At 40.9% G+C, this 55305-nt stretch overlaps 2 protein-coding genes across 5 annotated transcripts; both read right to left on the bottom strand.

The window, feature by feature from the left end:
• Positions 1-7890: 7890 nt before the first annotated feature.
• ppm1ka (protein phosphatase, Mg2+/Mn2+ dependent 1Ka) lies at positions 7891-22919 on the bottom strand. 4 transcript variants are annotated; one of them, XM_080896509.1, is made up of 10 exons: positions 20892-22919; positions 20187-20414; positions 18596-18773; positions 17950-18126; positions 17292-17464; positions 17064-17164; positions 10975-11140; positions 9882-10026; positions 8734-8868; positions 7891-8589 (listed from the first exon to the last, which is right to left on the bottom strand). In XM_080896509.1, the coding sequence occupies exons 3-10, from the start codon at positions 18704-18706 to the stop codon at positions 8458-8460; spliced, it is 1140 nt and encodes a 379-aa protein (XP_080752635.1). In that variant the 5' UTR covers positions 18707-18773; positions 20187-20414; positions 20892-22919; the 3' UTR covers positions 7891-8457. The 4 variants fall into 4 exon arrangements, with proteins under 4 accessions (XP_080752635.1, XP_080752632.1, XP_080752634.1 ...); XM_080896506.1 differs by having other exon boundaries at positions 20228-20414; positions 20892-22917; XM_080896508.1 differs by having other exon boundaries at positions 20228-20378; positions 20892-22917.
• Positions 22920-31233: 8314 nt separating this feature from the next.
• LOC308412385 (uncharacterized protein) lies at positions 31234-47993 on the bottom strand. The gene is made up of 5 exons (XM_080906701.1): positions 47785-47993; positions 47317-47692; positions 39204-39404; positions 36632-38576; positions 31234-34329 (listed from the first exon to the last, which is right to left on the bottom strand). The coding sequence occupies exons 4-5, from the start codon at positions 38490-38492 to the stop codon at positions 33041-33043; spliced, it is 3150 nt and encodes a 1049-aa protein (XP_080762827.1). The 5' UTR covers positions 38493-38576; positions 39204-39404; positions 47317-47692; positions 47785-47993; the 3' UTR covers positions 31234-33040.
• Positions 47994-55305: the final 7312 nt, after the last annotated feature.

The following is a 55305-nucleotide window of genomic DNA, read 5'->3' as shown; positions in this document are numbered from 1 at the left end:
CACAAACATAAGCCACTTTCCATTCCGGTACTTTCTTTTAGTACCTGGTAAAACTGGCTAGTGATCACTTGTCCGCAAAACCTGTATAGAAGTCCAAAGGAAAACATCAATGTCTTGGTATCTAAACACTTTCCCAACAAGGATATAAACAGAAACCAGAATTTAATGCATTTATGATCCATTTGATCCCGGCCATTAAAACCACTGTGTGAGAGGTGAAGATCAAGAAATCGTTTATCATTAAACAAAGGTAAATGCTACACAGGTTAAATAAATGATCACATGTAAATCTTACGTTTTGCTGACTCGGACTTATACAACATAACATAAGAAAAGTTCCAGTAGTATTAGTTATATTTATGTGGTATGATGAAGTTGATTGCCTATTTTTCTGATGTCAGGTAAATCTTTCCTACATTTTAAATTACCCACCACTAACAGCTTGAGAGAAGCAGGGATTTGTTCGAGTTGGCATGTAAGGCAGGGTTGAGAAAGGTGTGCTAAAATACGCTGCCGTTCTGGCAGCCAGAAATGCACATGTCACAGTAGTGGGTCTGAAACACAGTGTTTTGTGTTTGTTGATTAATTTATATTCTTTTATTTAGTGTTATTCATGTTATAGTATTTGTATTTCTTGTTTCTTAGTTATTTTTTGTAGTTTCAAGGATTTAGGTTTTGTTTCTATGTCTCCCCGTATTTCACATCTCGGTCTCTCGGTCTCCCGGTCTCGTTGTGTGTGTGATTACTCCCAGATGTGAACACTCCCAGATGTGGGAGTAATCACAGCTGGGAGCCAGCTTTTAAGCCCTTCTTCTTCTTTCACCAGGTTTCACTCTGCGTTTAGGTTGTGTCAGTTTAGTCACCATCTTCCTGTGCTTTTGTTAGTGTTTGATATGCCTATAAATAAAAGGCACGTTTTTAGTTCAAGGTCACTCCCGGTGCTACCAAACATTGATTAAGCAGGGCTGTCGAACTCCAGGCCTCGAGGGCTGGTGTGCTGCAGGTTTTAGATCTCACCCTGGGTCAACACACCTGAATAAAATGACTGGTTCATTACCAGGCCTCTGGAGAACTTCAAGACATGTTGAGGAGGTAATTTGGCCATTTAAATCAGCCGTGTTGGATCAAGGACACATGTAAAACCTGCAGGACCACCGTCCCTCAAGGCCTAGAGTTGGACACCTGTGGATTAGTGTATCTGATAAAGCACAGTAGCTATCTGACATTTTGGCGACGTTACAATCCAAGATATTCAAAGGATGGGCAGAGGGCAAGGGAGAACATATAGTTTTGGCCTCCAGGTCGGTGTGTCCCAGCTCTGATGTTACTTGAAAACTACAGAAAAGCAAAAGCACAGATACTGAGTGAAAGACAGGACACAATAGCACAGGTGAATCAGGTGAATTCGACATTCAAGATTCAAGATTTTCATTTGCTATTTGCGCACAGGACCAACAGTCCATGCACACTGGAAGTCTTGTGCAGAGCTCTCTAGGTCAAGTCACACTTTTTACAAGATAAAGACAAAACAAATAAAAAAGTAAAATGGAAATAAAGTAAAGAATGGAGCAATCATAGTATTTATCCATCCAGCAGGGGGCGCTGGAGCCTATCCCAGCTGTGATAGGGCGAGAGGCGGGGTACACCCTGGACAGGTTGCCAGTCTGTTGCAGGGCTAACACACCGAGACAGACAACCATTCGTGCTCACATTCACTCCTGAATTCACACCTATGGGCAATTTAGATCAATCAATTAACCTATCCCCACCAACTGCATGTCATTGCACTGTGGGAGGAAGCCAGAGTACCCAGGGAGAACATACACACTCCACAGAGAAAGACCCCGACCTGATGGTGGAATTGAACTCTGGACGTGTTTGCTGTGAAGCAACAGTGCTAACTGCCGTGCTGCCCCAATCATAGTATTTACTATATATAAAAACACTGTACAGAGAGGGTTGTAATACACTTCCTAGTATTAAAGTAAGGTGAGGTAGTGCTGTTATTTAAAGTGTTCAGTGTTTTTTGTTTTGCCATCAGTCTGACAGTTGTAGGGAAGAAGCTGTTGAAAAACCTTGTTGTGTGTGTGATGATGCTGTCCGCTCTGGTGTGTCTCAGACTGTATGTACAGTTTTTGTGTCTGAGCAGAGAGTGAGCTGGATGGTGTGAGTCCCTAATAATTCTCTCTGCTCTTTTTGGGCAGCGTTGTGTGTACAAAAAGTCCATGGAAGGAAGTTTTGTTCCTGTGATCCTCTCTGCAGACTTTATGACTCTTTGCAGAGTTTTTCTCTCTGTCTGTGTGGTGTTCCCATATCAGATAGTGATGCCTGCAGTGAGGATGCTCTCTATCAATCCTATCAGGCCTGGGTGAGAGGGCAGTGGTTCATGCCGCCTTCTTGAGCAGCCGAATGATATAAAGCCTTTGCTGGGCTTTTTTCACTGTTGCTGTGGTGTTGAGAGTCCAGCTCAGGTGTGATTTAACCTGCAGTCCCAGGAATGTGTGCCTGTTGGCCCTCTCCACCTCTGTCACTTTGACGATGAGAGGCTGCAGGGAGAGGGGTTTCTTCCTGAAGTCCAGTATTAATTCCTTGGTTTTGTCTGTGTTGAGGATGAGGTCGTTTTCCTCACTATAGTCAAAGGAGCTTGCAAAGAAAAGCGTCTGGAACTTCAGGAACTGAAGAAGCTTCTCGGATGAGAGGTGAAACGTCTTCTAGCAACTTAAAGAAGTCCAGACGCTTTTCTTTGCAAGCTCCTTTGACTACAAAGACCTGGATGACTAAGAACCTTCACAGACATATTTTCCACACTATAGACAAGAACATTGTCTACTAGAGTCCTGTGAGAGGCAGCAGCCCTGTGGAGATCGAGTGCTGACGGTGAGCTCAGCAGACACACATCCTCCCATTCTCACCACCTGTGGTCTGTCTGTCAAAAAGTCCAGTATCCAGTTTCAAGTGGGAGTCAGGATGCTAAGGTCTGTCAGCTTCTCGATCAGCTTACCCGGGCGGATGGTGTTGAAAGCAGAGCTGTAGTCCAGGAAAAGCGTCCTGACATATGTTCTGCTGCTTTCCTGGTGTTGCAGAGTGTGGTGCAGGGCTATTGCTGTTGCATCATCCACTGATCGATTGGGACGGTATGCAAACTGGAGGGGGTTTGTGGTGTCCAGGACCATGTGATTGATGTGTGTGAAAACCATTTTTTCTGGACACTTCATAGCGACTGGTTTCAGTGCCACTGGTCTGAAGTCATTCAGGGCAGAGGTGTCCGGTCTTTTAGGAACTGGTATAATAGGAGTGTAGTAAGATCCAGGTGAAACCAATAAGGATAATTACAGAGCAGAAGTGAGATTGGATGAAAGACACCTACAATTAAACAGAAAGTTACTGACAAATAGAGCTTAGGTGTACATATGCCCACACAGCAACATTACATGGAGGGAGAAAAGGCGAAAACTCTGAAGCTTTTTTTTTTTTTTAACATCAAAGTTGCTGTAAAACAACACTGTTTTACAGCAACTTTTAAATTCTTACTTATTTTACTGTTGAGTGGTACTATGGCTATTACTAAATAGAGATGGACCGATCCGATATTACGTATCGGTATCGGTCCGATACTGACCTAAATTACTGAATCGGATATCGGAGAAAAATAAAAAAATGTAATTACTTTCTACACCAGGATCTTTTTCTACGTAGCTGACGCTGGTAACTGTGCAGGGGCGGATCTAGCAAAGTTTAGCCAGGGGGGCCGATAGGGCATTAACAGGGAAAAGGGGGCACAAAGACATACTTTTCTTTCTTATTCTCATTTAAAATGTCTAGCTTTTAATAAATAATTATCTGACACCCAAAGTTTTAATTTGATGTAAAATGAATAGAAGTCAATTACTGTATATAGTAACTATTAAGTCTAATATACCCTTGTAAGCTATAGTACTTTTTCCTTTGGGAAGGTACCATCTGTGCAGTCTGCAATTCTGTTGAAGAAAGATGTTGAATCTATTTAATATTTCTTGAAAAATAATTGATTTCTGTGCATTTTTTTTCCACACTGCATCAAATTAAGGTTGATTATGTCGATTAAGCATCATGAGGTGGAGCGTGAGGGGTGGTTCCCTATTTTTTATTTATTTATTTTTGTTGTTGCTGGGAGTTGGAACCCTATTAGTTAGGTTGCTTAATATTTATGCTAAGTACTCTTTAAAATACCAGAATAGGGAGGATGGTGTAGGTTTAAGTTTATTAGATTGATCACTATTGCTGAACTATGAAATATTTTTTTTTGCATACAGGTATAACAGAATAGCTTTAGTGTAGTTGTTGTTTTAAACTTGAGTATGAACTTATACAAAATGCAGCAAGATATTTAAAAAACAGTTTTGTTGATTAAAAAACACTATATCGGATTCATATCGGTATCGGCAGATATCCAAATTTACGATATCGGTATCGGTATCGGACATAAAAAAGTGGTATCGTGCCATCTCTATTACTAAACAAACTAGTTGCAACATTAATGTATACATGAATACGTGTATTATGATAATGGATAGAATTTGACTCTAAATAGTCTAAAAAGTACAGAGACTTGTTTTACCTGTTTTACCTAAATAATCATTACAGCATCTGTATAAGAGAGCAGGGCTGCACTTGAGCCTAATACTGATACCCAGTGTTTTCCACACTGGACTTATTTCTGATCACATATTCTGATTTCCTGTGACACTAATAGTAACAACTGCATTATGTTGGAGTAAATTCTCTTTAAAAGTCTAACTTTTAAAGGAAATTTGAACTCTTGTGTGCCTGTCTGTGTAGGTTCTCAGTCACCTAGGTCATGGTAATCCAAGGAGCTTGGAAAGAAAACTGAGTGGACTTCTCAGTTTCTTGAAGACCAGTTGGTCTTAGAGCTGAAGAAGCTTCTCAGATGAGAGGTGAAACATCTTCAAGAAACTTAAAGTCCAGACACTTTTCTTTCTAAGCTGCTTAGTTCTTCTGTGTGTGTTTTTCCTCTGAGTTGCACTACAGCAGCTTCCCCTACTGGACGCAACACGTTACTACACACCTCAATTTTAACATTGTAGGGGAAGTAACAGGGTGGAGGGTTAGGTGAGCTTTAGGATTGAGAGTCCCACAAATTGTAAATAATATGTAGTAGAGACCACCAAGATGAAATACCCAAAATAAATCAATAAGTAATATTTATTTATTTCATAAATCACGTAAAATTCCCCATTAATTCCCAGACAGCTTCAGTCATAAAATCTACAAATATCTAAGCTGTAACTTGCAACCTATCAAACCAAAAAGTGAAAACAAATGTTACTGCATTGCAAATTGCCACAGCCTATTTTAGAAACACTGCAATCAATTCACCTGTTAACCCCATGTTTGCCTACTGGTGGTGGTCAGAGGGCCCGGTGGCGCCAGTGTCCGGCAGTCTCGCCTCTGTCAGTGCGCCCCAGGGCAGCTGTGGCTACAATGTAGCCTGCTATCGCCAGTGTGTGAATGTGTGTGTGAATGACTGAATGTAGTGTAAAGCGCTTTGGGGTCCTTAGGGACTAGAAAAGCGCTATACAAATGCAGGCCATTTGCAGGCCATTTACCAAGTGCTGCAAACAAGTCGGGTCTCAGCACTGTTTAGAATTAGTGCTGTGTCACACTGGTTTACAGAGTACATCTAGGTCTTGATGGACTTGACCATAAAAACTTGTGGCCACAGCAAAAAAAAAAAAAATCCAAAACACACACTAATAATGACCACCTACAATGCTAAAAACCAAACAAATGTCTTACCCCAAATCATACCCACTCAGACCAGAGTGTGCTAATGGTCTCCAGAATTTCCCACAAAGGAAACATGCACCTACTTCCTTTTCAGTCGTCCTTTTCCAATCACATGACAGAAGACAGCAAAGTGCCAGGTGGCTCTTGTTGCGAATATATAGATATTTCCTGCCATAAATATACATAATTGTGCATTACAATTTGTTATCTGTTGGTTCTGAACTCCACATTTGTAAGTCTCTGATTCTAACACGAGTGTCAAATCAAAGTTCAAACCAACCTTTAAACTTTAAAGGTCTGCCAGGTTTCTAAATCTCTAACTGGCCCTCTCACACGAGTATAAACACACACATGCACTCCCTCACAGAGGTGCTAACATTACAACATTTTCTGAAGGTCAGCAAACACGCCGTCCATCACAAGGCTTTCTGGGTCAAGTTCTTGTGTGTGTGTGTGTCACTGTTTTTTGTGGGTATTTAGTGTCACTGACACACATTATACATTAAGATACTCTCTCTGTGTGTGAGTGTGCCGTTGCAATGTCAGTGTCAAGTTGAGGCCATGTGAAGAAATTTAAGGAATCTCAATGGCACCGGAACACCTCATTACCCACAAGGTGGCAGGAGATTCCTGCTGCTATTCTGAGAGGAAAATCCACCCCGGAGAAACTTTCCATGACAGCATTGTGTGTTGGGAAATCACAATGCTACATGAATATAGTCAGAAAGGCCAGCTGTGTGTATTCAGGCTTGTGTTAACAGAAACAAATGCAAACAAGATTAACCAGCACACCATCAGATCATATATGTCACTAACAGACCAAACCTTTGCCCTCTTAATTATTTAATTATTTTTAGCTACTATTTTCCTTATTTTTTAAAGTATTTCTTGTAAATCTCAATTACTTGTAAAGTAGAATTTAAAATCGCAGAATTGTTTACTTATACATATGTAGTTATAGATTATGTTTGCTTGAGAAAATAAAATATGTGCAGAATCAGGAAAGTTGTAAAAATGTTTTGGAAAAAAAACTATCCTAAAAAACTGTGGCAAGAGAGCAGCTAAGTTTCAGTTATTAGCTGCACTGATCCTACATGCATTTGTGTCATCGCGTTTAGATTATTGTAATTCCCTGTTTACCAGCTTGGATAAATCATCTCTTTCTCGCCTCCAAGCTATAAAAAAACGCAGCAGCCAGACTAATAACTCGCTCTAGCAAGCGAGCTCACATCACTCCTATTTTATGTTCTTTACATTGGCTCCTAATAGATTTTAGATTTAGAGAATGCTCGCCGTCTCCGCTCACAGACTCAGAGTTTGTTAGTTGCTCCCAGAACACGTCTGAAGACGAAAGGGGACAGAGCCTTTCAGTCTGTGGCACCAAGGCTGTGGAACAGTCTGCCTCTACAACTACTTTGGTTGACTCTGTGGAATCCTTTAAAAAACAGTTAAAAACGTTACTGTTTAAACAAGCTTTCTGTTGACCAATGCTTTTTACATTTTATATTTTTAATTTACATTTGAACTCTATATTGTGTATACTGTGCATTTTGCTATTTATTGTACTGTTTATTTTAATCTCTGTGCAGCGCTTTGTGACTACCTGTCTATGGTAGCGCTTAACAAATAAACTTTACTTACTTACTTACATGACACTGAAAACAAAATGTACAACAAAAAAAAGCATTTCAATTCATTGTGTATATTATGGTTTCTGTTTGTTTGCATGCATTCAGTTGAATTTGGAATTTTTCTTCCGTTGTTTTTTGTAATAATATACATACAACAGCAGGCAACCATGAAATATGACATTTGACAGTTTTTTTGTGAAGTCCAGCTGTGTGGAAGGCAAAGCAGGACCCATAGACCAAGGAGATTTACTGCTTTAGCTTGTAAACTCAACCCCCCCGAGTCAGACCTCAGTCATTAATAGATGCCCTCATAACACACTTTGAATAACCCCCATTTTCATAATAAAACAAAAATGTATTTAAAAAGGAAAGAAAATGCAAATAAAAATTCAGGGGGGAAAGTATAAAAACAACAAAGTAAAATAAATACAAGACATGAAGTTGTTTTCAAATATCTTTATTTTCCAATTCATTGTAATAAACAATTTAGCCAACAGTCAAATTCAATTATGAGCACTAACCTGTGAACGAAACTGACACAAGTCTGTGTAAGAAAGTGACACTGATAATAAAACAGAAACAAAATGATGTTTCAGTTTAAAATATCAAACTTTCTTCTTCCCTGTGTCAGTGGGTCAAAGGTCAGAGGTGAGAATGTGGAGCTGGGTGAGGATTTGTCTCATCAACACTGAAGTGAGATATGTGACCCAGCTAGAGATATTTTGTATTGGATTTCTCACTTATATTTTAAAACGTCTTTTCCAAACACAAATCAAACTTTTTACAAACATGATGTACATACAAACACTACAGCAAATCTCTGTATGTACAAGATATATATATCTATCATTATACACTGTATAAATACGGACTTTCTTTTGTTAGCGCTAACAAAGGAAAGTTGATGCTAACATAATGTTTTCAAATAAATTTGATAGGGGTTATGGATCATTTTTAGTATAAAAAAGATTTTTGTATCCTTAAAGTCATCTTCAACTTAATTCCAGAGCTTTGTGAAGTTATTGTGTCTTTGTGCCGTCTATGCCCATCTCCCACTTGAAATGAAGTTCCTGCTCATGCTGTACACTGTGGTGGAGCTCTGATGTCTCCCCCAGGCTCCGAATGGGATGATGATGATTGTAGCATTGTCCTCTGAGCCGTACTGCAACGCCTAGAAAAATATGAATCACATTATTTATGTCGGCAGACTTGGTGACTATTTGAATCTGAAAAGCCATATCAATTCAATGAAACACATTTTTACTCATTTTCTTTGTCTAATTTATAAAAAGTGGATGAAATAATAATGAAAAACCTGCTGAGCGATGACATCAGCAGCCTCAGTGGGGTCTTGGCATTGGTTGATGCTGTCACAGATCTCCTGATCACTAAGGAGGAAGTTGATACCGTCTGTGGTCAAAGCCAGGAACGAGTCGTTGGCATGTTGGACCTGCAGGAAAAGACAGGTGAGCTTTCTGACATTTCAGCCGTAGAAAGTACCGTTACACTTGTGTATAAACCATGTGAAATACCGTGTAAAATATGGATGTGACATCACCAGTCCCGTTATGAAGTGTAAACTTGACATGGACATGGCTGTGACTCTAAAGCCAAGGTCACCATAGACTCAGGGCTGTTTTCCCACAGACTTTATGACCTGAAGTTGTGTAGCCATTGGTAGGGCAGGGCAATATGGCCAACAATATTATCATGATATATTATTGAAAATTTGGGATAGCGCTATAACTGACGATATGGTTGACGCGAGACAAAATACTTTACAACTCCACAACTATATTAGTGCAAAAAAAAAAAAAAAACCCCATCAATGTATTTTCACTTAAACAAGCAGCTGTTTTTTTTATGTGCATTAAAGTTATATAAAAATTTAACAGTGCAAATGCAAATTCCTTGCTGACAGTTTAACCAAAAGGCATTTTGGGCTGACATATCCTCAATATAACCACAAAACTTAATAATATCCACAAACTTAAAAGGAGGTTATATTTGGTGTGTATCTGATGGACGAAAGCCAAACCAGTTCCACACCACTGAAGCTGCAGCAATTCTGGTTCGTCCGTTTCATTCAACAATCCGCTTTCGCCCTTCTCATTCTCCGTTGCCGCCATGCTTTTCCGTCATGTGCATATGAAAATGAAGGCACTGCGCATGCATGTTTTACCTATATTTTATCGCAATATTTTATTTTCTTATCATTGGCTAACATTATACCGATATTACCGTGAACTATACGATGTGGCCCAGCCATAGTCATTGGGAAGGATTTGGGTAAAAAGACACTTCCGTGTTAACCTCACTTTTTAGACCTTGAAGCCACATCCATGTTTTTCTTTTTTAATTGTGTGGTATAACTCCTCCAGTGCAAGTAAAAGTATATAATTTTAAATAAATATTAAACTCACTTGAAAGTCAGAGGACTGAGGAAACAGTAGGAAAACTTACGGTGTGTCGTTGGGTATCTGGCTCTGCGATGACACCGCTAGCTTTCAGGTGGAAGTCTCCAATGCTTCGTGTCATGGCCAGCCTCCCGTTAACATTAGCCTGACCCACGCTGTTCCATGTCACGTAACCTCCAAACCTCTGGATCCTGAACAAAAATGCACACCCAGGATTACCGTCTCTATTCTGAAAGTCTGGGCGCTCAAAGACCAGGATCAGCTGTGTGCAACTTTGTAAGGCTGTTGCTCTTTCCTACGTTTTTAGTAATTACTAGTTTCACAGTTAGTTAAACACTGAGTTGCACAAGATTTTTATTTTTACATATTATTTACAGCTACTAGCCACAAGGTGTATAGTAAACATTTACAGTGATAGCTATTTTTGTGGTTCAGCCTGCTTTATTTAAGTTATATGTCAATTGGGAACCATGAAGAACTGACCCAAGTGGCTCCAAAGTAGTAACAGTTGGAACAATTAAGGTCTTTAATAAGTTTATGTTTTTGCATTCTGCAGAATGAGAAACCAGACACCAAAGCGTTAACTAGCTTTGGATTAAGTTCAAGTGAAACAAGACTTGGTCTGCTGTTACATAATTCTAGCAGCTTATAGCTAAAGGTAAATCCAAACGTCCGTCCCTGCACATCTCATTTCGAGTACTGGATGAACCAGATCTAATTTCTGCAGGGATGTCCTGGAGCCCCAACTCTGTGCCAGCTGTAGGCTCTCCAACATGCTGCAGGGTGTATTTATACACAATGATTTGACCAGCTGCTTTTGGGAAACCTGAACCCTTCTGAACTCTTTTATCTGTACAAATCTCTTTGGACTATAAGTGGTTTTGACTGAATCCCCTTCAAATATTCCTGCATCTTATTAAAATCTAATTATAATATTCAACAGGTCAATATTACTTTAATTATTAATTTCTTTTTTGTGTTGATTCATACTATAATTTTAAGGTAGCAAGAACACAGTCATTTGATTGCCGCTAATAGTGCCCATAGTAATTGTAATAGCAGTACTGTACTGGTGGATGTAGAGAAAGTTTCATTAACCAGAGGGGCTAACATTTATTGTGGTAGTGGGGACCATGTACCGGTGTCTCTCGTCCTCGCAGTCAGGTGTGTGGTCTGTGGTGAGCTTGTTGGCTTTTCCATTCCTGCACAACATTGCCCGACTGTCACCAACACTACCGACCACCAGCTCTACGCCGTCACGTAGTAAAGCAACCGTTGCAGTGGTGCCAGCTGTCAGGAAAGAGGCTGGAGAGGACGAGATGCAGAAATTTTTGATTGTTATATTATAAAGTCCAAAATGCTTTACAGAAAGTTCTAAGCTTGAGTTTTTCTTTAAGCACTTTTTGTATTGGTTATTTAGACATATATAGACATTACAATAGCCCTTCAATAACTCCAAACTTTATTCCCTGTACAGTGGGGCAAAAAAGTATTTAGTCAGCCACCGATTGTGCAAGTTCCCCCACCTAAAATGATGACAGAGGTCAGTAATTTGCACCAGAGGTACACTTCAACTGTGAGAGACAGAAAGTGAAAAAAAAAAAAATCCATGAATTCACATGGTAGGATTTGTAAAGAATTTATTCGTAAATCATGGTGGAAAATAATTATTTGGTCAATAACAAAAATACAACTCAATACTTTGTAACATAACCTTTGTTGGCAATAACAGAGGTCAAACGTTTACTATAGGTCTTTACCAGGTTTGCACACACAGTAGCTGGTATTTTGGCCCATTCCTCCATGCAGATCTTCTCGAGAGCAGTGATGTTTTGGGGCTGTCGCCGAGCAACACGGACTTTCAACTCCCGCCACAGATTTTCTATGGGGTTGAGGTCTGGAGACTGGCTAGGCCACTCCAGGACTTTCAAATGCTTCTTACGGAGCCACTCCTGTGTTGCCCGGGCGGTGTGTTTTGGATCATTGTCATGTTGGAAGACCCAGCCTCGTTTCATCTTCAAAGTTCTCACTGATGGAAGGAGGTTTTGGCTCAAAATCTCACGATACATGGCCCCATTCATTCTGTCCTTAACACGGATCAGTCGTCCTGCCCCCTTGGCAGAAAAACAGCCCCATAGCATGATGTTTCCACCCCCATGCTTCACAGTAGGTATGGTGTTCTTGGGATGCAACTCAGTATTCTTCGTCCTCCAAACACGACGAGTTGAGTTTATACCAAAAAGTTCTACTTTGGTTTCATCTGACCACATGACATTCTCCCAATCCTCTGCTGTATCATCCATGTGCTCTCTGGCAAACTTCAGACGGGCCTGGACATGCACTGGCTTCAGCAGCGGAACACGTCTGGCACTGCAGGATTTGATTCCCTACTGTTGTAGTGTGTTACTGATGGTGACCTTTGTTACTTTGGTCCCAGCTCTCTGCAGGCAGTGTTGGGAAGGTTACTTTTAAAATGTATTCCATTACAGAATACAGAATACATGCCCCAAAATGTATTCTGTAACCTATTCCGTTATGTTACTCAATGACAGTAACGTATTCTGAATACTTTGGATTACTTAATATATTGTGGCGAGTTCAGACAAGGAGGAGACGGAGGTATCGTTTGGTCTTGCTTCCCGTGAGCTAGCCAGGGAGCACAGCCGTTTATTACATTTGCAGAAGAACACACTGCCACTAGCTAACTGCTCAGCGCGGCAACCACAACACACATAGGGCGCCCTCTGGCCCCGGAAGGACACACCGTCGCAGCGAGAGGGCGTCACCCGTCACCATGGCAACATACACAAAACATAACTGTACAAGCAGAACCCCGAACAGCCCTGACCCGCTACAATATTATCATGCTTTTTACAACAACGTGAATGTACTATTGCTGTGTGATTTATTACTATTACTGAAGGTCCGCGACTCCGAACTGTAGTAAAGGGACCTCTGACTAATGCTGGGCTCACACTGTGCGATTTTTGGCCCATTTTGAGCCGATTTTTGAGTCGTGCGATCGTTTTGGCGATCGGCCCGATTTTGGCCTTCATCGTGCGTCGTGCATCGTGTAGTATACGTGGGGTAACGAGAAGCGATTGACACCTCACGACCAGCTCCCGATCATCAATCGCTTGGTCGTGAGGGTGTCACCGCAGTTTGCCACACTGCGCACGCGCAAACACAAATGTCAGCGAAAAAGACGGCGTAGCACGGCAGTGCAGCGTGTGATCTGGACACAAGCGATGGAGGCACAACCTGTAGAACCATCCGAGCCCTTTCGATGTGGCCTCACAAAATTATCACGACCACAACAACCGTGAAAATAGTTGGATCGACACTGCTGCTCCATCACAGCTGCCTGACCAATGTTTTTCATTAGCAATTTAGCAAAGTTGATGGTGGTGGTGTGTCTGTGTGAGTGAAAGACAGAGAGGGAGAGCGAGCGACAGAATTTCTGTTATAACCTTCATTTTTATGGACGCACAGTGTGAGCACTCAGGTCGCATCAGAGCATCAGCAGTATAGTGTGAGACCCTGCATCGTGACCTATGAACTTCTAACCCCTGCGAGTCAATCGTACAGTTTGAGCAGGAGCTGAATCGCGCGACTGAAAAAAATCGCACAGTGTAAGCCCAGCATAATACGGCGGGGTCCCTGTCGGCTGGTAGCCGAAAAATAGCTCTACTTTGTTGTGTGGGTCAACTTTTCTTGCGACAGACAGAGAGAGGCGTTGAAAGGCTGCTCCAACGGAACTTGTTGTTTTCGGAGGAAAACACGAACACAGTGTACAGTCGAGTCTTAATAGCTTACTTACAACTGGGCTCGTCAGGCACTCTTCTTGGCTGCAGTGGTTATTATTATATTTACATGCTTCCAGCTCCCGTTTTTGCTCGATGACTGCTCGTACCTTTCCACTCCCCTTTTTCTCCCTCCTAGCGCTCACAGACACATAACGTGTATGGCAGTCCATTCTCCCTGCAGCACGAACTACACTGAACATGATGCTACATTCTTTAGAGCTATGCTTGTAGCATTCTGCCTGTTAGCTTAGCACAACAACAACAACAACAACAACAACAACAACAACAACAACGAAATAACAACGAATCTCTCTCTGCGACACACAGTCGCAGAGAGAGAGAGCGTCGCCCTGTAACCATGGCAACCGTAACGCTGCCGCCTGGAACAAAAGAGCGTAGCTGTCAAACAAAACCCAAACAGTCCTGACCCGCGACAAAATGAAACAGGAAAGTACCCCAGTGTATTCCATTTATTTCAACAAAGTAACTGTATTCTGAATACCACCTTTTTAAACGGTAACTGTAACGGAATACAGTTACTCATATTTTGTATTCTAAATACGTAACGGCGGTACATGTATTCCGTTACTCCCCAACACTGTCTGCAGGTCATTCACCAGGTCCCCCCGTGTGGTTCTGGGATCTTTGCTCACCGTTCTCATGATCATTTTGACCCCACGGGATGAGATCTTGCGTGGAGCCCCAGATCGAGGGAGATTATCAGTGGTCTTGTATGTCTTCCATTTTCTGATGATTGCTCCCACAGTTGATTTTTTCACACCAAGCTGCTTGCCTATTGTAGATTCACTCTTCCCAGTCTGGTGCAGGTCTACAATACTTTTCCTGGTGTCCTTCGAAAGCTCTTTGGTCTTGGCCATGGCGGAGTTTGGAGTCTGACTGTTTGAGGCTGTGGACAGGTGTCTTTTATACAGATGATGAGTTCAAACAGGTGCCATTCATACAGGTAACGAGTGGGGGACAGAAAAGCGTCTTACAGAAGACGTTACAGGTCTGTGAGAGCCAGAGATTTTCCATGTTTGAGGTGACCAAATGCTTATTTTCCACCCTAATTTACGAATAAATTCTTTACAAATCCTACCATGTGGATTCATGGATTTTTTTTTCACATTCTGTCTCTCACAGTTGAAGTGTACCTCTGGTGCAAATTACTGACCTCTGTCATCATTTTAAGTGGGGGAACTTGCACAATCGGTGGCTGACTAAATACTTTTTTGCCCCACTGTATATGTTAGTTTGATGTGATTTTAAACCAACGCATTGCGTTATTATCTACACAAGTGTCAAAACTATAAAGATTAAAATGCTTTTCTATTCATTTAAGATAAAAGTTGTGATCAAAACATTAAAAATTAAAAATACACTTCAAGATTATCTTCTTGTCCACCTCTGGACTGTTTTCAGCTACTGATTACTTGCAATGGCGGACTGTGTCACAGCATCTTACAACTAAATGGAGACAAAACTGGCAAATAAGGTAAGTGGTGAGTGAACATTGTGTTGGGGCTCAAAAAGTGTATTTAGTACACTGTGAGTCAACGCATTCCAGCACACTCTAGCTTTCATATGTTTTACTCTGAATATCATTCCCTAAGTGTTTCCACACAGGCAAAGACTAGCATGACTAGCATGTCAGGGATTTGTAGCGACAATGTGTAAAACTTGAGACATTGTTATTCAATTAAAGCAGCTACCAATGAGAGTAATGGATGCTGCTGATAAACACATGACATATGAGCAGTGTTGGGGAGTAACGGAATACATGTACCGCCGTTACGTATTTAAAATACAAAATATGAGTAACTGTATTCCGTTACAGTTACCGTTTAAAAAGGTGGTATTCAGAATACAGTTACTTTGTTGAAATAAATGGATTACACTGCGGTACTTTCCTGTTTCATATTGTCGCGGGTCAGGACTGTTTGGGTTTTGTTTGACAGCTACGTTCTGTTGTTCCAGGCGGCAGCGTTACGGTTGCCATGGTTACAGGGCGACGCTCTCTCTCTCTCTCTCTGCGACTGTGTGTTTCCTGGGTGAGAGAGTGCCTTTTCGTTATTGTTGTTGTTGTGCTAAGCTAACAGGCAGAATGCTACAAGCATAGCTCTAAAGAATGTAGCATCATGGGCAGTGTAGTCCGTGTTGCAGGGAGAATGGACTGCCATACACGTTATGTGTCTGTGAGCAAGAGGAGGGAGAAAAAGGGGAGTGGAAAGGTACGAGTTGTCATCGAGCAAAAACGGGAGCTGGAAGCATGTAAATATAATAATAACCACTTCAGCCAAGAAGAGTGCCTGACGAGCCCAGTTGTAAGTAAGCTATTAAGACTCGACTGTACACCGTGTTCGTGTTTTCCTCCGAAACAATAAGTTCCGTTGGAGCAGTCTTTCAACGCCTCTCTCTGTCTCTCACAAGAAAAATTGACCCACACAACAAAGTAAAGCTATTTTTCGGCTACGAGCCGACAGGGACCCCGCCGTATTAGTCAGAGGTCCCTTTACTACAGTTCGGAGTCGCGGACCTTCAGTAATAGTAATAAATCACACAGCAACAGTACATTCACGTTGTTGTAAAAAGCATGATAATATATTAAGTAATCCAAAGTATTCAGAATACGTTACTGTCATTGAGTAACGTAACGGAATACGTTACAGAATACATTTTGGGGCATGTATTCTGTAATCTGTAATGGAATACATTTTAAAAGTAACCTTCCCAACACTGCATATGAGAAGATGGCAAAGATATGGTTACCTATGCAACTGGAGCCTGGAAAGTCCACTAGTGACCAACCATCAGTCGCTAAATCTGTTTATATGTGGTTTGGGCTTCACCCTTGGAGGTGCACAAGTTCACAGTACAGAAGCCAGGAAATATAAAAATGAGGGACATGTTCCTGGTCAGAGAAGAAGATGACCTTGAAGGTGGGATCCAAATTTAAACCAGTTATGGGTTTAGGTTTATTTGTTGGCTAAGTCACTTTACAGCTGCACCATGTCACCTCCAGATTTATCCACTATGCTAACTTCAACTTTTCATTGAAAAGTCCATTACTCTCACTGAATAACCATAATGAACTCTTTATTACTATTTACTTTCAGAGCATCACAATTAAAATTCAGTTGTCCAATACTAACCCTTTTTTAAATCACTTTGATTCACTCTTTATCAGCAAAGTCACAGTTCTCTATTTAGTTTTTTGTTTTATGTCTTAGAAACTACAAGACATAGTTGGTGTTAACATATTGTGTAACTTCCTTTAGGTATCTTAAAGATTTCACAAATACAACAAGTCACATTGTGCCTGCTGATAAGACCTGACAAACTCGAAACGTGAATCACTTTTTACCATGTTGGCTTCCAGCACTTTAATCTTTACGGCTTCAGAGAAATGACTTGTGTCTCACCATTGTTGAAGTAGCTGAGATGTGTGTGTAGAGCCTTGTCAGCATCTAAAAAGGCTTTCTTTAAAACTTTCTCCAGATCATCATCCTGTTCCAAAGCATCTCTGCACCAAAAAAATGAGTTTAGGTTTTTTGTTTGTCTGTTTTTGTGAAGTGCAGTCATTAATGACTACACAGCTTGTCCAGTAGTCAGTTGTTTATGTTCTCATATTTAAAGGCAGTATGCTCAACCTGATAAATTTCTCCATGAAGGTGTAGCAGTAGTCTGCAGCATGCGGGCCACCATGGCCGTCGAACACAGCGAAGTACAGTAGGTTGTCATGAATACGGCCGATGCGGAGACGGTCCTCGTTCTGATTCCTAAGACCGAGAACAGACGTACTGCCGACCCGAGACAGACTGACCTGAGAGGTGGAGGAAGACAACCTTTGGTTGATAAACTGAACTGACTGATTAGCCATTTCATTCATGTGTCCCAACCATGGGGGGATATGTAACATGTTAGGTTAAAATCTTTTTGAACCTGTGACCATGCCCTTAAAATAGCCACTGAAAACAGTCATTGTATACTTCAATACTTAACTATTTGTGCATTTCTGAATATATCTATACTTTACTTTAATAGGTACACGGTGCCAGTACCCAACTAAACTCAAGTTCGCCTGCAGAAGTACTTCAGGTCTTCATGGCTTAGATTAAACAAGGTGCTGGAAATATTTCTCAGAGATTTTGGTTCATACTGACATGTTAGCATCAGTTTGAACTTTAGCCTAAAGCCTTTAGCCTGCCATGTGACTGACTGATAGATACTTGCATTTGCAGCTGTACCTGATAAAGTGGCAGGTGAGTGTATTTATTATTCTTTTATCCATCCACTGCTCTTTCCTACCTGTGGGATGGGTCTTCCATATCTGATACTGGAGGGCAGTAGTATTGGTTCTTCTATCCTGTTGTCCCAAATACCAAATGAGTCCCAGGTAACTGGACGGACGCTGATGTCACCGTCCAATCCGACTGATCCACTTCCCTGCCGCACGCCCACCATCCCAAACAATGCCCCGCCCACCTACAGGACGATCATCCAGGACAAGGTTAGACTACTGTTGTAGCTTGTTTGTGTAAAATCTGATCAGGGATTTATTTTTCTTATCATAAGATCGTGAGAATTGTGTTGTTTCAAAGAAGACGTTACATGGTTACTTTACTCACCAGCAACTAATCCATTTTCCAAAATAGTCATAAAATTTATGTCTAATGACAAAAAAATGATCTTTTTGTTAACACTATTGACAAAATATTTAAGCAATCTGTCTTTTCACGTCACACTATGTCTAAAATAAATAAATCACATTCCTGGTGCTTCAAATGAGATTGAAGTGTTAATAGTAAATAGAAAACTCTGGATTTGTAATCATGCAAAAAACAAACAAACCCAATCTGAACAAATAATTAAATTCTGTTCCAATTTTCTGAAAGTAGGATTACATGATTTTATAATTTTGAAACAGAACATCACATGTAAGTCTCAGATTCACCTGTCCAGAGGCCGTGGAGGTTTCTGGTGAGGATCGTATGGAGAGGAAGGTTTGTCTGGAGATTGTGGAGCGACCACAACGCAGCATATTGAACAGCACTGCAGATGACATGACTGATTGCCTTTAACAGCTGTGGAGATTTTACAAAGGAGGAACGACCTCGCCAGGTGATGGACTTCTAAAAAGAAAGAAGAAAAATCATGTTAACAAGGCTGAGACTTGGTGCAGTAAATAAATTCACATTCTTCCATCCTCATGTTTCTAAGTGAACAGTATATGCACAATTTTCTTTCTTAGAAACTTGTGGAATTGTTAATGTTAACCTTCAAACCCAGTGTTACGATCATGCTTGTGGTTTTGTTGAGTTACGATTTGGATTCTTGTAATTTTTTTTTTTGTGATTTGATTTCTTAATTTTTCTTATGGTAACAACTTTTTGTAATTAGAAAAGTTGTGCAGAAAAAAGTATAGCATACTTTTTAAAAATATATATATAACATTACTGGTTTTTCCATCCAGTTGTCCAGATGTTAATAAAACCTATATTCCTATAAGTTTGCAGGATGTGATTCACAACAATGTGACAAGAAGAACATAAATCAGGTATAATCATATCAGATAAATGCACATTATACTTTCTGAGAATCAGTTTTGAGTTTGTTGGGGTAGTTTCTAGGATGAGACCTTATTAGACTGAGAAGTGGTCAGATGTTGGCTCCAGTTGGAGTTTAATCTTTCAATTGTACGTAAATGACATTAACAAGGATTATGTTTCTCATTCTCTCTCTCTACTTTTCCATCCCTCATCATCTCTCTATATATGAGTATGTCCACAAATAGCCTCACGCCTCCTGCTGTGTTTTCTTAGCACATGATCCCCTATCTATTACAAGTATGGCATGGGCATGAGCTCTGAAAGTACAGAGAGTGTTACTTCTTTGGAAAGGAGTTTCCTTCCAAAGAGACACTTTTTTAAAGATAAGTAGCCTATATTAGCTATAATTTAAATAATCGGAGAGACAGGTAGACTACTGAAGTTGCAACCTTTCCCCTATTTACCTTTGACATAATTTACATCTTGCCAGTAGTCAGTATGAACCTGTCAATATCTTTGGATTAAATTTCACTCTGCAGCTCTGGGGCGTGCTTAAGTAAAGCTGCCTTAACTCTGCACTTCAAAACAGTGTGGGCACAAATAAACACATATTGTTGACAAAACACGGCGATGCCTGCTTCACAGATGAGTAAATTCAGAGGTCACATGCACTGACACACATAAAAGTAACAGTTGTAGGTCAGTTATTAGAATTTCGACCTGAATTTATTCAAAACCTAGCATTTTATTTATGAGATGAAAAAATAGCATATAAAAAAATTTAATGAGGAAAATTTAATAGACAAAAATTACAGAAATATAATTTTAAGTTATTCTATATGCTAAAAATATTTTTGCAAATACATCACACGTCTTGACATATCACAGAACATAACCTAAAAGAGTATAGCATGTTTAAATGAATATGACATAACTATGCAGGACTAGCAACTTTAAAAGTAAAGCAAAAACTGAACTGCAGCTGCACAAAACCACCTTCTTCCTGTTTCTTGTACTTCTGTTATTGATCTTCCCACCTTGTGCCGCCTCTGTAGCAGCAGGTGTCCAGAGTCCCAGCAGCTGCCTGGAGCCTTCAGCCGCTCTTGCGCTGTTGCTGTCAAAGCTCAGGGGCTCGGCTGGAGGGTATTTAAACTGAGCCGCACCCATCCAATGAAAACGTGAGATGTCCTGACGTCACAGTTGAATCACATGTGGAGGTTGTGACTATTTTGGGCGCCAAGCCAGTTGAAACACTGTGTGTTAGGCAGGTCTTTGTATGCTTGTTTTTACAAATAGTTAAAAAACAACAACAACAACAACAACAACAACAACAACTACAGCTCCAGTCCTAAAAGTTAGAGCAATTCAAAATGATTTAGAGAACACAAAAAATAAAGCAGGTGTAAAATTAATAACACTAACAACAACAACAACAATATGAGTAACAAGAAGAAGAAGAACCAAACTCTGCAGATGTGTACATGATGGGTTGCTATGAAGGTTCTCATCTATATTAGATATTGTGACATCATCATGTTGCCTAGCATCTATCAATTAACAGCTTAAAATGGTGCATTTGTAACTTTTTTGCATTTACAGTATATGCTGTTGTAATTTGTTGCTAAATAAAGACATTTTTTGGATGGATGTAAGAAATAATATAATAAAACTACAAACACAATCACTTGGAGCCACACATACGTCAGCTTTTCCTCCTTTATTTCCTCTTTTGCTCTGCCTTTTATCCTACTCTGGTGTGAATGTGGCAGATTGTCACCAACTGTGGGACGTCCTCCAGAGGGTTAAGCTCCTGCTGGCTCCTTACTCACACACCTGCTTCTCATTCACTTGTCATTCATCTATGATAAGAAGACAGTCTGTTCACCCAATTGACATTTCATTTTCCTAGTGATAAAGCATGTAAGTGCTACTTTAGCACTGTAGTACTTTGTCTTACTACTTACCCTAATATCTTTTTTTTTTCCTCCTGCTTCAGCTTACCTGTTGGTGTGTCAGTCAGGCCTGTTAATGGGTTTTCGCTGATGTGGCTGTTCTCCCTGGGTTCATGCTTACCTCCTGCAAACCTGCTCACCAACAGAACTTTTAAAGACTTCTCTTTTTGTTGCACAGTTGCAAACCAGGTGAGTAATGGGTTTGACTGGGTTGTGAGTGTGGGTCAAGAAGGGTTTTCTTGTTGCCCTGAAACTGATGCTCTCATTTGTCTTGGACCATTCTGACCTTTTGCACTTTGCGTCAGTAGGAACTCTTGATAGCATTTTGTGGCTTTAAAGGAGAAATAGTGAAAAATTAATATCGCCAACTGCATTAGGAAAAAACCAAAAAGCTGAACTTTGCCATTTCAACGATATATTTATTGTTATATGCTTTTTGCTTTATCAGTTTTTAAAGTGCCCACATGGGATGGCTTTCATGGCCCTATATGGCCTTTTTGTGGGAAAGACCACTGCAAGTTTCCCACAAAAGCCCATACAGGGCCCCAGAGAGCAAAATGACAACTCCAGCTGCTGTTTGGTAATCAACATCTTAAAGACAGTTGAAGAGGGTATGGTGAAATTGACTAGATATGGTAATGTACATTGATCAGGCATAATGCTATGGCAGGTGAACTGAATAATACTGATCTGGGAACACCTGGCACCAGGATGCACTTTGGTCTGCAAATCCTTGAGGCCTACCATCCATGTATGCCTGCAAAATAAGCATTGTTGCAGACCATGTACATCCCTTAATGGAAATGGTATTCCCTGATGGCTCTCATACAGCAGGATAATGCACTCTGCCACATAACGGAAATGGCTCAGGTTAGAGCACAACAAGAAGTTTGAGGTTTTGACTAGGTTTCCAAATTCCCCAGATCTGAATCTATCTGTAGGATGTACTAGACAAGTGAGTCTGATCCATGGAGGCTCCAATTCGCAACTTGCAGGATCAGTTGCTACCACCTTGATACCAGATGCCACAGCACACCTTCAGGGGTCTAGTGGAGTAGGTGAATTGACAGGTGAGGGCGGTTCTGGCAGCAAGGGGATCAACATAATATTTGACAAGTGGTCATGTTTTGTGGCAGTTGTTTCTGGACTCTATTTGTTTAACTGTTAGTATGCAATTTTAACCCTAAAGCTTGAACTCAACCAGTTTCAACTAGCCAGCCAGTCGGGAGTCTCCAGTGCTACTGAGCTCTTGACTGTTTTTGTTTTGTTTTGTTTTGGGGGGTCCCTTGGAAATAAAGCTGGTGGAGATGAGCTTAAATTTACACCTCAGGATGACAACATGAGGCACATCATCTGTGTGTTGCTCTGCAAGTTGCGTTTTTCTGCTTCTTTCAAAAGAGTTCGGATGACTGTGGAAACTTAAATGTCTCTTTTAGACTCTATTTTATATAGTGCTGTCTGTCCACTTTTACCCTGGAAACGCAGTAAGCATCGATGGATCACAATCACATAGTGATCCATCAAAATTGGTTTTACAGTTTCAACTATAAAAACCTGAGATGTTAAATCTTAGTCTCTCTGAGGCTATAGTAGTAGAGTTGTTTTTTGTTTTTAATCTTTTTCTATTTCAGTATGACACAATAGTTGTAATTCTTTGCCATGAATGTATTTTGAATAGAAAAGTCTGCATAATTTATGTCATTTGCTCCTCACATTACAGAAACAAAGATTCTCTATGGAACTTGACTGTATGCTGAAGTGGCAGCCCTCAAGGACTGGAGTTTGAGACCCCAGGCACAGTTTGTCCCTTTTTAATACATAATTTATTATAAATAATTATAAAGAAGGAATCTTATAATCATTTTTAAACTGCAACACTCAAATCTATTATCTAAAACTAATATATTAAGTTATTTTATGTTTGCATGTCCACTGTTTGGTACACTTGTTTCTTACTCAAGCAGATGTTGGGGCCAGTGAGGGAAGGAAGAGACAAAGATAAAGTTAAAGTATGCTTCAACATGACTAAAGGCTAAATGGCTCTATCTAGTGCGGAAAAGAAGCTAGTGTCAAGAGTTTGTTGGCATTAATCTAAATAAAATCCATCTCATCAATTAGACAAATTTTCTTCAGGACACACAGTTCTCATGCCTTTCCTCTTAGAGGTCCTGGCATTTCATATGTACTGGGTCCCATTACTCATGAGCACATGGCAGTATAGCTGTATGGAAGGTGGCAGCGTGCCTAATGCTGATGTTGCAGCTGTGAACCATTTCATCTGGGTTACTGGTTAGCAATGATTTTATTTACTATTGTAGCCCTTCGTAATAAAGCTTGTGATTTATTTGACAACATTCACAAAGTAATTCATAACTTAAAACGGCAGTTCATAATAATACTCAATTTATTTGCAATCCACAGCTTTAAAAATTATGTAGTATGTGAAATGTAATGATTACCTTAAGGATATTTGTCATTAAAGAACAATGAACAATCAAATGGGCTACAATTCATTATGAAACAAATATTTGCTTCCCTTGCAGTTAATGTGAAAGACATGACATGCTGAGGCTCCACTTTCACCTGCAAGCATAATAATCACTTAACCATATGAGCCTACAAAATAATATGCCGTTACAATGTAACAGTGCACCTCTGCAGTGTAATTACAATATAAGAAATGGGGATGGTGTCATTTCATTTTTGAACGTTGTTCAGTGGAAAAACTGTCAGCTTTACTTTAACTCTGTTCTCTTCACACAGACAGACCAGTACAGCATACTTGTCACTAGAGATGCTGCAGTAATCGGACTCATGCTCCACTCGTGAACCCTAACCTCTGGAAACATTCAAATTCCAGCTAATTCACTTTAAATTTTTAAACTTTGGCCTGAACAAGATGCAGTCTTAACATATTTCATCACTGAATGAGACCTGATTAAATAAAATGACCAAATGTTGATGCTAAATGTGATTTCAGACTGCCTTGTCTTTCTCTAAAGCAACACCAATAGAAACCAAAAAGAGATACCTCCAACTTTGACACCAGCTTCTACAAGGGCTCTACAAAGCTATTTAATGTGCTGAGGTTTCTGCAAATTAACACCTTTTGTGTATCCCAGTGGAAGCTCTGAGTCAGAGGGCAGCGTGACACTGAAAGCTGTGACCAAGACTGATCAAGGATTCTACATGTGCCACCACCCAATAGCAGGACGGACTAATGACCTCTGGATTACTGTTAAAAGTACTGAAAAGCACACCGGTGCAATCCCACTGACACGGCAGAATTCACAGCTCAACGTGAAAATGAGTCTTAAAGGGAGTGATGAAAGCATGATGCCATCAAGTCAACTGCTTGCTGATGGGCAGTGGCAACAAATATTGTGTGTGTGTGTGTGAGTGTGTGAGAGACCCTTATGCTGATGCGCCTGCCTTGTAGGAAAGTCAAACTGCACAGTAATTTTTACTCTACTTTATTTCTTATGTCTGGTATTTGCCTCGCAGCAAATCCCCAAAGGAAAACATTTCACTTTCCCAGACAACTTAACCTGGTTTAAACATGTAATAGTGGATATGGTAACATTGCTGTTCTGGCACTTCTCAATATTCAGCTGCCTCCCCAGAGAATCAAAACCTGAGGTCACACCCAGTCCATCTCCAAAACAATGAAGGTACGTACTACAAGAAAAGGCTTTTGTGTTTCTGTTCATGGAGTGGAACTTTAGAACAGTCTGAATATGGAATTAAAGCAATGTCCAAACATAAAACTGTTCAAAAAGAGTTATAAAAATATGATCTTCTTGAACTATAAAGAAAAGGAAAATATTTAAATTAAGTGAATGTCTCTATTTAAAAAACAAACAAAAAATTCATGATGTGATTATATAGTATATCAGAAATCTGTTCACTACTTTTTATTACAAATTATATCAGTAAGGAAGCTGACTAAATATTAACTGATAATTTATGGCAAAGGGGTGGGATTAAATAAGTGTATACTTCTTCCCACTCCCTTTCAACGTGTAAATTAATCCGAATGTTTTTTTTGTATGTAATTTGTATAGTATTTTTTTCTCTCTTATTTTCTTTTCTAAATGTACTTGTATATTGTTTACATGTTGAAATAAATTATCAATCAATCAATCATACATACATATATAGTGTAAATGTACCCGGTAGCATATGTAATGCACAATGCAAAATCATTTTAGATGGATTTTACTTTTCAAAATATTAAATATTTCTTTTACGTCAGCATTTTAAAGGGGCTTTCAAGGCTAAAACTACAACACTTTGAACAATAAGTCAATAGATGAGATAATCAGGAGTACTCCATCAATAAGTAGCTCCAAAGTCAACATTACAGAAGCACTGATGTCCTCTTTACTGAGAAGATGTAGTACTCATTGCAAAATGCACCAGTGGGATCAGTTTGAGCATTTTTTTAAAGGGACCAACACTAAAAATCCCAATAATGCAGAATTTTAAGTGGGGGTGGGGAGCACACACTAAAAAATCCACTTCACAAGTGATTAACATATATTTCACCAGCAGGGGGTAATGAAGCGACAGTGCTCTTCAATACTTCTAAACTGTAAGGGAATTTGAGTTGAGACTGTTTAATCATACACAGGTAAAACTAACATTTTCTTTTCATGCACACAACGAACTAAAGACAATCACATCTCAATGATAACGGAAGACTTCAACTGCAATTCATAAGACATTAACAACCCAAGAGTGTTTCTTGAATGCCATGTCAACAATTTGGTTGTCAGTGCATAATTTGCATGTTTTCTGAGTGTTTTTGGAGCTAACACTAGCCAGCTTGGTAAACCAGTAACCAGTGCAGCCAAATACATTAACCAAATACATTAACATAATGAGTGCCAAGTATGAAACGCATAAAACACAGTTTTATTGACCAAACTGGTCTGTTAGTAAAATTAACTGTATTTTTATTTTTCCAATAAAGAGCAAGCTTATTGGCACTGAAGACATAAAAGCAGTAAAATAAAGAGCTGCATTTAAATAATAGCTTTTGTAAATATATTCTGGTGTTCCTGAACTCTAGGAAATATTCAAACATTTTAGAAATGTCATGACACAACTGTTTGGAAGTTAAACACTAAAGACTTTAATTGTTTATTCATCACATTATGGTCACAGAGACCTGTCTCTAACAATGACCACAAACTTGCTCAGGGTCAGCTTGTTCTATGTAAAGATAGTTACTGTTGGCTGCCAGCTGTCTGGCAATCAAGAGTCAGTGGAAAATAAGGAGGCTGCTAAGGTCACCATAATCTATCAAGTAGATATGTTGCAGCAGGCCATGAATAAATACATAGAAAGACAACAGAGGAAACAATTGGTACTGTGGCTTGCTTAGCTAGCATGTAAACACTTTAGTTGAATGAAGAAAGAAGAAAAGTCTCAAGGTCCAGCTTCACTTCCATTCTGTGGTGACAGGTTGGACATGAACACAGGACACACCACAGATTGTCCCAATCAAATGGATCTTTATCTTACGATAACAAACACCTTTAGATGACTTATATTCTCCACACCATTTCTAGTTGTACAAAACTGTATTTATATACAAATTTATGTGGACACATGGAAAGTAATTTACTAGAAATGTGATCAGAAGTCTGCATGTTTGTTACATCTTTGTAATGATGTTCAAAAAGGCATAATTGGTTTTAGTATTTTTTGTGTTAAGGTTTTAGTATTTCAAGGGTAAATCTGAAACTTTATAATTGCAGACTGCACTATGTGTTTATCACTGTAAAGTGTTTTGGCCCTTGTCGCTGCTTATCCAAAAACCAGCCTGCCAAAGAAACCAGCTCCAACTTTGACACCAGGGTCTACAAGGGTTATAAAAGTTTAGCTTTATGTTCTGAAGTTTTCTGAGATTTGAAAAAGTACACAAACCCTACGTGTATCTAAACCTGCCATCAAAAGCACTGTTACTCTGAAAGCAGTGACCAATTTGTATTATTGTTAAAGGTATTAGAAAACACATAGGAGAGAAAGAAGTAAAACAGCAGTTGAGTTTTATTAACCTTCATGTCTTCACAGCTCCATCTGAAAACAAGAAGAAAGGAAAAAGCCATGGTGCTATAATGGCATCATAAATCAGTCCAGTCGCCAGCTTCTAACCTCTGATTTTCTCTTCATATTCACTGACTTTCCAATAATGTCTCCTGCCACACCAGAGGAGACAAGACTTTAGACCATGTTTATCCCAACTTGGCTGGAGCTTACAAAGCCACACCCCTCCCCCACATTGGACAATCGGACCATCTCTCCCTGTTCCTCACACCTCGGTATTCTCCACTCATCCAATGTGTGAAACCTGCTGTGAGGACAATTAAAGTGTGGCCAGAGGGGACAGACGCAGTTCTCCAGGACAGATCTAAAAACACAGACTGGAATATGTTCACTCACACAGACCTGGATGTTCGTCTCCTCCTGAAGGCCCGCAACACCGCCTTTAGGTCAGGAGATGCACACGCCTACAGCACAGCCAGGGCTAATCTAAAGAAGGGCATCAAAAAAGCCAAACACCATTACAAAAAGAAGGTAGAAGAACACTTCTCCAACTCCAACCCCCGACGCATGTGGCAAGGACTCCAGACCATTACAGACTACAGGACCACCAAAGCCTCCCCCGCATTCTCTGATGTCTCCTTCCTCAACAAGCTCAACAACGCTCGTTTGCTCGTTTTGAACCCCACAATAACAACCAAAGCAGACATGACGCCAGACCACCAAACTCTGACTCTCTCCCCCACCAATGTAGGAGCGGTGCTGAGCAGGATGTTCTGGGGAGCTTGCAGGAGTGCTCACAGACATATTCAATCTGTCCTTGGCCCACGCTGTGGTACCGGCCTGCTTCAAATCCACCTCCATCGTCCCGATACCCAAAAACTCCAACCCATCTTGCCTCAATGACTACCGCCCAGTAGCACTCACCCCCATCATCACTAAGTGCTTAGAGCAGCTGGTCCTAGCATACTTCAAATCCTCCTACAGGGAGGAGGTGGATCGTTTGGCTGAGTGGTGCGACACAAACAACCTGCTGCTTAACACCGAGAAGACCAAGGAGCTCATCGTGGACTACAGGAGGAATGCTGGCCCACATCCACCCATCCACATTAAGGGGACGGCTATGGAGCGTGTGAGCAGCTTCAAGTTCCTGGGAGTCCACATCTCTGAGGATCTCACCTGGACGACCAACTGCTCCAAGCTGGTCAAGAAGGCTCACCAGCGCCTCTTCTTCTTGAGGACTCTGAGGAAGAACCACCTGTCCTCTAGTGATGTTTCGGTCACGAACGAAATGGCTCTTAGAGCCGGACGTGAACGACGCGAGCCGACTCCTTATCGCAAGCTGTGGGTTTTTTTTTCTTTCTCTCTCCCTCTCTCTCGTACTTTTTTTTTCACTTCACTCCGCACGCGAGCCTTGTGTTTTGCGCTGGGAAGAGGGGGGGGGGGGGGTAGTTACACTCGCAGTAGCACAGGAACAGAGCGGGAGGGAGAGACAGAGAAAGAGAGCCAGGGACAACAACGTCACATTATAAAGGTATAGTATAGTAATCATCCACAACTATTTTCAGTTGCATATGATAAAGGATTCAGAAAGTTTATTCATGCAGGTCCATATGACAGAATATATGCATCTTTTTGTTTTCATATTTTAATTTATATTTAATTGTGTTGTGCTTTGCAGTGTTTTGTGTTGTTTCACTTTAAATTTGTTTAAAAGGAAAAAGCTGAAAATTTAAATGGTTAAAAGTTTAAATGTATATGGTTGGTTTTTGTATTATGATTTATTTATTGCATTTTATGTGGAGTGCATAAATAAAAGTATATTTACGGTGGCCCCTACAGACAAAGGACGTACAAACACGTACGAACTCTTAAGCACATAAAAACTCAAAACACGTACAAAACACAACAGAAGTGCTCCAGTGTTGAGCTTTTGTTACCTAGTGGCTACACAAGCCAGCAAGTACCAACGACCGGATTTGGTGTGTGGTAGTAACAGGTAAATGAATTTTTTTTTTTTAAAAATAATTTGAATATATATGAGTGCTTGTGTATAAATACACAAACAAAACACATATGCTTTCAATTGTGTAATTTAACTGATCTAGGTAGCTCTGTTTTAGAGGTTCAGTTAACGCTAGAAAGGTGTTTTGGAATTTGTACGTGCTTTGTCTCTAGGGGCCATATATGTTTATATATAAACATATATAAATAAAACCACTTTTTTTTACATTAGTAATTCCTTTTGTGCATCATTTTATATTATTCTTAATAGTAAATTAATTAAATCAACAAAACAACCTGAAGAGCTGGTTCGGATCCGAAAGAGCCGGCTCTCTAAAAATGGTAAATGGTAAATGGCCTGCATTTGTATAGTGCTTTTCTAGTCCCTAAGGACCCCAAAGCGCTTCACACTACATTCAGTCCTTCACCCATTCACACACACATTCACACACTGGTGATGGCAAGCTACATTGTAGCCACAGCTGCCCTGGGGCGCACTGACAGAGGCGAGGCTGCCGGACACTGGCGCCACCGGGCCCTCTGACCACCACCAGTAGGCAAACACGGGGTTAGTATCTTGCCCAAGGATATTTGGCATGCAGCCAGGAGGCAGCCTGGGATCGAACCACCGACTTTCTGATTAGTGGCTGACCTGCTCTGCCACCTGAGCTACAGCCACCCGAAAAAGAGAATCCCATCACTACTGTCCTCAGACATCCTGGTGAACTTCTATCACTGCACCATCGAGAGCATCCTGACCAACTGTATAACAGTCTGGTACGGGAACTGCTCTGCCTCGGACCAGAAGGCGTGGCAGAGGGTCGTGAAAACTGCCCAGCGCATCGCCGGAGCACCACTTCCTGCCATAAAGGACATCTACAGGAAGCGGTGTCTGAAAAGGGCTGGGAAAATCATCAAAGACCCCAATCACCCATCAGGGTGACTGGGCAGGGCAGGAGGGTGAAGAGTCCATGTGACTCTTCACCCTCCTGCCCACTGGGAGGCGCTACAGGAGCTAAGACGACCAGGTACCGGAACAGCTTCTTCCCCACAGCTGTCAGACTCCTGAACGCTGCCTCCTGACATCTGACCCACGTTGACCCACGTTAACACACACACACACACACACACACACACACACACACACACACACACACAATGGACAACTGTACCCTCAGACACACAATAATAACATGGACTGAACCACCACTCACAACCACTAGCACTTTATATAGCCTCTGTAGAAATTATCCACATATCTCACTTATCTTAACTGCACTACTGTATAGCTCTGTGTAAATAATCATTCTGTAGAATACGATAATTTTTAATTCTACAACTGTTTATAACTTGCATAGTTCCCATTTCTGTATAGCTGTATATCTCATATTTCTGTATAGTTTTTCTTTTTCATATTTATATCCTGTTCATAGCTTGTACTCACTACAGCCTGTACATACTTATAGAATATTCATAGCATACTTCATACCGTGTACATATTACATACCATAATAGACCCATTTCTGTAATATACTCACATATCTATATTATTGCTAATATTTATATTGTAATATATCTATATCATGGCTAAAGCACTTCTGGATGGATGCAAACTTTTGTTGCCCTGTACCTGTGACATACGCAATGACAATAAAGTTGAATTCTATTCTATTCTATAATTATTAATGCTCAGAAGATTAATGAACACCACATTTTTTAATGGTTTGACTAATGTAGTGAGATAATTATATTATTTATAATAATAATTTTTATTCTCAATAATACTAAAAAAATATAAACGAGGTCTTAAGAAACCTGTGAAACAGTGGTGATTTATAATTAATATGAATTTTTTAACCTTTCAGAACCAAAACCTGTTATTTAATATTATTAGTAACTGCTCGATATAATATTTAGAAATAAATCATAAATAGCATAATAGCACGATGTTTATGATATTATGTCTGTATTCCTGAAATTTTTGTAGATTTCTGAGGATACTTTAACAAACCATGTCTGCTCAGTGTTTCCTACGTACCAGCTGAATAAATCATGGTGGAGACACTCTTGTTAAGATGAGGGTGACTTTAATGTTTCTGAATAATTCAAAGAAGCAATCCAGTGCTCTGTCAACAACATTACTCCATCGCAGGAGGAGGAGTTATGAAAGAGGCGGATGGAAATGTAACAGAAGAAAAAAGGGATGAGAAAGATTTGGCTCCCAAAAGGACAACATCCCTGAGATGCCAGAACAGAAAAGGAAAAGAGAATTAACATGAAATACAACAAAATATTATTTTAATAACGGAGACTAAACAAGCACATGCTGTTTCGCCCCCTATCAGTACAGACCAGCTACTGCAATAAAAAAGGACTGTCAAAAGTGCAGCGACCTGGAAAAAGAGGAAGGAAAGGCAAGGAAGAGAAGAAAAGAGAGAAAAAGACAAATAAAAAGAAATGAAATGAAATGAAATGAAAGTAACAAAAGAAAAAGAAAGCAGGAACGTAAAATTATAAATAAAACAAAAAACAAGTAGAAAAGGATCAGAAGGCAAAATGAAAATAAAAAACAGAACAAGAAAGCACAAATACAGAGAAATAAAATAAAATAAAAAGGTAAAATGAGAGGAAAGGAAAGCACATCCAGAAAAGAAAAGAAAAAAGAAAATAACGGCAAAAGAAAGGTAAAGGATGACGTGAAAGCAAAAAAAGAGGACATAACCAAAATTATAACCATAGAAGGCAAATGAGAAAAGAGAAACAAGGGGAAAAGAAAGTGCATGTAATCAGAAAGGAAAGGAAAGGAAAGGAAAGGAAAGGAAAGGAAAGGAAAGGAAAGGGGGAAGCCCGGATTATTTAAAACGGAAAGGAGTAAGGAAAAGATACAACAATCTGCCGGAAACAATTTAGTGGCTCACTCGAGGCAGTCTGGGATCCCGGCTGCCTCGAGTGCTTTGTCAAAAAGAAAGTGGATGAAATATTCAGCAGCAGCAGAGCTGCTGTCCTCTCTGCTCCACATCAATAACCACTGGCTGTTTGAATATGAAACACTGGAAGAAGCACACAAAATGGAGCACCACTGACTCCTGCTCTTACTGCTGTTTAATGAAACTGTAATAAATTTTTAAACCTGTACTGATATTGTTGGAAAAGTAGCAGTGGGAGTGGTAAAAGTCATAGCAAAACGGTAGAAGTACGAGGTGAGAGTGAGCAGCAGTAAGAATTACATGTAGCAATGTTAGTGTACATGCAAGTGATTTTAGTAGCTAATATAATGTTACCTTTCACCTCCAGGAGTTTCCTACTGTTTTTAATCATTATGCTAAGCTGGTCAGCTTTCAGCTTTGTAAATGATGATCGAATGACAGATTCGCGTTTAGTTGAGGTATCCATTAACTGTGCATTTACTCTCCATTTTGGTCTTGCTCCAGGTACAAGATCCCTATTTTTAACACTCACAAAAAGCAAGACCCTTACTTGATATACATTTAATCATTGGGTGCTTCAAGGTTAGCTCCTTGTGTATCTCTGGAGCTCTTCTAGCTCTGATGAAGTTTCAACATTTGTCCTTGGAGAGTGGTCAGAGTAGGACTTCTGTAGAACAATCTAAATACAGTAGCTGTTGTCAAAGTGATTCAGAGGTGCACAAGAAGATGACTGTGATGGGAAGAACAGAAGATCTGATCGGGTTATTCTGAGTGATAGCTGCACAAGGTGTAAGATGACATGAATAGGAAAGTGCAGTAAACACATGTGCTGTGCATACATTGCAGACTTCTCCATTTAAGAGCATTTCTGTTTTAGAGTCATATCTCAGAGGGGTTTGATGTTTCTAGACTGCTCTCAGTCTGCCACAGCGGATGCCTTTCTGCAGCAACTCAGCATCCTTCCTGTCCTCTTCTTCCGCTTCTTCATCTTTAACCCTTTGAGGCTACTGTCAGAGCAGATGGACTTCCTCAGACTCCTGATGTGTTTTTCCTGCTCCTGAATCTTTGACTCCAAGTGGGACTGGATTGCTGTGCCCAGAGATTCCAAGTCCACAGAGGCGCCATACACCTCCCATGTCATCCCTTGCTCATCCCATGCTACGTCCTGTGGCTTTTCTGTCTCCTCCTTATCCCCATTTTCTTCCACCACCTTCTGCACCATCTTTGTCTCCTCCTGCTCCCCATATTTCCACATGCTATCAGTGCTAACATCTCTGTCTTGGTTTTGTCCTAGTTGTTGCCCCGACATGAGAGAAGGGCTTTTCTGAAAGCTGTATGTACGCAAACAGGCAGGCAGGGAGTTTGCCTTGTTTGTCACAGCTGACGGAAGTAATGACTGGCTACGCAACTCAATGTCAATCTTGCAGATATGCTGGACAGGTTTCTGAGTAGCTGGGATACAGCAAAGGGATGGAACTGTTGGCAAAATCAAACTACCTGACTTACAGCTAGGTGAGCCAATGAGAGAGGAGGTGATACCTCCCTGGTAGAAGCTGGGACTGGTGGATGCTGACCGTTCCACAACCTCCACCTCCACTTGGACAGCAACTTCTCTTTGCCCTCCTGCCAATGGATAAAGGCTCTCCCTTGGGTTAGTCATGGTCGCCATATCTCTGACCTTCTTGTGGTTTGCTGTAATGGTGGAAACAGGATAAAAAGAACTACCCTGATCCAGTCTCTGTCTCCCCCTCTCTTGTTTTTTTTTCTCTGTGATTTTTCTCTCCACACTCTCTGTCCTCGATGAAGAGGTGTTGCTACCAGCAATTGTGGCATTTGGCTCTCCCAGGTGGCCAGTTTTACTCAGCAGACCCTCTGGTATTCTCGCAGCACCTCCTGTTGACCGTGCTGCATTGTCAGTCACAGCCCCCTGGGATTCTGATGTTCCTCCTACAGCTGCTGCTTTTCTCTCAGGCACTTTTAAATGCTTTTCTTTGACGTCAGCACCCATTTTTGCTTGTGTCTTAGTGATAGAGTCAAAAGTGAGACCCCGAGTCAGAAAGGTATTATGAGATACACTGCTGGGATTTGTTTCCACAGTTACACACGCTGCAAGTTCATTTATGGTTCCTCCCATTGTAGTCAAGGGAGTGGTGGTTCTGGTTTTGGGGCTGGAAGTAGCCAGTGGGCCTGAAATCGCAGAAACACCTGAAAGTAAGAAATAAATATTAGCTCATATATATGTGAATTGCATAAAAAGCATAAATTATTATTATTATTATTATTATTATTATTATTATGCCCAATTTTTTCTTATATATTTTTCCAATAACCACTTGGATATTTAAAAGTAAATTCATCTCAGTGCTGATTTTGTGACCTTTCAGCATTATTGTTGTAATTGTAGTTTTGGGATGTGACTTAACCCTTTAACCCTTTAAGACCTACCATAGAACCAAGTCCGCCAGAGCTTGTAATATATTTTTACATGCTGTGGAGCCATTTTTTGGAGCATTTCAAGTTGCTATACATCAATAAAACCATTATAGCCCAAATTTTAATAATATGTCTGCATTAAGTCCATAGTAATTACATAAATTGCAAAAAAGTGCAATAAACTACAAAAAAATTGAAAATCGTTTTTGACTTTTTAACATATAGTTCTAGTTAGAGAAATTTAAGAGGCTTATCCCTCAAAACTGTAAATACAAAAAAGTTGCACAAACTAGTTTCCCACCAAAGGAAATTTATTTTAAGTGTCTTCATAGTTTTATTTTTGAGATACACCAATTTTCATATACTGCAGGAAAAACGAAAAAATATATTATAGTGCAAATTTGCAAAATAACAGCATATGCATCAAAATAAAATATTTCCAGCAGTGTAATATGAGTCCTCAGCATCCCAGAAACGACACAGAAAGTCATAAAGTCAAACATAACTTTTAAAAACACAAGTATAGGCTCATAAGGCCACAATGGTAAAAAACTACATTTCCGCAAAATGACGTCACTTCCGGTTTCGGGCAGGTCATGCGGTCATGTGATAGTTCACGCTGATGGACGTAGGAAGTGTTACAAACAGCTGATCGGATCGGCAAAGCGTGTTTCTGGAGTATTATGTTTTTGTTGCTGCAAGTGCTTTTTATGCAGTTTTTGCAAAGCTTTATGTGGAAGGAAACCGTGACCTAGGACAAGCTGATGGCATAAGATGTAAGTACAACTCCTCCGGTTTCATATGCAAAAAAAATTATTGCGCTAGCTTACGTGGTTGCAGTGCTACTGGGATTTAAAAATAGTTACGCAAAACGGAGCGTGTCCGCTTACATCTTATACCATCAGCTTGTCCTAGGTCACGGTTTCCTTCCACATATAGCTTTGCAAAAAACTGCATAAAAAGCGCTTGCAGCAACAAAAACATAATATTCCAGAAACATGCCTTGCTGATCCGATCAGCTGTTTGTAACACTTCCTACGTTGGAATAGACGTCAGCGCGAACTATCGCATGTCCGCCATTACCTGCCCGAGACCGGAAGTGACGTCATTTTCGCGGAAATGTAGTTTGTTTTTTTTTACCATCAGGGCCTCATGAGCCTATACTGGTCTTTTTAAAAGTTATCTTTGACTTTATGACTTTCTGTGTCGTTTCTGGGATTTTTCCTGCAGTATATAAAAATTGGTGTATTTCAAAAATAAAACTATGAAGACACTCTAAATAAATTTTCTGTGGTGGGAAACTATTTTGTGCTGCTTTTTTGTATTTACAGTTTTGAGGGATAAGCCCCTTAAATTTCTGTAACTAGAAATATATGTTAAAAAAACAAAAACGATTTTCAAATTTTCTGTAGTTTATTGCGCTTTTTTGCAATTTATGTAATTGCTATGCACTTAATGCAGACACATTATTAAAATTTGGGCTATCATGGTTGCACTGATGTATAGCAACTTGAAATTCTCCCAAAAATGGCTCCACAGCATGTAAAAATATAATATAAGTTCTGGCGGACTTGGTTCTATGGTAGGTCTTAAAGGGTTAATTGTTTCTTCTCTTTTTCTTTTGCTTTGATCATTACACTGAAATGAAACATTGCTGTCAAATATAAACTAATATAACTAAAAACAAAAGAAACTTCCCAATGAAAAACCTTCTACAATGCATACATATGTTGTTGTTTTTTTACACAAAAAAGATGCTTGATGCTTGGTTAATTGTCCATTGTTTTGGATTTTTGTCAGGTTTTTCCTTAGTACCACTTGTTTTAATAAAAACAATAATGGATTTTTGTTATTACAATCATGAATACCCAAATCTCGATTACTGTATTAAAAGCTACCTGACATGAAAGTTTTTATAGAATACCACACTAGAGTATTGGAGGTGGAGGTTGTACCACATTGAACCCTGACTGAAGCTTATTTTGTCAAACTGATTTTTACATTACAAACTGATGATCATAAGATGTCGGCTTTGCAAAATGTCTACATAAAATTAAATTGTGGCAGTAGTTACCTGGAGCAGAGCCAGGGCTTATCTGGGCATCTCTGTGTGGTCCAACAGGATTTGAATCAAGAGTTTTCCCAGCACAAGATCCAGGTCTCCTACTTGCTGAGCCTGGTCTTGGAGACAGTGTCAAGGAAGAGGGCAAATCCCTCAAAGCTAGTTGTGAAGTAGAGTGAACTGGTCCAGACTTGGAAATGTTTGATCCAGCTTTAGGGTCCGTACCTTGTTTGGTACTGGATGCTGAAGTCTTGAGGTTGTCATCTTTGGACCCAGACAGACTGGTTCTAATGGATGATGGGGAAACAGATCTGACAAGGTCTATTTTAGAGCTAGAGTTTGTTAAAGTAGACATAGAAGTTGACCGTGTTGGCTCAGCTTTATAATTGGAAGAGGCATCAGAACTAGAAGCAGTCCCACATTTAGCAGTTGGGCTAGTTTGAAGATTGATTTTTGAATTTGGCAGAGATTTGGGATCTTGGTCATCTTTTGACCTTGCCATGCTGGTTCTAGAGGCCCCAGCTGTCTTAGACTCTTGAGTAGTTTTGTTTGGTTTAATATCTGACATATTTCTAGAGTCAATGCTATCTCTGGAGCTCATCCCTGACTTAAAGTTGGGAGTGGCTTTGGAAGTGAAGTCATTTTTAAGATCTAAACTATCCCTAGAGTCTGAAGTTGTTTTGGAAGCCGAACCACTTTTGGAATCTAAACTGTTTCTTGACCCAATCTGTGCTTTAGAATTGTGACTGGCTTTGGAATCAGTGCCAGTTTTAGAAACCAGACTGTCCTTGGACACTGTGGTTCCCTTAGAGTTTGAAATGAATTTAGAACTGGTTTTGCATCCAAAACCAGCACTTGAATCTTTACTCTCAAGGTTCTCCTTTGGTTTCGTTGTATTACTGTTTATAGGTCCGGTGGCTGTTCTCTGTGTGAATGGCTTGGGACTTACAGACGTCAATAGGGTGCTCTTGTTACTCGGAAGTGCTGATTCTCCCCTCTGACTTGGTGATTTTGTAGCTGTAGAGGATGTTTCAGAACTATGAGTTCTTGAGTCATGCCCAGTTTTTGGATTTGACTTGCTGGTTATGCTCGCTGGATTTTGGTTGACTTCCACTATTGGTATTTGATTTGCCAGTTTTGAGATGATAGCCTTTGCCTCTGCTTTCTGGTTAGGAATTTGGGGGCTTGCAGGTAGGTGTAAAGTTTGTGGCGAAGGTGTCTTGATCACTTTCCCCCCCTCCTCTTTTTGGTTTGACTGCATACTTAGACTGACTGTTATTTTATTTGTAGTCTTTGTGGTTAGTCCACCTGTCAGAGATTTTGTAGTGTTCAGGCTCTGTATTTTTATTCTTTCAGTACTTTTGGGGATGCTAGCCATTGTTGTTTGCTCCATCTGCTGTGGTTTTAGACTTGTGTGCATCTTGGTGCTAAGTCCTGGGGCATGTTTGATATTTGCTGATTTCAGCAGTTGCTCATCTCTGCATCTAACCGTTGGCTTAGCTGTTGGTGAACGAGACAAAGCTGGGATTTTGCTTTTTTGCCGTGATGGGTCATCTCTCTCTCCTGGTGATGTCACAGTGGGTGTAAGGATGCTTGCTGACATACTTACTGCTACTTTCACCCCAGGTTTTTCACCTCCTTTGGTCACATTATCCTTTTTCTGTCCCCCATGCAGCTTTGAGGACTCGATGAATGCGCGGGGATTGCTTGGTGAGGTAATATTGAGGTTAAGGTTAAAGTTAGGTTCCAGTTCAAGTTTTGTATTAGCATCTATGTTGCAGAGATTGTCTTCAAGCCCATCCTCCCTTGTAACTGGACCTTCTGATTGGATGATATCTCTCTGTCGTTTTAAAATATTTTTTGAGGTTTCCATGATAATAATGATGATGATGGTTACTGTGTATCCAGTAGAAAAAAGGACCAATTTCTATGATATTTTTCAGTTGATACTGAGAACCTGACGAGACAGATGGATAAAGAGATGATTAAAAACAATAAGCCAAGCAGAGGCTATAGATGATGCATGTTTGATTGAAAGATAGCGGTCTCACTAGGCAAAAGTATTCAAAAGTTATTGACATAATATTATGAAAAAGTGACACACAACAAGAAAAAATGCCCCCTCACACATAGGAGTAAAGACTTAAGATTGGTAGTTCAGCCCTGTCTGGCAGCTATTTTCTGCCAAACACATGAATTCTCACGAGACCCAGTTTCACTCACGTTTGCATTTTCCCTACTGTGCTTGATACAGGCATCCATAGTCATGACTAGATTTTAAAAAGGAAATACAAGCGACCTGCTGTTTCAAAAAAAGTTCTGTACATATAATGAAACTAACTGAGACAAAACTGAAAGGAGTCACATATTTATAACATTACAATTACACTTAAGTTGACATTTTACAGCCTGGTTATAAATAGAACTACTAATGTATTACAAAAATATCAGGCAAGTCTTGATATAAATAGAAATATAATTAAAAGAGCAAGCAATAATTTAAGCATTTTAAAGTCACTCACGGGTATTACAGAAAGCTGTCACTGGAATATTACTGCAGGCTTGTAATATATTTCCTTCATACCTGTTTAGGATCCACATACATCACTGTTGGTTGACAAAGGCATGGTAAATGTTCGACGGTCCACCGCTGCAGACTCCCAAAGTGGAGAAAAAGTCTTCATCTGGTTCCCCGCTTCTTTCTCCTCAATGCTCTACCAGAGGAGGCACCAATGAATAAATTACAAGAGGAGGGAGCGAGGAAGTAGAGAGGAGAATGCAGGGGCTGAGAAAAAAAAGAAAAACATTATCACACTCCCCTTATCCCATTTTTCTTCTGTCATGGATTTGTCTTCAGATGTACTCCACCATTTGATTCTATGGTTAAGACCTCCTCCTCAATTTGTAATCCCCTCTTCTTTTATTTTAGGTTTTCCTTGTCTGTTTTTCCTGTCAACCACCCAATATTTTGAGCGCAATCTATGCCATGAAAACGTAATGCGGTGTTAAAGGCAAAAAAAGGAAGTCTAAGCCTGTACTTGTCATGGTCCTGGGTCTGTGACCCAGGTTTTTGAGTTTTGGGAATGTTTAGGAGTTTTCTTGTTTGTTACCCTTATGTTATAGTTTTGTATTTTGTATCACTGTCATTAAGGTTTTTGTGATGATATTAAGGTCAGGTATGGGTTTCAGGCTTTTATAGTTTCTTATAGTTGTCATGTTGCTATGCTCAGTATTTGCATTTTCTGTTCTTAGTCTTGTTATCTAGTCTTTAGGTGTCTGGCTCTCTGTATATAAGATAAGATAAGATAAGATAAGGTTCAAGGTTCTTTATTTGTCACATGCATAGTTATACAAGTATAACACACAGTGAAATGTAGCCTGACACACTCCTCGACATGTGCAAAAAAAAATTGGGGGGGGGGGGGGGGGGGGGGGGTGTAGAGGAAAAACATATATATATATATATATATATATATATATGTAGTATATACATTGGGTGAATGTGCAGTAGTAGCAGATAAGATAAGATAAGATAAGATACACATATGTATACATATACATACATATATACCTGCACATGTCTATACACATGGAAGGTCCATTATGCATGAAGTGGTGACCGTGGATGTTCACAGTGTCCAGTGACTTATGACATTGTGATTGAGGAGTTATAGAGTCTAACTGCTGTTGGGATGAACGATCTGCGAAAGCGCTCCTTCCTGCAGCGAGGGTGTTTCAGTCTCTGACTAAAAGAGCTGCTCAGCCCACTCACATACTCATGCAGTGGGTGATGTGGGTTGTTCATGATGGATGTCAGCTTTACTAACATCCTCCTCTCACCAACCACCTCCACAGACTCCAGGGGACATCCCAACACGGAGCTAGACCTCCGCACCAGTTTGTCAATCCTGCTCCTGTCCCTGTCCGTGCATCCATTCCCCCAGCAGACCACTGCATAGAAAAGGGCAGATGCTACCACAGTGTCATAGAGTGTCCTTAACAGAGTCCTGCAGACTCCCAAGGACCTCAGTCTCCTCAGCAGGTGGAGTCGACTCTGGCCCTTCTTATACAGGACGTCTGTATTTGTAGTCCAGTCCAGTTTATTGTTGAGGTGAACACCCAGGTACTTATAAGAGTCCACTATCTCAATGTCTTTCCCTTGGATGTTCGCCGGTGTCGTAGGGGGTGACTTCCTCCTGAAGTCTATGATCATCTCCTTTGTCTTTCCGGCGTTGATTTGGAGTACGTTGGTCTCACACCAGCCAACAAAGTCACTGATGACCCCCTGTATTCCTGATCATTCCCGTCTGATACGCATCCAATGATGGCTGTATCATCTGAGAACTTCTGTAGATGGCAATTGTCCGAATTATAACAGAAGTCTGAAGTGTAAAGGCTGAACAGGAAAGGTGAGAGAACCGTGCCCCGTGCTGCCCCCGTGCTGCAGATTACCACCTCGGACACACAGTCATGGAGCCTCACATACTGTGGTCTGTTGGTAAGGTAGTCGATGGTCCATGCAGTCAGCTGTTTGCCTACTCCGGCTCCCTCCAGCTTCCCTCTCAGTAGTGCGCGTTGGATGGTGTTGAAAGCACTGGAGAAGTCAAAAAACATGATCCTCACAGTGCTCCCCGCCTGCTCTAAGTGAGAGAGGGATCGGTGTACCAGGTAGATGACAGCGTCATCCACCCCAATTCCAGAATGGTAGGCGAACAGCAGGGGGTCCATCACTGAGTCCACCAGTGGCCGAAGGTGGTGCAGGATGAGCCTTTCCATGGTCTTCATCAGATGAGAAGCCAAGGCAACAGGCCTGAAGTGGTTGGGCTCCCTGGGGTGTGCAATTTTTGGCACCGGAACCACACAGGAAGTCTTCCACAGTTCAGGAACCCTCTGCAGGCTCAGGCTCAGGTTGAAGATGTACAGGGCCACCTGACAGAGCTGGTCTGCACAGTCCCTGAGCAGTCTGGAGCAGATTCCATCCAGACCTGCTGCCTTCCTTGCCTTCATCCTCTTTAGCTGATTTCTCACCTGATCAGCTGTGAAGTAGATGTGAGGCTGGGCTGGAGTGGGGGGTAGGCCTGGCTTTGTTGCGGGTAGATGTGTGGATAGGGGTGAAGCAGGGTTGTGGTGAGAGGAGAGCTCAGGTGACAATGGCATTGCACCTGGGGGGGGGCGGCAACTGGAGGGGGGTTAATGGAACCTGGGGGGTGGGAGAGGTGATAAGTGGGCCATTGTCAAATCTGTTAAAAAACAGATTCAAGTCGTTAGCCCAACCCCAGCCGGCAGACACTGTGGCTCCTCAATTGTCCTGGAAGTGTCCAGAGATTTTTTCCATGTTCCTCCAGACTTCTCTGATGTTTTTCTGTTGGAGTTGGTTTTCCATCTTCCTCCTGAAGCACTCCTTGCCTTCTCGGATCTTGTATTTAAGATCCTTTTGGACTTTAAGTTCCTCCTTGTGTCCCGACCAGAAAGCACTCTTCTTCTTGTTCAGCAGGGCCTTCAGTTCTGGGGTGACCCACGGTTTATTGTTTGAGAAACACTGTATCTTCTGGGTAGGCACAGTGTTCTCAACACTGAAATTAATGTAGTCCATGATGCAGTGGGTGAGGGCGTCGATGTCCTCACCGTGAGGCTTGTAGAGTTCCTACCAGTCTGTGCATTCAAAACAGTCTCTTAGGGCCTCAGTGCATTCCTCAGACCACACCCTTATCACCTTCTTTGTGTGTGTGTGGGGGGGGGGGGGGGGGGGGGGGACGTTCCTCTTCACCATAGGAATGTAGGTGGGGTGGAGAGGGACCAGGTTGTGGTCTGAGTGGCCAAGCGGGGGGAGGGGTGATGCACTGTAAGCCTGCTTTGTGTTGGCAAACAATAGATCCATCTCATACTTCCTGTTTTGAGGTCCTGTATTAAATGCACACACATATACACACGCCTCTAACTGACCATCCTCTCTAATTGATTTGAGAAGACGAAAGTTGTTATTGGGAAATATCGTGTCAAAATGCTCCCCAACTGCTGATATATTTCACCTTTTTGGTAGTTCCATAATGTTCTTCTTGCAAGCTTGTGATGATCATGAAAATCACATCAGATTAACTACACACATACATACAAATCCCTGCATCTTTTCAGCAACTAGAGTCACATAATGAGGCAGTGATGTCGTTTCAGAGAAATTACGCCTTGTTTATCTTTGGTTGTGAAGGACGATACGTGTATGTGGCGATCGTGGCTCAAGAGTTGGTAGTTCGCCTTGTAATCGAAAGGTTGCCGGTTTGAGCCCCGGCTTGGACAGTCTCGGTCATTGTGTCACTGGGCAAGACACTTCACCTGTTGCCTACTGGTGGTGGTCAGAGGGCCCAGTGGTGCCAGTGTCTGGCAGCCTCGCCTCTGTCAGTGCGCCCCAAGGCAGCTGTGGCTACAATGTAGCTTGCCATCACCAGTGTGTGAATGGGTGGATGACTGGTTGTGTAAAGCGCTTTGGGGTCCTTAGGGACTAGAAAAGCGCTATGAAGGCTGCTTCTAACAGCTTGGACGAGTTTACGGACACCGTCACCTCCTATATCCACTTCTGTGAGGACAGCATTGTGCCATCACGCACCAGGGTGAGTTATAACAATGACAAACCCTGGTTTACTCCTAAACTCAAAAAGCTGTGGCTGGAAAAGAGAAAGGCGTTCAGAAGCGGAGACTGCTACAGAGAGGCCAAGTACAGGTTCACTAAAGAAGTGGACATTGCTAAACATCAGCACTCTGAGAAGATGCAGCAGCAGATCTCAGAGAATGACTCGGCCTCTGTGTGGAAAGGTTTTAGGAATATCACAAACTACAAGCCTAAAACCCCCCACTCCACTGATGACTTGCTCTTAGCCAACACCCTTAACGACTTCTACTGCCGTTTTGACGAGCCATCAGGCAGCCTTCACACCTCCAACGGCCCCAACAATAGAGGCACTTTGGACACTAATTCCACCACCTCTCCCCCCTCCATAGAGCCATCACCACCTTCAAACTGTTCACCTACAACACCCCCCTCCTCACCCCACACAAAAGAGGATTTCACACCACCTCCACCCACCACAACTCTTCATATTCATGAAGCAGATGTGAGGAAGCAGTTTAAGAACCTGAATGCTCGGAAAGCTCCCGGCCCAGACGGCGTGTCTCCTGCCACCCTCAGACACTGTGCAAACGAGCTGGCCCCAGTGTTTTCTGGCATTTTCAACTCCTCACTGCAGGCATGTCATGTGCCTGCCTGCTTCAAGTCCTCTACCATAATCCCTGTCCCCAAGAAACCTAGGATCACTGGACTAAATGACTACAGACCCGTGACTCTGACATCTGTGGTCATGAAGTCTTTTGAGCGCCTAGTTCTCTCCCATCTCAGGACCCTCACGGCCCCCCTCCTGGACCCCCTGCAGTTTGCATATAGAGCCAACAGGTCTGTAGACGACGCCATCAACATGGCCCTACACTTCATCCTGCAGCATCTGGACTCCCCAGGAACCTACGCCAGGATCCTGTTTGTGGACTTCAGCTCTGCCTTCAACACCATCCTTCCAGACCATCTCCGAGACAAGCTTTCCCAGATGAATGTGCCTGATCCCATCTGCCGGTGGATCACTGACTTCCTGACGGACAGGAAGCAGCATGTGAGGCTGGGAAAGAATGTCTCGGACTCCCGGACCATCAGCACCGGTTCCCCTCAGGGCTGTGTTCTTTCTCCTCTGCTCTTCTCCATGTACACCAACTGCTGCACCTCCACCCACCAGTCTGTCAAGCTAATCAAGTTTGCAGATGACACCACCGTTATTGGGCTCATCTCTGACGGGGATGAGTCTGCCTACAGGAGGGAGGTTGAACGTCTGGTGTCCTGGTGCAGCCACAACAACCTGGTGCTGAATGCCCAGAAGACAGTGGAGATTATTGTGGACTTCAGGAAGCACACAGCCCCACTCCCCCCCATCATCCTGACTGACACCCCCATCACCTCTGTGGACTCATTCCGCTTCCTGGGTACCACCATCACCCAGGACCTGAAGTGGGAGCCCACCATCACCTCCGTCATCAAGAAAGCCCAGCAGAGGATGTACTCATCTGCAGTCTCTGGACTTGCGAGGCTGGTCCAAGGACATCGAGTGGGAAGTGTCAAACAAGACCTTTTTGAGGAGCCTAACGAGACTGCACATGAGTGAAACTTCTCTTAGCTTTGATGTGTACAGAGCGATTCTGCAGACTGCTTACTCTCTTTAAGAGTTTCAGATGGATAACATACAAAAGTGGATAGATGATGGTCTCATTGACGTTGCCTGCCAAATTCCTTCTCTAAGAACAGTTGATGTGAGAAATAGTGAAATTCACACCATAAAAGAGCACATGCTGCAGTCTTGCTCTAACCTTATTGAGCTCAACTTATCATTTAACAATATAAAAAGCATGGCTGATAATGCACTCCCGTCAATGACACAGCTCAGAAGCCTGATATTACAAAATAATGAACTGTCCGAACTGCCAGTGGCCGTCCAAGGACTCACCACATTGGAAGTCTATGACCTTAGTTCCAATGACATCAGTGAACTTTACTGTCCTTACTTCTGGAATTTAACAAGCCTAACAATACTCGATCTGAGCCACAATCAAATATCCTATATCTTTGACTGTGTTTTTCAAAATTTAAACAATTTGAAAATCTTAAATCTTGAAAACAACAAGATTATGTCATTTATAGATACATTCAAAGATAAATTACAGACACTGGAGTTTTTAAATTTGAGAAATATTGATATCATGAATTTCATTCATGGAGATTTTCATAGTCTGTCTTCCCTTCAATACTTGTGTATAGACTTAGACGAGTGTGACAGTGTTGATGAAGGAGGGTTCGAAGGACTTGATAACCTCCAGATTCTTTATCTGTTAGGTGATAATTATTTTTACGACCATTTCAGTGGACTGTCAAACTTAAGCACTCTGATCTTAAATGTTGTTGAAAGCCGAACCCACAACAGCTCTGAACAAAGGGATAGGCCTTTCTCAAATTTAAAAAGATTGAAGGAACTTGTTATAAAGGTTCATAGAGGATATTACGATATTTCAAAAGATGTTCTCAGTGGTCTGACTTCTTTAGAGTACTTAATAACAGAGGCATATTTCATGGGATCTTTGTACCCAGACACATTTAAATACACACCGCAACAGAAACATCTGAGGATATCTTACAGCGAGCTTTCAGTTTTAACATCTGACGTGTTCTTGCCAATTCCAAACCTGATAATACTCGACCTCTCCAACAATAAACTCAGGTCTTTGGATTTTCTAGCAGAGGCCAAACTGTCGGCACTCAGGTGGCTAAACGTCAGTGACAATGAATTGTTTGTAATCAGTGAAACAGTTATCCAATCCCTTCCAGGCTTGACATATCTGGATCTATCTGCTAACATTTTAACATGTGAATGTTCTAATTACGGTCTTATCCAGTGGATTCAAGGCAGCAAACAGACACAGGTTGTTAATGCACATCAGTACACTTGTGCGTTTCCTGTCAGCCAACGAGGAAAAAAATTCCTTGACTTTGGTTTTGACTCCTGTCGGATAGATGCTGCATTGCTCTGCTTCCTCTTTAGCTCTAGTCTAGTTATGCTTACTCTCCTCGCATCCTTCATCTATCACTTCCTGAGGTCACACCTCACATATGCCTATTACCTCTTCCTGGCCTTTCTCTATGATAATAAGAGGAGGAAGAAAGGTATTCCTCACAGCTACGATGCCTTTGTCTCCTACAATGTTCATGATGAAGCTTGGGTCTGTGGAGAGTTGCTTCCAGAGCTGGAGGGTCAACAGGGCTGGAAACTCTGTCTGCACCACAGAGACTTTGAACCAGGTATATATGATTATCATTAGCCTCTTTTTTTCTATTTTTCTATTTTTAGATCAATATTTAATGGAGCTACCACACAAACTCTGTCTCATCTTTCCTTTAAACACTATTGTTGCCACTCTAAACTTGTAATGACAAAGATCAGGGTTTCACACCACCGTTTTTTGTTTTGTTTTGTTCAAAATTTTACTACACTACGTTTACGCAAACACAAATGGTTGATATGATGTCAAACAAGAATGCCAATCACACATGACCCACAAAACAAAGTTTGAATGCTAGACTGACTATCTGGACAAGAGCTACAAATTGATCTTTAAACCTCTAAAATTAAACTTTAGATGTGCTGCTCAACTGTCAAAGCATCCTACATGTAGGAAAAGGAAATCATGAAGTTGTGTTTTGCATAAAAGAAAATAGAAAGACAGCTGTTTTTGTACTCCCGATGTTTTTGTAAGCCTTGGATTCCAGAAACTATAAAAATTAAAGTTAAGACCAACACCAGTTATTACTCGAGAAGCTTATTGAATTGTTCTTTGTTCTCCAAAGGCTGTGACTGGAATTTAGACACTACTGTAGATCCTGCTATTCTCAAAAGTGAGAATGTTTTAACTTATAGAAAAGGCTACACATTATGTTATTCACCAGAGCTGTTTTAACTAGAAAATGTTAAAACTTGAAAAATGCTGACATGTTTGATGTGTGAGATTTTTGTTTAATGTCTCAGATTTCTGTTTTTACAGGTAAGCCCATTGTAGAAAACATTACAGAGGCCATCTATAACAGCAGAAAGACTATCTGTGTGATCAGCCCAAATTACCTGCAGAGTGAGTGGTGCTCCAAAGAAATCCAGATGGCCAGGTATGGTTACCAACTCTTTGTCCTTACATGTAATGACATCGCCAGCTTCTACACTGATTAATCTGCGTGTGATCTCTTTAGCTACCGTCTGTTCGATGAGCACAAGGATGTGCTGATCATGGTGTTTCTGGAGGACATACCAGCCAACCAGCTGTCTCCGTACTACCAAATAAGGAGTCTGGTGAAGAGGAGCTCTTACTTGAGCTGGCCACAGGCTGGTCAACACACTGGAATCTTCTGGCAGAAAATACGACAAGCTCTCGAGAGAGAAGAAAACCCCACTGAGCACACGTGACTCCGCACTGGACAGCCCATAGTCATCCACTGAAGTTTACCTGAGGTGGAAAAATCATTGTTTGTTTGTATAAAGCAGATATAATTATTGCAAATGAGAATAAATCAGGGTATGCTTTACAGTGAGACTGACAAGTTGCTCTTCTTATCCTTTTGTATTCGAAGGAGCTTGGGAAAGAAAGCGTCTGGACTTCAAGTTGCTTGAAGATGTTTCACCTCTCATCTGAGAAGCTTCTTAAGTTCTAGGGTCAAATGGTGGAGAGTCACAGATTTAAGCCCTGTGGGAGTGTCCCTCCGAGAGGGACAATGGACCCTCTAATGATCCTCTACCTAATCACACAAGCCAAGGTGTGAAAATGGGTGTAGGTCACAATCAGCCAAGGTTTTGGGTGAGCTCATTGTGAAACCTAGCCCCACCCTATCATGTGATTTGCTGAGGTCAGATGCCCCAGGATATCCTTTGGTATCCATGTCAGATTCACCCCCTTACGTTCAAAATACCAAAATGAAGATTGCAGACATGCTCAACTTGAGGCTTCATAATGGGACTTCTCCAGCTGGTGGATAATGCTGTGGTGGCTCCATCCATCTTTCATATACAGTTTATGTAAAGAACAAGCATAGTTGTGTTTAGAGGTGCAAATATAAATATAAAAATGGGGTTAGGGTTGTACATATTTTTTATATTGTTATATTTAACTACTAATCAATAAGTCCTAATAATGGAACATATCAATCGACTGTCATTTTTAAACCATTAGGATTATGGGCTTTGTGACAGTTGGAGTTTAAACCACCCTGATGATCAAGAATTCACTTACTTTTCCAAGTCCATCATTCATCATCGAGAATATATTTATTCCCCCAGCTAGTAATTCCCGTCATCCAAAGCGATCATAAACCTGTCTCTTTGAAACTCAATAAAAAATGGCAACAAAAATCGACCACCTGATGGTGCTTGAACACATCTTTGCTAAAAAAGTAGGACTTAATAATATTTTAAAGAGAATGGACATCCTTTTTGGATATAAATGATTCTCCCAACATTTATTAACTTTATTATAGGAAACTGGCATAGCTGTTTTAAGGGGCAGGATTATCTCATACTCATCCTATAAAAAGGACAAAGACACAATTTGGAAGAAAAAATTAAAATGTTGAAAAGAAATTGGACAACCAACCCTTCTGAAAAGCTAGTGTGTGATTTAAGAAAACACAGACTTGATTTAAATGTTTTGTTAAATGCAAAATCACAGTTTCTTATACAGCGGTTGACACATGAGAAATCTAAATACAATAATAAATAAATCAGATAAATATATGGCAAACCTACTTAAGCAAAATAAAAAAAACAAGTACAGTTATCAAAGACTCAGCAGGGAAACCTTTTCATTATCTTCCAGATATAAATAATGTTGTTAGGGCGTTTTACATGCATCTATACACTTCTGACCATGACCCAAATATGGAAAACATTCACAAATTTCTGAGTGCTATAGATCTGTCTATTTTAACACAAGATCAAGGTACGATGTTGGATAAACTATAGCTCTAGAAGAACTATTCTTAATCAAATACTCTGTAACAAGGCATCTAGCCCAGATGGCGTCCCTGCTGAGTTCTACGAACATTTATGGCCAACCCTGTCCTCGCTATTCATAAGAATGGTTGAAGAATTTGTGATTAGGTCTAGAATTTCTCCTACCATGAAAACTGCAATGATTAACCTGTTGTTAAAACCAGATAAAGATCCCACGCAGGCAATTAGTTATGGAGCACTTGTTCTGGTAAATACAGACATTAAAATTATAAGCAAAGTCCTTGCATCACACTTAGAAAAAGTAATTCACTACAGTTTTATATGGTTGATAATCGCCCCCAGATGCAGGAAATGGTCCCCTTTACTCTGGGGTAGAGACAAGCAGACCACCCCCCAGTCCTGCAGCAGTATGGACCTCAGTCCCCGGTGTAGTATTTTGTATTGTATTAATTGTAGACTGGGATTTCTAATCAATTTCAAGATTTTTTAAAAATATCTTAGAGCAGGAGTTGTTGTGCAAGCTGACTGATAGCTCCGTCTCACATTTGGCAATAGGAAGGGATATTGATTCATCTATTTTGGAGAGTGTTCTGTATATTTTAGAGAGTAATTTTAGGATTTTGAGACCAAGGAATTGTACCAAATTTGTTGGTGTTTGTAATTTGACTTGATTAGGCTTAAATGTCTTTTTTACTATAGATTTAATTTGTTGATATTCTAAAAATCTATTCTTTTTAATTCCATGTTTTTTTTTAGCAAATCTGTCAAATAGAATAAAGTCTGTTCTTTTGAATAGATGTTCCAAGAATCTAATTCCTTTACAGCTCCAATCAAGGAAGTTAATCATGTTATTGTTCTGTATTATGTCAGGTTTATTCCAGATGGATGTACATTTGAATGGGATTAATGAAGACTACATAATTTTTTAGAAACTCTCACCATGCTGTGAGAGAGGAGCTGATATTGATGCTTTTAAAGCATACACATTGTTTGTTTTAGCTAATGAATGGTAGGTTTGAAATCTCTATTGCAGGGGTTGGCAACCTAGGCACGCGTGCCACAGTTGGCACGCGTGCCTAGGGTTGACTGGGTTGAAGAGTTAACTGATGGCACGATGTTAGAGGATTTTTAAGTTTTATTGTCATGAAATGCAACTGAGTGATATACTGATAAGTGTTTAATATTTCTGCATATGGAAACGTCTTTCTATCATGAACTCTCTGAACAGTCACATCACAACACCACAACGAGTTGTGAAAACAAGCTGTTATTGTTAGATTAAGTTCCAGAAACTGCATGTTCTCTCCCCACGAGTGAAGAGCGTGCAGCTAAGTTCCTGTTTTATCTTTGCTTTGCCATGTGACATCACTATACTGAGTGTATATATAAAGATGCAAGACAAGTGTGGGGTGTGTGACTCTCTCTGAGCTCACCCGTGCACGTTAACTGTTGAACTGTCTGAGTGTCATTTCTTCACCTGAGTGTTTGATAACTGTTCACCCCTAACACACGACCATAGCTGGACTGGTCATCCGGCATACTGGGCATTTGCTCGGTGGCCCGGTGACTCTTTTTTTCTTTATAACGGTATAAACAATGAAAGGTGGTGGATTGGCCAGATGCTGGTCGGTGTGTAAAAATAACGCAGTTGTTTGGTGGTGGCTATGGGAGCTTCCTCAGATTCAGTAAAATTAGCAAGTGTTGGAGGCCAGCAGGTGGATGAGAGAAAGGGGAGGCAGGAGGAGAGACCCGAGGCAGCCGCCGGTCCGAATGTCAGGTGAACTGAACTTCAGGTAAGAAGTTATGACCTGCAGTCTATCTGGGTCAGATATAAACCAAGTTTAGGTGGAGTTTATTTTCGTTGTGCTGACTTTTTACAGTCAGTTACAATAACTCGTACTGGGTACCTGCTAGCATGACGGAGTTTCTATACAGCTGGGTCGGTGCTTGTTACTGATGTTGAACTTTACTTAATTCATAAGTAGAAATGCCAACGGAATCGCCCCGCATTGAGAGAAAATATTACGCGTTTCGCATTGAGGTGAAAAGGAACAGTTTGTCCCGTACTTCAGCTAGAATGGAAAAAGACACAAAGCTGGAGTTATTCTGTCGTTACGCTGCACAGCTGCCTCTTCTTCTCTCATTCTTCCCCCTCCCTCTCCTGTTTCTTCTTCAATCATGAAACTGATCAATGATCAGCTGATCGGCTTTTCTCTCTTGCTTGTTTATCGCCCACTTTGCGCCAGAAAGAGGAAACCGGCGGATGTCACGCTAAACAACAGCAGCACATTTAAGCTTGATCAGCTGTTGTTAGAATTTATTTAATATTAATTTCTAGTATCAGCTGATGTTGGCTGGAGCCACAGCTGTAAAGCTGCTGGTCATGATATGATTTGGTTATCTGGTGAGAGGGAAACATGAAGATGAAACCAGGAGATGTCCTTACTGGATCATCATTAGCTGAACAGGTGATGGAGAAACAGGTTTACCTTTTAGGTGACATGAATGAGTTGAAGGGAAGTTATGAACTGTTTCTGAGAGACAAATAACACCAGGATCCTTTTTTAGGTAGCTGACAGCTGGTAATGGCACAAAGAAATACTTTCTTATTCTCTTTTAAAATGTCCAGCTTTTATTAAATAATTATCTGAAGCTTACAACCAAAGTTTTTATCTGACGTAAAATGTATAGAAATCATACATATAACAAAGAAGCAGCTGGAATCCACAGCTGTGTGTGTTCATGGAGCTGCATTTTCACCTGCTGGACATCACTACCTGACAAGTTTAACTGTCTTCAGAACATTGCAGAGGCCTTATTGACAGTATTTGGCTCTACATATCTGTGTGAGCAGGTTTTCTCTCACATGAGTGTCCTCAGGTAGCCGTCTGAATGCTGGACACTTGTGTCTCTGAGTGGGAGACCAGAGATCAGAGTGTATTGACAAACATGCCATATTGGCCCAGTTTATTTTTCTTATCATTGTTGTGAGGAGACCATAAATAGCATTTACATTTTCTGTTGTACAGTTCATTTGCTGTTATGGAGTTCTTGTTATGGATAAAAAGTGTCTTTTTTTGTTTCAAAATAGCTGATAACTATTCGCTGATAGCTGCCAACATCTGCGAACAAATATAATTCTATAAAGTTGTTCTATATAGTGTGTAACCATTAATATAGAGCGTTATTAAATTTATTGCTAATGCAATCATATGGCACACTGACTTCTGAGGAAATTTTAAATGGCACTCCTCATCAGAAAGGTTGCCTCCCCCTGCTGTTCTATGTCTAGCCAGGCCCCAACTAAGAGGGTGTGTTTTAACCAATCTGAGATTAATTGTTGCCTGTTGAATAAGAAGAAGTGTTGAAAGTTAGGCAGATGTAGTCCTCCTTTATCCTTGTTCCTATGTAGTGTTTTCAAGCTAATACAAGGGGGTTCATTCTAAAGGAATGAACAAATAGACAATTCCAGAAATCTAAACCAGTCTGGTGATGGTTTGCTTGGGATCATCAAGAATAAATAATTGATTCTTGGCAAAACCATCATTTTTATTAAAACAACCTTTCCAAGGACTGATATGGGTAGAGTCTTCCATATAGCCAAATTGTCTTTAGCTTCCCTTAAAAGTGGGATGTGATTTTATTTAGTTAATTCTGCAAGCCTAGGAACAACATTAATATTTCCAGATTGAAATGGAGTAGAAGAATTCTGGAAGGAGTAATTACCGTAATAACCTCAGAGAGAGTGGTTATTACAGTCAGTGGCGGTCCTAGCCTGTTTGGCGCCCCGGGCGAACACCCCCACACACACACACACACACACACACAAGGATTATACATTAAGATAAAACTGTTGTCGGAACCATACTGAATTTCGCCAGAGAAACACACACATATGAAGAGAGAGAGAGTATGCATTGTATGCAAACGGCTATGAAACAGCCATCATAATTCATCATACAATGAGAACAGGAAGAATAACAATTGACAATGACTAATTAATATTAAAATCTGTAACATAATGTATTGTTTGAAGTTTAGTCTGTTACTGTTACTGTTTTTACCATTTCTTCTTGGAGCAACTGTAACGCACATAATTTCCTTAGGGATTAATAAAGTATTCTGATTGTTTCAGGATGACCTGCCATTATCCAACGACACATCTGCTTACCTGCATCTTTTGCTCGTTTCTCCTCCTCTTCTTTTCTATTTTTTCTAAACTGAGCACCTGATGGCTTTGAACTTTTCTTGTCCATCTTCCATTGGTTTTAATTTTGCACTCCAGTATGAACACAAATCCACCAACTCGAGGATCGCCACAACATAACCTAACAGACCTACACCTTAGTTCACAGATTCACTTTAGGGTTTATTTCAGGGATTTCACACAACCCAGGATTCAAATCATGAATACACAATGGGCCTGGATTTACAACATTATGAATGAAATGTGCTCTATTTGGAAGCAGCCGGCCCCCCTCCCCTTTCGACGGGTTGTGTGAGACTTTAAATCATCAAACTGTAAATTATATACCCCGAGTCCTAAAGTGTATATTTATTTTCTTACTCTTCTTATATTTTCTTATATTTTTTTTGTTTACTTGCACTGCTGTAACTGGAGCCTCGTCGTCTCGTCTCTCTATATACTAGACTGTATGTAGCGGAGTTGACAATAAAGTTTTACTTTGACATCAGCAGCGAGCAGGCGCACCGAGGGCTCTCGCGCTCACTTTTCGCGTATAGAATTTCGAAAAAACATCGGCGCAAATTATAAGTCTGTATCATGATGTCTGGTGTTTTCGTGTTTGTTGTTTTGATTTTATTTTGCGAGTTGGTTATTAGATGCTGCTTCAGCCAGCCAGAGAATCCCCCGCCGCTCCGCCCTCTCCTCCCTGTGCCGCAAGCAGCAGGCGCACCTCACAAACGGAGGGCGCCCTTACTCCCAGCAAATGGGCGATAGAAAACCGATCGGTGCCTATGACATTCCCAATATGCGCTGACATGATGTCATGGCAGCATGAGTACGAGCAATTTTTTTTGCCGATGCCCGTTATGCCGCCCCCACCACGATGCCGCTCCGGGCAACCGCCCGTGTCGCCCGTATCAAAAACCGCTATCGATTACAGTTAATGCTGGGGGGGGGGGGGTGTTTGTGCACCTGTGTCCAATATGTCTTTGTGCGCTGTGAGTCAGTAGTGGATGTGCTGACGCTGAGTGTGTTATCATATCATTTAGGTATTTGTTAATTGATTGGTATAAAAATAAATGTTTAATTCTAGGTGACTATTCAGTTTTGTTTTGTTTTTTCCTTCAAGTCTCTGACATCTTACGTCACTTACTGCATTTCTGTTCTGCCACCTACCTTTCCTTCTCCTCCCCTTCTTTTCCATCTCCTGCCTCCTGTTTTTATGTTTTAATGTTTTCAAAAACTTTTAAAAGCTGCCACTTCTTGAAGTAAATTAGCAGCACCTGCAAAATAATTATTAGGCAACGTCCTTTCCTTTGGCAAAATGGGTCAAAAGAAGGACTTGACAGGCTCAGAAAAGTCAAAAATAGTGAGATATCTTGCAGAGGGATGCAGCAGTCTCAAAATTGCAAAGCTTCTGAAGCGTGATCATCGAACAATCAAGCGTTTCATTCAAAATAGTCAACAGGGTCGCAAGAAGTGTGTGGAAAAACCAAGGCGCAAAATAACTGCCCATGAACTGAGAAAAGTCAAGCGTGCAGCTGCCAAGATGCCACTTGCCACCAGTTTGGCCATATTTCAGAGCTGCAACATCACTGGAGTGCCCAAAAGCACAAGGTGTGCAATACTCAGAGACATGGCCAAGGTAAGAAAGGCTGAAAGACGACCACCACTGAACAAGACACACAAGCTGAAACGTCAAGACTGGGCCAAGAAATATCTCAAGACTGATTTTTCTAAGGTTTTATGGACTGATGAAATGAGAGTGAGTCTTGATGGGCCAGATGGATGGGCCCGTGGCTGGATTGGTGAAGGGCAGAGAGCTCCAGTCCAACTCAGACGCCAGCAAGGTGGAGGTGGAGTACTGGTTTGGGCTGGTATCATCAAAGATGAGCTTGTGGGGCCTTTTCGGGTTGAGGATGGAGTCA

This window comes from Rhamphochromis sp. 'chilingali' (genome assembly GCF_963969265.1).
Source record: "Rhamphochromis sp. 'chilingali' genome assembly, chromosome: 1".
Classification (NCBI taxonomy): domain Eukaryota; kingdom Metazoa; phylum Chordata; class Actinopteri; order Cichliformes; family Cichlidae; genus Rhamphochromis; species Rhamphochromis sp. 'chilingali'.
The sequence above is the reverse complement of the archived record's forward strand: the minus strand, read 5'-3'. Positions and strand labels throughout refer to the sequence as shown.

Bases quoted from the DNA above. Each gene is read 5' to 3' on its own strand.
- ppm1ka (XM_080896509.1), bottom strand. From the start codon at position 18,706: ATGTCATCTGCAGTGCTGTTCAATATGCTGCGTTGTGGTCGCTCCACA. The intron at 17,465-17,949 runs GTAGGAAAGAGC...TCCACCTCTCAG, and splicing joins ATGGAAGACCCATCCCACAG to GTCAGTCTGTCTCGGGTCGG. The intron at 8,590-8,733 runs GTTTTTCATTAT...ATATTTTTCTAG, and splicing joins CTGATGTCATCGCTCAGCAG to GCGTTGCAGTACGGCTCAGA.
- LOC308412385 (XM_080906701.1), bottom strand. From the start codon at position 38,492: ATGGAAACCTCAAAAAATATTTTAAAACGACAGAGAGATATCATCCAA. The intron at 34,330-36,631 runs GTAACTACTGCC...TCTTACTTTCAG, and splicing joins AAGCCCTGGCTCTGCTCCAG to GTGTTTCTGCGATTTCAGGC.